The 72,089-nt window shown below is 46.0% G+C and overlaps 1 protein-coding gene across 1 annotated transcript; it reads right to left on the bottom strand.

The window, feature by feature from the left end:
- Nucleotides 1-13,012: 13,012 nt before the first annotated feature.
- PLAU (plasminogen activator, urokinase) lies at nt 13,013-39,449 on the bottom strand. Its single transcript, XM_077346145.1, has 11 exons — nt 39,327-39,449; nt 34,188-34,318; nt 33,430-33,487; nt 31,922-32,026; nt 31,356-31,530; nt 23,939-24,030; nt 23,009-23,204; nt 17,590-17,735; nt 17,142-17,282; nt 16,766-16,914; nt 13,013-14,464 (listed from the first exon to the last, which is right to left on the bottom strand). The coding sequence occupies exons 2-11, from the start codon at nt 34,245-34,247 to the stop codon at nt 14,276-14,278; spliced, it is 1,311 nt and encodes a 436-aa protein (XP_077202260.1). The 5' UTR covers nt 34,248-34,318; nt 39,327-39,449; the 3' UTR covers nt 13,013-14,275.
- Between the last annotated feature and the right edge of the window lie 32,640 nt (nt 39,450-72,089).

A 72,089-nucleotide genomic window follows, 5' to 3' on the forward strand; every position in this document is an offset into this window, starting at 1 on the left:
GGAGGGCCCATACAGGCCATCCAGTCCAACCCTGGGCTCAATGCAGGATCATAGAATCATAGAATCATAGAATCATAGAGTTGGAAGGGGCCATACAGGCCATCTAGTCCAACCCCCTGCTCAACGCAGGATTAGCCCTAAGCATCCTAAAGCATCCAAGAAAAGTGTGTATCCAACCTTTGCTTGAAGACTGCCAGTGAGGGGGAGCTCACCACCTCCTTAGGCAGCCTATTCCACTGCTGAACTACTCTGACTGTGAAAAACTTTTTCCTGATATGTAGCCTATATCGTTGTACTTGAAGTTTAAACCCATTACTGCGTGTCCTCTCCTCTGCAGCCAACAGAAACAGCATCCTGCCCTCCTCCAAGTGACAACCTTTCAAATACTTAAAGAGGGCTATCATGTCCCCTCTCAACCTCCTTTTCTCCAAGCTGAACATTCCCAAGTCCCTCAACCTATCTTCATAGGGCTTGGTCCCTTGGCCCCAGATCATCTTCGTCGCTCTCCTCTGTACCCTTTCAATTTTATCTACGTCCTTCTTGAAGTGAGGCCTCCAGAACTGCACACAGTACTCCAAGTGTGGTCTGACCAGTGCCGTATACAATGGGACTATGACATCTTGTGATTTTGATGTGATGCCTCTGTTGATACAGCCCAAAATGGCATTTGCCTTTTTTACCGCTACATCACACTAACTGCTCATGTTTAGTTTACAATCCACAAGTACCCCAAGGTCTCGTTCACACACAGTTTTACCTAGAAGCGTATCCCCCATCCAGTAGGCATGCTTTTCATTTTTCTGACCCAGATGCAGAACTTTACACTTATCTTTATTAAATTGCATCTTGTTCTCATTTGCCCATTTTTCCATTGTGTTCAGATCTCGTTGAACTCTGTCTCTATCTTCCGGAGTATTTGCCAGTCAAATACTCAAGCATCCAGGAAAAGTATTTGTCCAGCTGCTGTTTGTAGACCCCCAATGAGGAGGAGCTCGCCACCTCCTTAGGCAGCCCATCCCACTCCTGAACTACTCAGTCTGAACATTTCTAGTCTGTACTGTTCTACATGTAGTTTAAATCCTTTACTGTGGGTCCTATCCTATACTACTTCCAACAGGAACCACTCAGTGCCCTCCTCTAAGTGACCTTTCAATACTTAAAGACAGCAATCATATCCCCTCTCAAACTCCTCTTTTCCAGGCTAAACACTCCCCTCCTTTCCTCAGGCCTTGGTTTAGTTTTACCAAAAACTTAATGTACCTGTTTAATGCCATTCTTTTAAAAAGAGATTATTTCACAGAAGAGTCTGCTTATTAGGAATTTTACTGGGCATTGACACTATGGCCAAGTGAACCCATCCAATTAGTTCCAGTCCTGCCTGGGTGTGCCTGTGTCTGGGCCCTAACCCATCTCTTCTGCTTCCCCCATGCTTTGTTGTTGGCCCACCCAGCGGCCCTCAAGCCAGCCGTTGGGGCCCAGCCAAACTCTCCCGTGGCAAAGGATACAGCGTAGCTGCACCAGCAGGCATGACAAGAAGGAGCAGAACTCTCAGAATCATTTTCCGAAGGGAAGGGCTCTCCTTCCAAAGACCATCGCACCACTTAGAACAGTGGTTCTCAACCTCCCCAATGCCGCGACCCATAAAATTGTGCAGGTGTCCTTTCTTTCACAGAAATTAAACCTAAACTGACCAAAGGCGTGAAGATCCATTGTTCATGATTGTATATACATTGATTTTTTTCCTGGGGTTTCTCAGTTCAGCTCTGTCTCTGGTCCCTCCCTGCCTATGCCCCTCAAAGAGCTCTACACGCCCTAAAGAAGCCCACCTGGTCTTTTTTGTCCTGGCCCCCACCTGGTGGAATGAGCTCCCGGAGGAGATCAGGGTCCTGCAAAAAGGAGCTCTTCCACCAGGCATTTGGCTGAGACCAGGCATAACCCACAACATCTGAACGGCCCCTGCTCCCTCCCTCCCTCCCTCCCTCCCAGAACTCCATCTCTGTGTTCTGGCCTTGTTTTCATTATTGCACTGTTTGCATTGTTTGCACTGTTACAATCATCAGTTATTAGTATCAATGTTACGGTTATTTATATGTTATGGATTGTTTCCTGTATTGTTTATACATTTTATGTAAACTGCCCTGAGCCTCCGGGGTGGGCGGTATATAAATATAATAAATTAAAAAAAAAACCATTTTCAGTCTTTTTTGTGCCTTTTCATCGTGGGTTGTGATAGTCGTATTATACCTAGTCTCTTTGCCACTTGCCAAGAGGACCACTGCAGTCATATTGGGTGACCCAACTTTGGGCACCCCGACCTCCTGAGGTCTAGTAGAGACTTGAGAGAGGGCTGTCTTGGTCATGGGAACAAAGCCTTGGGATGCCCTCACCAGGGAGATTCATTTGCCCCTGTCTTCAGTCAGAGGGGAAAGGAGTTTTTGTCCAAGTTGGCATTCCCTCAATGAGCCCTCCATCCTGGCTACTGTTTTAATCATTGTTATGTTTTGTATAGATTTTAGTTCTGCTTTTTAATTGTTTAATGCTTCATGTTGTTTTAGGGGGTATAATTTAATGGCTTTAAAATATATTATACATATATGTTTTAAATAATTGGATCCAAACCTTTGATTGCTATCCAACCCAGACTATCCTGCTCTTTAATTAATTAATTAACTACTCAATCAAATTCAAATTGATTACTCCCTTAACCAACCTGAGCTGGCCTCACTGATGTCCATCCAATCTCACTGAAGAGATTGGGAAGGAAACTGAAAATAGAAAAATCAATCTTACCCAACAACAAAAGAGAGGGAGGAGGGGGGCAAAAGGGGGAAAATCTGCACAACAACAAAAGAGAGGAGGAGAGGGAAGGAAGGAAATTACCTTTGTCCAACTACCGCCAAAAACAATAAAAACAATTAAAACAAACCAGTCCCAAGCTCAACATGAATTTAGACCAAATTACATTTACACCACATGCACCACATATTCCTGGATTGGGCAACCCTGAGATGCCGCAACAGATTATCTGGGCTACCCCTCCAGATCCAAACAGACCTCACACAACGAATCATACCCTACATGCAACACATTTGGAACTGGGCAGTTGGAACTGGGCAGCCCTGAGATGCCATAAACAGTGATCAGGGCTAGCCTTCCACAAACACACAAAACCTCTACACACGAACTAGAAATCAAACAGCCAATAAGCATAGAACCAGGGTTTGAAAATAACCCTAGCCAAACCACAGCAAACTAAGAACTTAAGCCATAGGAAAAGAGAACAGCCAACAAACACACCATCAAATATGGAGCGGGAAAATGGAACTGAGGGAAAGGAAAAAGCAGGGGCCCTGAAAAGGTCAGGGATCCCAATAATAAGGGGCAGAGGCAGAGACAGCACATGGTGGAGATGCACCGAAGCAAGGGGCCCTAAAATTAACCATACTCAGGCCCCCTCCAAACTCCGCTCCATCCCTCGTGACATTAGGGTGGAGGCCTAAATGACCCATCTCTGACACTGGTGCTGTGCAATGCCAGGTCAATAAAAAACAAAACCTCTACCCTGCAAAATTACTTTGCAGAACAAAGAGCAGACCTGGAACAGGGAGGGCGAAACCTAGCCCCTGCTGGGTTCTCTGTCCTCCACCAGTCTTGGACAGTGGGGTAGGGAGGAGGGGTGGCAATCCTGACCCAAGAGGCTTTCTCCTTCCTGTGTCGTCAATACCAGGCATTGAATGCGCTGACCTCGGATGGGGATCAATTGAGAGCGTGGCCATCTGGTTTCTGTACCGCACGCCCAATTCACCTCCAGATGCCCTGCCAGCCCTGCTGGAGGCGGTGGCAGCCTGGATGCTAGGCTTATAAAACAAACTAAACATGTGTGTTTCAGAATTTGAGGGAATTTTAGTTTATTAGCAGACATATGCCTCATTGCACCAAAAATAAGCTTGCTATAAGACCATACATAAGCCTCTTGTAGCGCAGAGTGGTAAGGCAACAGTCATGCAGTCTGAAAGCTCTGCCCATGAGGCTGGAAGTTCGTTCCCAGCAGCCGGCTCAGGGTTGACTCAGCCTTCCATCCTTCCGAGGTCGGTAAAATGAGCACCCAGCTTGCTGGGGGGTAAACGGTAATGACTGGGGAAGGCACTGGCAAACCACCCCGTATTGAGTCTGCCATGAAAACGCTGGAGGGCGTCACCCCAAGGGTCAGACATGACCCAGTGCTTGCACAGGGGATACCTTTACCTTTACCTTTAAGACCATATACAAGAAGCAAGACTCTGATATGGACTAGGTTGTTATTATTCAGCACGATTCATGAACGAAAAGCCATCTTTAGGTAATATTGTTTTTAAACATCCTAAACATGTGTGTGTTTCAGAATTTGAAGGACCATTTAGTTACCAGAAATCATATAGAAACGTACCGAATTTATGTAAGAAATGAGCAACCATAATTAGGCTTCATTGCTAGGCTTATAATAAAAACGTAACATGTGTGTTTCAGAATTTGAGGGAATTTTAGTTTGTTAGCAGACATATGCCTCATTGCACCAAAAATAAATAAGCTTTCTATAAGACCATACACGAGACTCTGATATTGACTATGTTGTTATTATTAGCAGACATATACTCAGGTTATAATTATTCAACATGATTAAGTAATATTAGTACTGAGATGTAACATGAATTCCCCAATTCCTAATTAATATATTGCTTTTAGTATTAGGTTCTTAAGGAGAAATTACGATTCTATATCAGAAGTATGGAATTCATGTGAGGAACGAGCAAACATCATTAGGCAACATAGCTAGGCCAACATAGCTACACATTTCTGTGTTTCAGAATTAGAGAGAACTTAGAGAATTTGAGAGAATTTGAAAGAGTTAGGAGGCATATACATTATCGTACAAAAATATGTTACAATAAGTCCATCGAAAATAAGCTCTGCATATGTCTGCTTACTAACTAAATGCTACCTCAAATTCTGAAACACACAGATATTTAGGATGTACACAAGCCTAGCAATGTTGCCTAATGATGGTCATTCCTACGTACCATACGTTTCTTTATCAAAAGTAATCTCTCCTTCCACATGCCGCGTATGGAATATTCAATAGGCCTGCAGATCGGAGACGTAATGTTCATTCCCCAACTCCCAATTGATGTATTGCTTACAGTATCAGGTACATAAGGAGAAATCATATAGAAACAAACTGAATTTATGTAAGAAATGAGCAACCATAATTAGGCTTCATTGCTAGACTTATAAAACAAACTAAACATGTGTGTTTTAGACTTTGAGGGAATTTTAGTTCGTTAGCAGACATATGCCTCATTGCACCAAAAATAAATTATTATAAGACCATACACAAGAAGCAAGACTCTGATATTGACTATGTTAAATTATTATTCAGCATAATTCATGAGCGAAAAAACGTCTTTAAGTAATATAGTTTTAAACATCCTAAACATGTGTGTGTTTCAGATTTTGAGGGACCATTTAGTTAGCAGACATATACCTGCGAGACTCTGACTCAGGTTATAATTATTCAACATGATTAATATTAGTACGGAGATGTAACATGAATTCCCCAATTCCTAATTAATATACTGCTTTTAGTATTAGGTTTTTAAGGAGAAATTACGATTCTATATGCGAAGTATGGAATTCATGTGAGGAACGAGCAAACATCATTAGGCAGCATAGCTAGACCAACATAGCTACACAATTCTGTGTTTCAGAATTTGAGAGAACTTAGAGATGTGAGAGAACTTGAGAGAGTTAGGAGGCATATACATTGCCTAGCAGGAGGGCATAATGGAGGCAGCAATAAAGACACGACACCAAACTTTTGGAATGAATAAAAGGCCACAGTTTTTATTAATACAACTCCAGCAGGAGCGTTGGCCTGGCATGAGGAGGAATCCGTCAAACAACACGGACACCAGACCGTGAATTTTGACCATGGTCCCAGATGGCGCCCTGGAGTCCCTGCCATGGCATCAGCCTAAAGCAGAGGTACCCCTTGCCAGCTGGAACCCACCGTGGGAAGGTGGTTTAAGTGGAGCCCACTGGGCGTAAGCCTCTGTCTGAGTCCCCAAACCACACGGCAATGTGAACATGACAACACAGCTGGGCTGGCACACCTGCTCACATACGTGCCATTTCTTATGGAGACCCCAATGACGGGAGAGAACTGGTTCGCAGACCTGTCTCTCCAAAAGTAATCCTCCCATGCCAACCACCACAGAACAGCCTGGTTCCCGCCAACACTCCTACATCTGCAGCTCTAATTCCATGTAGCCAAATATCACATCCCCAATCGGACAAATGCATGCTGTCCCTCCGGTGCAGTGCTTCAATCTGATGAGAAATGCCAGGGTGGGGGATAACAACAGCACCCCATCCCTGAAGAAATTTGGCTACAGTTTTTTGAATTCTGCGCCTAGCTAGATCAACTTTGGATGGATCCAAAGCACCCGTCCATATGCGACACTCTCACAGTTCAGACCAAATGATCTGGGACCCAGGGATTCTAAAATGTAACAAAGTTAAATCATCATAAATCTTGCGAATTAGTTCTAAGTTCTTTGTCTCTGCCAAGTCATTTCCGCCCAGCTGTATGATGATGGCTGATGGAGGTCCAGATTTGAAGACTTCTTCCGCGATGACAGGCACTGATGCCCATTTTGTACCTTGATGTCCAGACCAGGTAATATTGATTTAACCACTGAATCCAAGTTCTTTTTCCCATCCGGATCTTGCAGCATATCGACCAGCCCAATAAATGATGCTGTGTCCTATGATTAGCACTGACTGGGACCTTGTAAAATATACTGAAGAAATAAGCAATTAGTAACCGGCCTCAGGGCGAATATATGTTTTGAAAGCAGATGACCTCCAACGGCCCAGGGCCATAATCTGCTCATTGGAATCACCACTATGGAAGGCTTGAGTGGCAGCTCCTATGCAAAAGGACTGAGAATGGTAGTGCTGAGCCTGGACACCAATTTTCATCAAGCAAGTCCTAAGGATTGCCGTGAACTGGTAACGAGAAAGGCAAGTCCCATCAAAATGTATTAATAAGGGGCCAGAAATATCAGGCGGCCTGATTGACTAACTGATAACTCCTGAACTCCTGAACTCTCGCGAGACGCCCTGTCCGTGATTTGTGATTATATTGTGGTGTATGCATTCTGCGGAGGTGATGAATACTGCAATGGAAAACTAACCAACGCACAGATGTATCGCCTATTATGCAAGGGCAATTCAGAGATATTGGAAATAGTCAAAAAGGCTGAAAAGGAGATTCAAGACACCAAGAAAGAGCTCTCAGACAGAATTGATGGTTGGAAAAAAGTAGTGAGCCAGTTTGGTGTAGTGGTTAGGAGTGCCGGGTTCAATTCTGCGCTCCCCCACATGCAACCAGCTGGGTGACCTTGGGCTCGCCATGGCACTGATAAAACTGTTCTGACCGGGCAGTGATATCAGCGCTCTCTCAGCCTCACCCACCCCACAGGGTGTCTGTTGTGGGGAGAGGACAGGGAAGGCGACTGTAAGCCGCTTTGAGCCTCCTTCAGGTAGGGAAAAGCGGCATATAAAAACCAACTCTTCTTCTTCTTCTTCTTCTAGTTGATGAAAACACATCAAACGAGAATCCAATGTCTGGAAGTTAATCAACAGGAGTGGGAGAGATTGGCAGAAGACAAATCCGAAGTCCTGGAAGTAGAATCCAAAGCTAGGAACGTAAAAATCAAAAGCGTTTCAAAAGAATTTGGAAAAACAGACTGGAGGAAGGAAATCACCGAAAGCTTGGAAGATTATTTAGAGGAGGAAGAGATCCGGATTGACAAAGTATACAGAGTTTGTTCAAAGGTGGCCGCACGCAAGAAACAACCAAGAGACATCTTTGTAAGCTTTGACAGCAAGGCTGTAAGAAACAATCTACTAAAAAAGCATCGGGAGACGCCGCTGAAATTGGTGGATCAAGAAGCTCAAATCTTTCAAGACAAAAATCACAAGATGTCATAGTCCCATTGTATACGGCACTGGTCAGAACACACATGGAGTACTATGTGCAGTTCTGGAGGCCTCACTTCAAGAAGGACGTAGATAAAATTGAAAGGGTACAGAGGAGAACGACGAAGATGATCTGGGGCCAAGGGACCAAGCCCTATGAAGAAAGGTTGAGGGACTTGGGAATGTTCAGCCTGGAGAAAAGGAAGTTGAGAGGGGACGTGATAGCCCTCTTTAAGTATGTGAAAGGTTGGAGAATGGCAGGATGCTATTTCTGTTGGCTGCAGAGGAAAGGACACGCAGTAATGGGTTTAAACTACAAATACGATATAGGCTAGATATCAGGAAAAATAATTTCACAGTAGTTCAGCAGTGGAATAGGCTGCCTAAGGAGGTGGTGAGCTCCCCCTCACTGGCAGTCTTCAAGCAAAGGTTGGATACACATTTTTCTTGGATGCTTTAGGATGCTTTGGGCTGATCCTGCGTTGAGCTGGGGGTTGGACTAGATGGCCTGTATGGCCTCTTCCAACTCTATGATTCTATGATTCTGTAACATTGCTTTGCTGTAGCCTGCTTGTTTGTCCAGCAAGTGTGTTTTGATGTGATGGGGGGGGGGGGCGGCTGAGTAACGGTTTTTCTATTGCTGATTCATCACTTAGGTCAACAGAATGTCCATGATTGGTGTTTAAGCAATGGCTGTATTTTTTATCCTTGTTAATTTCAAAGCATCATAGCCTGATTAAAATAAGCATATTAATTTGGGATCTTTGGTGCTAAAAAACTATCCTGTGCTCCTGATACACAGATCCTGAGTGCTGATAGCCGTATAGTCAGCGATGTAAGAGCCTCTGAGAGGCTTGATTTTATTTTTGGAGGGTGGGAATCGATGGGATGATCCTCTCCCCGCCCCCTTCCTGTTTCAAACAGAGGCTGTCTGGAATCCTTTTGCACAGCTCCCAGCCTGGCTCTCAGTTAACATCCACCCACCCAACACATAAAATGATGTGTAGAGACCACACTGTGTTAATGAATTCTTTAATGGTTGTATGCTGTGCTAGATCCAGGATATTTCAAATCATTTTTTTATTATCCAACCCGCTTTGAATGTATCTCTCCTTGCACTATTGTGTCAATAAGGGTATCATTATTACCAGCATGTAAAAAAGTACCTACGCTACACTCAGTATCCAACCACGGCTTGATTAAAATAACAAAATGAATTAATTTTGGATTTTTGATGCTAAAAACCATCCCTGCAGAGCGGACTGTTGTACATATTTACACATAGGGGTTACAAAGGGTTCTCTGTGTTGCTGGAATAAGTCTCAGAGAGTGTGCCAGGGTTGCTACGTGGGTTTTTGGAGCTCCAGGAGTGCGCATGCTACCAACATTTAAAAGTGCCAATGAGAGTGGGGGCTCTGGTTGGGAACTGCCTTTCAAATGGGAGAAAGGGGGAGGCATCCTGGTGCAGGACCCTCTGCCCCATGGAAACCACACCAGCATATCTACTGTAGAGTCAGGATAAATATAGAATCATAGAATCATAGAATCATAGAGGTGCGGCCATGGCCCGGTGGTTGGGGACTACTGCCGTATAGAATGGGACTATGATATCTTGTGATTTTGATGTGATGCCCCTGTTGATACAGCCCAAAATGGAATTCGCCTTTTTTACCGCTGCATCACACTGCCTGCTCATGTTTAGTTTACAATCCACAAGTACCCCAAGGTCTCGTTCACACACAGTGTTACCTAGACGTGTGTCCCCCATCCAGTAGGCATGCTTTTCATTTTTCTGACCCAGATGCAGAACCTTACACTTATCTTTATTAAATTGCATCTTGTTCTCATTTGCCCATTTTTTCATTGTGTTCAGATCTCTGTCTCTATCTTCTGGAGTATTTGCCAGTCCTCCCAATTTGGTGTCATCTGCAAACTTAATGAGTAGCCCTTCCACCCCCTCTAGATCATTAATAAATATGTTAAAAAGTACCGGACCGAGCTCCGAGTCCTGAGGTACCCCGCTATTCACCTTTCTTCAGTCTGATGAAACACCATTGACAACAACTCTTTGAGTACGGTTCTCTAACCAATTCCCTGAAAATCCAGATTGCAGTCCTTCAATCTATCCATCAGAAAATCATGGGGAACCTTATCAAAAGCTTTACTAAAATCCAAGTAAACAACATCAACTGAATTTCCACGATCCAGCAAACCTGTTACTTGGTTAAAAAAGGAAACCAGATGGGTCTGACAGGACCTGTTGGAGACAAATCCATGCTGACTTCCTTGGATCACCAAATTGTCCTCCAGATGTTTGCAGATCGCTCCATTTAATATCTGCTCCATTATCTTCCCCACAACAGAGGTCAGACTCACTGGTCTGTAGTTTCCCGGGTCATCCTTCCTCCCTTTTTTGAAGATCGGAATAATGTTTGCTCTCTTCCAGTCCTCTGGGACATCTCCAGTCCGTAAAGTGGTCCCGAAGATGATGGACAAGGGTTGTGCAAGTTCTCTGGAAAGTTCTTTGAGATCTCTCAGGTGCATTTCATCTCGCCCAGGGGATTTGAACTCATCCAGTGCAGCTAAATGCCTCTCGACAACCTCTCTGTCAACCAGCCACCCAGATGCTATCCCTTGGCTACTGCCATCTCTAGATGTGCCTAAACCGTTTGACCTATGGGGAAAAAACAGATGTAAAATAGGCACTGAGCCTTTCTGCTTTCTCTGAATCCTCCGTTAGATTTTGTTCTTCCGCACCCAACAGTGGACCTATTGCCTCCTTTACTTTACGTTTTCTCCTCACATAACTGAAAAATCTTTTCTTGTTACAGTGGGCTTCCCTGGCCAATCTTAGCTCACTCTCAGCTTTGGCCTTTCTGATGATTGACCTACAGTGCCTAGTAACCTGTAGGTACTCTTCTTTAGAGCTCTGTCCTTCCCTCCATTTCCTGAACATTTCCCTTTTCTTTCTTAGTTCCTCTTGCAGTTCTCTGTTCATCCAAATAGGCTTCTTAGAGCTCCTGCGGTGTTTTCATCTTTCTGGGACTTAGTGGCTTCTGAGTTGAAATGGTCTGTAGATGCTGCCTGTTCTTGCTTGTTCTGTTCACGTGTGTGTTGAAAGAATTCCTTTAGGCGTATAAGTCAGAAGCATGCCTCATGGTCTCCACAGAACTGAACCATCTCTGTGGATTGCTGGGGCAGAATGAGAGCCAGTTTGGTGTAGTGATTAGGAGTGCGGACTTCTAATCTGGCATGCCGGGTTCAATTCTGCGCTCCCCCACATGCAACCAGCTGGGTGACCTTGGGCTCGCCATGGCACTGATAAAACTGTTCTGACCGGGCAGTGATATCAGCGCTCTCTCAGCCTCACCCACCCCACAGGGTGTCTGTTGTGGGGAGAGGAAAGGGAAGGCGACTGTAAGCCGCTTTGAGCCTCCTTCGGGTAGGGAAAAGCAGCATAGAAGAACCAACTCTTCTTCTTCTTCTTCATCGTCCATGTGAGAGAATTGAATGCTCTGCAGGACTGAACCTGTGCTGTGACAAATTGACAATATTGTTGGAGGAGTTCTTAGTAATATCCACCTTTTGGTTGGAAAGTTTTTAAAGCTTTTGTTCTCTCAGTGAGTTTTAGATAGCTTGTCTTTTTTGTGTGTGGAATTCTTGCCAAGTGGCTAGATTCCTTGTAGAAATGTCCAGTTCCAAAAGTTTCTCTTTGAGCAACTTCTGTCTGTAAAATTAGTAAACTGTGTCACAATATCCAAATACAGCCATATGATAATTCTTTGCCAAAACAGCCAATCAGTCCTCTCAAATTCACAAAAACATAGGAGAAATAAAATTGTCTATATTGGTGACTAATGGCTTACACTTTACAAATTGTTGCTTGCCCAATCTGTCCCCACCCAAGTGTGAAACATTCCTACTAGTATAAGACAAGAGAGTTAAAATCAAAGTTACATTCTATATTACTAACAGTCACATTGTCCCAATTAAAATGTGAGGTAAAATGTGGACACACTAGTTAAACAAGGCTAGCATATATAGTGATAGTGTAAAAAATGTCTTAGGTGTTAATAAATCTGTTGGAAGACCAACTCTGCTAAAAATGCAAACTCCAATAATTTCTTGATCTGTCTTGCTGACAGCTTCATTTTTTAGAAAGTAGAGAGGGCTGAACTGCTCAACTCCTGTTTCTCCCCAGTCTTCTCTTGTGAGGGAAATGGTTTCAATGTGGCAAAAACATATCACAATCGGGGTTTGGACTAGATGACTCAGGATGTGCCTTCCAACTCTGTAATTATATGAGTCTATGAAATAAACTAAAAGGAAGATAAGTGAACTTTCCCTTAGAAAATGCATGGGAACCCCCTGCATAACAAATAAAACTTACTATAATGATAACCATAATGGCTAATCCACCCCAGGCACTGCCTAGGATTCTGTTTTTTCTCACTATTCTGTTATCTCAATGACCGTTTATGCACTGGAGGTTTCATGCCAGGCTGCAGGCTTGAGTTTTAGTCATGGCAGGTTGCCCCACCTCTTCCTGTATCCACATGGGGGAGAATTTGGCCTGGTGCACCTCATCCGCCTCCTATTTGTGCTCCTGCATGAGAGCTGAGGCAGTGAAGTTCCCAGTGTGTAAACGGTCAATGTGTCTGCTAACAAAGAGTTTTCTTTGAAAAGAAGGGAAATGTCTTTAAGTAACATACAGTAGGAGGAAGAACTGAGCGAGGATGCTTGCCATTGAGACTGGCTGTTTTTCTCTTTCCTGTTGCCAGGGATCCCAAGCCAAGACATGGCTCAGAGTCCTGCCCCGGACTGGCTGGCTGGAGGACCTAAGAGGACTTGTCTACTCTGGGTACTGTATGCACATGTATTTAAAAATGCATTTGCCGTAAGCCACTTTTTTGGGATAAAAATATACGAAATAAGTGAATCATTTAAACACAATGTGATGAAGAAGAAAAACGAAGAAAATGCTACCATATACAGGCTTTTAAAATCCCTGGTTTATTTGCAATAAGTTAAACAAAGTTCTTAAATAAAAACAGAGGTTCCTGCCTCCCACATACATATTACATATTCATTAAGCAAAATATACTTAACAAAACAGGACTAGGAAAAAGTAATTGCCAAACTATGTATTTAAAAAGTTCTTCATTATGTGGGGGCAGCCATTGGCCATACTTCATCTTTTTGCTGTTGTTCCAAAGTCAAACAGATGAGTGCAAAGAACATTGTAAAGTTGGTGAGGGATACAGGAGATTTTTTCAGAAATTACCATACACATAGAACATCCCTGAGAATGACAGTACTTTGACCACTAGAGAATATGGGCACGTCTGCACTATGGTTTTTGTATCAGGTTAAATTGGTGAAAGAATGCTTGGAATTAGGCACAGTGTTACATTTGCCATGTAATGCTTCTTGACCTCCATTGCCTGCCTGTCAGAATGGTCTCCTTAATATGAATACGAATATCAGACCAGTGGTACATTTAGTCCTGCATTCTACTTTACACAGTCCACCTGGCTAATAGTTGCAACAGGAATGGCAGAGCCGGTAATTTCAAGAATAGTCCTCATAACAACAGTCGTTGCTTCACTACTGGTTTCGCGGAAACCAACCTTTCCCCCTTTTTAATGCCCTCAAACTTGTTTCCCTCTGTGGAGATCATAATGGCTGGTGGCCATTCATTAGCTTTTTTTTAAAAAAGAAAAAACATTTGAGATACAAAATCTTTTTTAAAAAAGAGAAAGTTCAGTTCACTTGAGAAATGTAAACACCAAAATTTCAAAACAATTTAGCACTTAAATCTCAGACCATCCGATACAAAGGGACCAGCATGATTACCATTAGTAATAGCTGATTTTAAAACCTGAAGGAACTGTCAGCATATTATAAAACCAATTCCTGTAAATAATAATGATGTGTAAAGTACATTGGCTGGCAAACACGCAATATTTAAATGTTAAATATTATATAGTAGTTTCTTCCCATTGGAGAATTTTTGTATCGTCCACAGCGATGGAGATAGATTTCTGTTTCAGACAAAGTGGGATGAACATTGACAAATAACCCCATGAGAAGTCTGAAAAGGTACCCTCAAAAGAGGCAAGATAAACTCCAAGACCAGACTGGGAGTTTCAATGCACTGCATTGTAGTTTGGCTCAGTTTTCACTAGTTGGATGTTGTTACAAACACTCTGGATCTGGGCTTTAGGTCCCTGCTGCAAAGGAAATCCTATTTTCACTTAGAAGGATAGTAGCTTTTGAAGTACATTCCATTCATGTGAGATTCGATCCAAGGGAGGTATCTGGTTACCCTGGTGTAGACTCCAGGCTTCCTTTCCTTAGCACAGCCATCTCCCCAGCTGACAATGCCGTATAGCACCATGCTGCCATTGGACTCACATACCAGAGGACCACCAGAATCACCCTGGTAAAGCAAGACCAAAAAGGACAGTTACATGACAGACCTATGCAAGTGGCCTAACACCAATCAGAGGTTGGATATGGGAAGAAGAATTCCTTTCATTTCATAGACTCATAGAATCATGGATGGTACCCTACAGGCCATGTAGTCCAACCCTCTGCTCAATGCAGGCTCAGCCTAAAGTATCTGCCCAGCCACTGCTTGAAGACTGTGAGGGGGAGCTCCCCACCTCCTTAGGCAGCTCATTCCACTGCTGAACTAGATTCATAGAATCCTAGAGTGAGAAATGTCCAGAGAGGCCAACTAGTCCCACCCCCTGCACAATACAGGATCAGCCTCAAGCATCCAGAATAAGAATTTGTCCAGCTGCTGCTTGAAGACAGCCAGTGAGGGAGAGCTCCCCACCTCCTTAGCCAGCCCATTCCACTGCTGAACTACTCTGACTGTGAACAATTTCTTCATGATATCTAGCCTATATCGTTGTACTTGTAATTTAAACCCATTATTGCGCGTCCCCTCTCAACCTCCTTTTCTCCAGGCTGAACATTCCCAAGTCCCTCAACCTATCTTCATAGGGCTTGGTCCCTTGGCCCCAGATCATCCTCGTCACTCTCCTCTGTACCCTTTCAATTTTGTCCATGTCCTTTTGTAAGTGAAGCTTCCAGAACTGCACACAGGACTCCAGATGGGTTTTGAACAATGTGGTATACAGTGAGACTGACATCTTGTGATTTTGATGTGACACAGTTCAAGATTTACAATAGTTTACAATCCACAAGTACCCCAAGGTCTCGTTCACACACAGTGATACCTAGAAGCGTATCCCCCATCCAGTAGGCATGCTTTTCATTTTTCTGACCCAGAAAAATGAAAAGCATGCCTACTGGATGGGGGATACGCTTCTAGGTAACACTGTGTGTGAACGAGACCTTGGGGTACTTGTGGACTGTAAACTAAACATGAGCAGGCAGTGTGATGCAGCGGTAAAAAAGGCAAATGCCATTTTGGGCTGTATCAACAGAGGCATCACATCAAAATCACAAGATGTCATAGTCCCATTGTATACGGCACTGGTCAGACCACACCTGAAGTACTGTGTGCAGTTCTGGAGGCCTCACTTCAAGAAGGACGTAGATAAAATTGAAAGGGTACAGAGGAGAGCGACGAGGATGATCTGGGGCCAAGGGACCAAGCCCAATGAAGATAGGTTGAGGGACTTGGGAATGTTCAGCCTGGAGAAAAGGAGGTTGAGAGGGGACATGATAGCCCTCTTTAAGTATTTGAAAGGTTGTCACGTGGAGGAGGGCAGGATGCTGTTTGTGTTGGCTGCAGAGGAGAGGACACGCAGTAATGGGTTTAAACTTCAAGTACAACGATATAGGCTAGATATCAGGAAGAAATTTTTCACAGTCAGAGTAGTTCAGCAGTGGAATAGGCTGCCTAAGGAGGTGGTGAGCTCCCCCTCACTGGCAGTCTTCAAGCAAAGGTTGGATACACATTTTTCTTGGATGCTTTAGGATGCTTAGGGCTAATCCTGCGTTGAGCAGGGGGTTGGACTAGATGGCCTGTATGGCTTCTTCCAACTCTATGATTCTATGATTCTATGATTTCATTTGCCTTCTTTACTGCTGCATCACACTGTCTGCTCATATTTAGCACACAGTCCACAACTACCCAAAGATCTAGTTAACACATACTGCCATCCAGTATGCATATTTCTCAGTTTTGTGACCCAGATGTACTTCTCCTTATTGAACTGCTTCTTGTTTTCATTTAAATGGGGGAAAGCTGATAGCTAAAATAACCAGGAATTCTGAAGATGCACCAACACATTGCAACAGCAGGAAAGGAAGAAGTCATGGCACCTTCAAGGAATCTGCCTGCAGCAGACTCCTGAGTTACAGCAGAGTTGGAGTGCCACCAACAGTGCAGGACTGTGTTATATGACACAGGCTCTCTACCAATGAGACCTGAATGGCATGAGCAAGCCTGATTTTGTGTTGGTTCTTCGAAGCAAAATATGATTGACCCTGATTAGTCCTTGAATGGGAGACCACCAAGGAAGTCCAAAGTGCTATGCAGAGACAGGCCATGGCAAACCGCACCATCGCTTGCCTTGGAAGTCTTAATGGTCCCATTAAGTTGGATGCAACTCAATGGCTTTTTCTACCATATTTTATGAGAGGTTTTGGGTGGAGGAGCACTCAGCTCTGAAGCCCCCAGCTGTACCTTAGAAATATTTTGTTCACATATGTTACATTTCCCAGGAGACAGAATTTATAAATGCCTTCTAAGCCAACTTACTTGGCATGCATCAGTCTTCCAGCGTGCATCTCCTGCACAGAACATGTTGCTATTCAGATCGCGATCCGGATAATATTCATCCTGGCACAAGGACTGGGCTATCAGATTCACATTGGTTGATTTCAGAATTCTTGCATATAAAATATCACCTGCAGACAAACAGACATGTGACATTGGATTAGGACTTTCCCCAGGGAAGTCTACTGCTAGCAGGTTTCTCGATGGCAAAGCTGACAAATGAATTTCAAGGCTAGCCACCGTGGGGATCCTTCTGCTGATTAATTTAAAATGTCCACATCCTAGTCCTTGGGTCAATTCTGGACTTTAGCAATCCTGAGCACTGCCCATTACAGGAAAGGAAAGGGAGTTCACTTACTGCTGTTTGCTTTCCCATAGCCAGAAACTTCGCACCGGAAATTGTCATTCAATGCTAAGTTTTTAGGTGGCAAACAAACGGTTTTGACAGTGGTTGACTCTTCTGCGCACCGTCCTGAAGATGCTCTGATCCTCAGTAGGGCTAAATCGAGAACAGAATTGATTTCATCAACACAACCTTCAGTCATCAACAATTGAAAGCAGAAAAGCCAATTTCCAATTGCTTTTCTAGATCATTTCACATACTCTTGTTCTGTTCATATAAACACACTTGTTCTTCACTGTTTGTGATTTCTGTCCTTTTGCCCCCCTCCACTCAAGAATGTATGGAAAATAATGTATTGGGCCACTTGCCAAATAGGAAACCACTTTCTAGTGGTCACCTGTAGAATTCTTTCTACTTAAATGTGAAATATGCCAATGATTGGAGGGGAAATTTGGGGCTTTACCAATGTCATTGTTTAAATTTGGAGATTCTTCTGAAAATTCTTCATGAAGGATAACCCTTTCAACCTTAAATCTTTGTTCGTTCATTTCGTCCATGTTCAATGAGGTCTTTCCAAGAACAACGGTGAACTGGGACGGGTCAAGACTCCTGAAGAGAAAAAAAGGAATATAGCCCTGAATGTCAGCAAGATTCCTACAATGTTATTTTCATAAAACAGTTTCCCACAACCTTTCTGTCACTTTTACTTTGTTGTCTGATTTATGAGAATACTTTGTTTTGCTACAGCATAATAAAATATACATTATATCCATTATACCTGTCAATATGTTAATTAAATAAACAATATTTGGCATCTTTATACTGCTCCATGGTATAAATAAAAGGCTTAGGGGGGTGGGGGTGAGCCGAGTCCGGGATACCATTGGCTCCTTGGCACCGGACTGAGAAGTGGAGGGGCCAATCGGGAGGCGTGAAGCGCCTTCCGATTCGCCCCTCTGCCATTCGACACAGTCAAGGAACCGGCGCAGAGCTGCCCACCCAGTGTCACGCCCACTATGTCCTGCCTGCTGAGGCAGCTGCTTTGCCACCTCCTTCCAGAATTTCGCACTCAAGCCACCCCGCAACTCGCCACCCCAGCGAGCCGACGAATCCTAAGGTCCAAGCGCACTCTGCCCCCCGTTCCCAAGCCTGTCTCCCCCCCAAACAGCTTTAAAGCCCTTCCCTGGCCACAGAGTGCCAGCTGGGGAATGCGGAGTCTGGGAAGGACCTTTCCAAAGGCCCCCCCAAGGGCTTTCCTCACACCACCTCGCTGCCATTACCGCTTCCCCCCAAGGTCAACGCACCCAGCCACGGCAGACTCCTGCAGCCAGCTTCCCCCCCCCCCATCCAGCTTCCGTCCTGTCACCCCGTCCTCGCCCCAGCCACGCTGCCCAGATAGCGCACCTTCCAGATCATCACAGAAACTTGGTGGAATGATTCTCATGACTGGAATGTAATGGTGGATGGATATGAACTGTTCAGAAAAAACAGAATAGATCGAAGAGGTGGAGGAGTGGCACTGTATGTGAGGAAAGGGCTTACCTGTCAGGAAATTCTAGTGAAGGAGAGCATATCTACAGAGGAAAGCATCTGGGTGAAAATAAGCGAGGGGAAAACAGTGTGGTGGTTGGTGTCTGCTACCGACCGCCTGATCAACGAGAGGATGTGGATGCTGCACTTTGTGAGCAGATTGAGAAAATATCCAAGCGACAGGACCTTGTCATCATGGGTGACTTCAATTTCCCAGATGTGTGCTGGGAAACAAACTCTGCGAAGTGTCCTCAGTCATGCAACTTTCTGACCTGCCTGGCTGACAATTTCATTTATCAAATGGTAGATGAACCCACAAGAGGTTCAGCCATACTGGACTTAATACTGACCAACAGGCAAGAGTTGGTGGATGAGGTGAAGGAGGTGGGGACCCTAGGGGGAAGTGACCATGTCCTCATAGAATTCTTTTTGAGATGGGGAGCCAAGGAAGCTTGTAGCCAGACGCGGATTTTGGATTTTTGTAGGGGAAACTTTAATAAACTCAGAGACATGATGAGTGTCATACCATGGATGAGAATGCTGGAAGGGAAGGGAGCATGTGAAGGGTGGGCGCTACTCAAACAAGAGCTATTGCATGCTCAATCAATGACTATCCCAGAAAGACGAAAACACTGCAGGAGCTCTAAGAAGCTATTTGAATGAACAGAGAACTTCAAGGAACTAAGAAAGAAAAGGAAAATGTTCAGGAAATGGAGGGAAGGATAGAGCTCTAAAGAAGAGTACCTACAGGTTACTAGGCACTGTAAATCAATCATCAGAAAGGCCAAAGCTGAGAGTGAGCTAAGATTGGCCAGGGAAGCCCACTGTAACAAGAAAAGATTTTTCAGTTATGTGAGGAGCAAACATAAAGTAAAGGAGGCAATAGGCCCACTGTTGAGTGCGGATGGACAAACTCTAATGGAAGATGCAGAGAAAGCAGAAAGGCTTAGTGCCTATTTTACATGTATTTTTTCCCACAGGTCAAAGTGTTTAGGCACATCTAGAGATGGCCGTAGCCAAAGGATAGTGTCTAGGTGGCAGGTTAACATGGATAGAGAGGTTGTCGAGAGGCATTTAGCTGCACTGGATGAGTTCAGATCCCCAGGGCCCGATGAAATGCACCCAAGAGTGCTCAAAGAACTTTCCAGAGAACTTGCACAGCCCTTGTCCATCATCTTCGGGACCTCTTTAAGGACTGGAGATGTCCCGGAGGACTGGAAGAGAGCAAACGTTATTCCGATCTTCAAAAAAGGGAGGAAGGATGACCCAGGAAACTACAGACCAGTGAGTCTGACCTCTGTTGTGGGGAAGATAATGGAGCAGATATTAAAGGGAGCGATCTGCAAACATCTGGAGGACAATTTGGTGATCCAAGGAAGTCAGCATGGATTTGTCTCCAACAGGTCCTGCCAGACCGACCTGGTTTCCTTTTTTGACCAAGTAACAGGTTTGCTGGATCGGGCAAATTCGGTTGATGTCATTTACTTGGATTTTAGTAAAGCTTTTGACAAGGTTCCCCATGATGTTCTGATGGATAAGTTGAAGGACTTCAATCTGGATTTTCAGATAGTTAAGTGGATAGGGAATTGGTTAGAGAACCGCACTCAAAGAGTTGTTGTCAATGGTGTTTCATCAGACTGGAGAGAGGTGAGTAGCGGGGTACCTCAGGGCTCGGTGCTCGGCCCGGTACTTTTTAACATATTTATTAATGATCTAGATGAGGGGGTGGAGGGACTACTCATCAAGTTTGCAGATGACACCAAATTGGGAGGACTGGCAAATACTCCGGAAGATAGAGACAGAGTTCAACGAGATCTGAACACAATGGAAAAATGGGCAAATGAGAACAAGATGCAATTTAATAAAGATAAGTGTAAAGTTCTGCATCTGGGTCAGAGAAATGAAAAGTATGCCTACTGGATGGGGGATACGCTTCTAGGTAGCACTGTGTGTGAACGAGACCTTGGGGTACTTGTGGATTGTAAACTAAACATGAGCAGGCAGTGTGATGCAGCGGTAAAAAAGGCAAATTGCCACTTTGGGCTGTATCAACAGGGGCATCACATCAAAATCACAAGATGTCATAGTCCCATTGTATGCGGCACTGGTCAGACCACACCTGGAGTACTGTGTGCAGTTCTGGAGGCCTCACTTCAAGAAGGATGTAGATAAAATTGAAAGTGTACAGAGGAGAGGAACAAGGATGATCTGGGGCCAAGGGACCAAGCCCTATGAAGATAGGTTGAGGGACTTGGGAATGTTCAGCCTGGAGAAAAGGAGGTTGAGAGGGGACACGATAGCCCTCTTTAAGTATTTGAAAGGTTGTCACTTGGAGGAGGGCAGGATGCTGTTTCTGTTGGCTGCAGAGGAGAGGACACGCAGTAATGGGTTTAAACGGCTGCACCCCGACGAGCCTGCAGGCCAACGCACTTCCCCATGCCACCCCACAGCCACGCCGTCCCTCGGGCACTGGATGTTCTTGCCAAGGGGTGGGGGGCCCTTCCGAGCCCGTCCTTAAGGATGGGCTTGGAATTTAGTATATCTATATCTATATCTATATCTATATCGGCTTTGAAAGGGGAGAAGGGGTAAGGGGAAGGGATGGATAAGGGAGACCCCCCCCAGCCTACCTTATACTGGCATCCTGGGCTCCTAGTAGGCTTGTGGAGTTGGCTGTAGTGGCGGAGAGCTGTCCCTGGGTCCAGGAAGGCCTCTTGCCATAGCGAAAGGTCTTGCCAGACCCAGGGGCAGCGGAGAGGCCCTCCCTGCAGGGGTGCCTGTGGAGAGCTGCCCCTGGGTCCGAGAAAGCCAGTCATCATTGCAAGAGGCCTTGCCAGACCCTGGGACAGTGGAGAGGCTCCTTCCCGCCGGGCGCGCCAGCTGAGAGCTGCCCTAGGGACTGGGAAGGCCTCTCACCATGGTGGACCCAGGGGCAGCCTTGGCGAAGAGGAGAGGGTGCTGCAATCCGGGGCGTCCCAATCTGGAATCACCCAGCTTTGTTGGGCGTGTCTGGATTGGCCCGCTCGGTTGGCTCCTTCAGGTGAGCACTCCAGAGCTTTGCTGGGCATGTCCGGATTGGCCTGCTCACCCGGACGCCACCCGGACTCAACCCGGACACTACGTGGACAGGGTGGCCCTTTGCGAATATGCCTTCTAGAAGGAGGGTTCTCAACTTGTTGCCTGTGGACATCCATCAAGTGTTTTTGAAAGTGTTTTCAAATTAAATCAAGTATTTAATTTATTTGGATTTCTTTAATCTTAGCCCTGCCTTTACAGCTATGGATCAGAAATATTCCCAATTCAAGTCATGAAAAAGTTGTACTGATGTCAAAAGCAATTAATACCAATATGAAAAGTGATCTGTCCTAGTTCTTCTAGAGTCCCAGATTATGTTGGTCATCTTGGTCTGACTTGAGAAAGCTCATCAAAACCTTGTTGGCCTTGAAGGTGCTGCTGGACTTGAATCAAGAGGAAGCCCTCTTGCCTCCCTTTTCACACTGAGGCTTCTCCCTGCTGGTTCTACAACTTTTCTCCCCAGCCTGAACTCTGAAGCTGTTTAGCCTGGAGAGAAGACAACTATCTTCAAATACTTGAAGGGCTGTAATATGGAGGATGGAACAGAGTTATTTTCTGTTGCCCCAGAGGGTCAGATCAAAACCAATGGGATGAAATTAATTCAAAAGAATTTTTGGCTTAACATCTGGAAGAAGTTCCTGACAGAATGGTTCCTCAGTGGAACAGGCTTCCTTGGGAGGTGGTGGGTTCTTCTTCCTTGGAAATTTTAAAGCAGAAGCTAGATAGCCACGTGACAGAAATGTTGATTCTGTAAGTGGCTGCACATTGTAAGTGGCTGGGTAGCAGGGATTATGTCTGAGCTTGGGTTTTGTGGCCCTTTCTTGCATGCCGAGGGAAATGCCAATTGCCTCCTTGGGGTTCAGAGACAAATGTCCTCCAGGCCAGATTTGCCAGGGATTTTTTGGGGGAGGGAGGGGGCATCTTTTGGGCATGGAATTGGGGTCACTGTGGGTGGGCAGGTAGTTGTGAATTTCCTGTATTCTGCAGGGGGTTGGACTAAGGTGACCCTGGAGGTCCCTTCCAACTATGGTTCTAAGCTCACCAGAGTTTCAAAGATGGAGATCACTGTACGACTTGGTGACCTTTTTCTTGACAAGTCATATGCCATGGCTAAGTGATGCTAAGGGCAATGATGCACACAAAGGGAAAATGCACAGGTGTCACAAGCATCCCAATTATTATCACATACTCTGGTGCAATTCCAGAGCTCTGCTCTGGATGTTGACCAAATGACTGAAAAAATGAAAACATCTGAAATGAGGAAAAAGAATACTTACTTTCCCTTGAAACAGTGAGCTGCTGTAGCAACCCAGCAAGGATCTATGAGGCTTCCACCACATAAAAACATGTTTATTGCACCTTTCTTCATGAACTGGAAAATAGTTGCTATCCAGGGCTGGGACTCGATCTCTGCCTTCTTCCCACCCACAATCTTAAAGTACTTGCTAAAAGTCCTCTGGCCACATGTGCCTTCTGTAGAAGGAAGGAAATACATTCAAGTGAAGGGCTGTTTCCATGACTAGGCAAGAAAGACCTGCTTTGGCACTTCACAATTTAAAAAATGCAATGGGAAAAGCCCTGTGCTCCATACCCTCCTCAGATATGGCTGACCCTTATGAATTTCTAAGCTAACTCTTTGGGCTGTGAAACCTGAATCAACCACACTCAGGACATAACTTCCTGGACTTTACCAGAAGATCACATCTAGAAGTGCCCCCACTTTGTAAATCACCATGTACAATTATGCTTCTTCACTCTAGGTTGAGGCCCTTTTACGGTCTACTGGGAGAGGGCAAAACTGGCCAAAAATGTAAAATCAGACATACTGACATAACTACAACCAATATCTGGAAACCAAAGGGTTTTTTTCCAAACAGTCTGGGGCCTTGGAGATCTGCTTCTAGTCTGAATAAATCATACCGACTTTGATGGACCAGGAATCTGATTCAGTATAAAGCATCTTTGTATGTTGTCGTGCATTCATGTGATGGGACAGTCTGGCTCTGCCTAAGTCAGGCCATGTTATTGTTAGCACCACTTTGTGGCAGGAACATACACTGCAAAAAGTGCATGTCTATTCATTCCCCTTATGCGGTTAGATCACAGAATTATTGAGCTCTTAGAAGGGATTTTGGATGTCTTTAAACACACCCTACCTTGATCTTGAGATTCCTAATATCTGCCACGTAAAGCAAGACAGAACTTACGTTTGTGACAGTCCGATATGTCACAGAAGGTTGAAAAGGTTCGGTACCCCCTCCTAACGTAACACCATGGTTTAGATCGACCATCTGGATTTCTGTAAAATAGTAAAACCATGTTCACTGCCTCTTGGTGATACTAGAACCCACCAGCAGAGGGCTGTAAAGTTCCTTTCATGAACAGCAGAACATACGGAACAAAGATTTCACTCTTTGGGGGCCTGTAATTAAAGCTAAGAGAAAGATGAACCTCAATTTCTGGACCTTAACTTTATTAAATGTATGGAAAAAGTATAAATCAAGATTAACATCTGACACATCTTTGTTAAAATCTCCAATAGAAGCCTTTGATAAAGCCCAACAGAGAAGATTGGGCTACCTTAAGTATAAAGATCTCTTGAACCTAACTGGGAAACTAAAATATGTGGATGAACAGCAGAACATTGTTGAATATGCTTTTTGGACAGCTGGTTTAGTAACAGTCCTTGCTAAAGACTACCTTGCAGAAGCACAGGCCAAGGAGGACAGGACTGTTGAGCAGGGAGATTTCAGCAGGTGCTTCAGCTTACACTCTTTCTCGCACAATTTTTACAAAGTGTAGGTAACTTATCCCTAGGTTAATAAAATCATAGTCCAGGGGCACCTTTAAGACCAATAAAGATTTATTCAGGGCGTGAGCTTTCAAGTGCAAGCACTCTTCCTCAGACTATGAACTACCATCATGACAGTGGGAACATAAAGCAAAAAGTAATTCTGTTAAATTAGTAAACTGTGTCACACATCTCTCAACCTCTCCTCATAAGGCATGGATGCCTTATGTTCCATATTGCAGAAGCAAAAATAATAAACTGGGAGGGGTGGGTCCCAGTGAAGAATCCAATATAGAGAAATATAGATGCACGGGGGAACCAATATGGCAATAAAATATCCAAAATGGACTTATATGGAGTGTTCTATCTTAACACCGCCCGTGGCGCCACGGGCGCCACGGACTAAATAAAATGGTAAGGTGTTCTGAGGCGGGATGTGTCCGGGATGAGGAAGGGTCCGGATTGGTCCTTCCGATTCCCAGCCTGGAGCAACTGCGAGCTGCGCGCAGCGTGGCTCACAGTTGCTTCTTTGCCGCCGGCCTGATGCGTCGGAGGCGCTTCGCGCCTCCGACGCGTCAGGCCGGCTGCAAGGGAGCCTCCGGCAGCCGTGCACAGCGCGGCTGCCGGGGGCTCCCTGGCCGCTGGCCTGACGCGCCGAGAGGTGCCAAGCGCCTCTCGCTGTGTCGAGCCGCCGGCCTGGGGGCTCCCAGCCCTCATGGCCGCAACAGAAAACTCCGAAGAGCCACCGACATTAAAAAAAAGAAAAAAAAACGTGCGAAAAGCGCCATTACCTGGCTTGCCGCCCATAGGGCAGGTTGCCGCCTGCCCGCGAGACTAGGAGGGCCCAGATGCCGCCACCAACAACGGGCCCACGCAGCCGGGAGCAGCCTGCGCCGCCACAAGATGTCCCCGCCTCGCTGCAGCCGCCGCCCGCCCCGCCTGCACGAAGCCGGGACCTCCAGCCTGAGCACCGTGGGGGAGCGGCGCCGCCGACCAACCCGCCCACCTGACGCCCAAGCCTCCGGAAACAGCACACGAGGCGCCGCGCCGCCCACACAATGCTCTGCTTCCCCGCTGTCCCACGGAGCCGGGAGCGGCGCCATGGGGGAGCGGCGCCGCCGGCCACCCCGCCCACCTGACACCGGAGGCTGCCGAAGCCGCGCAAGAGGAGCTGTGCCGCTCGCACAACACTCCGCTCGCCCACTGTCCCACAGAGCCGCAAGCGGAAGCCTCAACATCGTGCTGGAGCGCTACCTCCGCCCACCCTGCCCACCCGACGGCCGAAGCTGCCCCAGCCGCGCCCAGGGAGCCACACTGAGCAGCTCCAGACTCCAGCAACCAGCTCTCTCCTGCCCTCCAGCCCGGCTGCCTCCACTTCCTGCCTTGCACAGGCACTCCGGTAAGCCACGGGCCGGGGGGCCGGCCAGGATTACTCGCTGCCGCCTCCCCAGATGGCCAACACCTGGCCTCGGGTACATGCTCTGGCCCCGCTGCCACCTCTACCTCCACAGCCTCCCTAGAGCCCGCTGTATTTGGATTACAGCAGGCTTATTTTCTAGTCTTCAATAATTCTTTATTCTTTATAATTTCACACAAGTCCCAACACGTTTCGCCTTATAGCTTTTTCAAGGGACAATATTCTTGGGAAATACAAAGGTAAAATGAGTAGTTGTTCAACAATAATAAATACGTAAATACAATTCGGGAGCATGAAGATTTTAAAGCTAAGTGGCTAGCTATTTTGAATAAATGTTCAAATGACCTCATGCTCTTAATTAGAGAAAAATCACTGATTTCAAGCATGATTTATCAATGGATGAATTTGAATCTAAGCTCTTATCTTTGGAGCAAAAAATTAAATCCTTTTCACAAGAGATTATGGAATTCAAACAAAACAAGTTCAATAGAGACCAAAGAGACTATGAAATCTCAAATGTTTATTTCTGGTTATCTGAATCAGGAGTTTCCTGAATGATTTTCAGAGACTAGTACTTTAAGACATAACAGCAGCAGAATATAATCTCCCTAAATTACATCAGAATATTAGCAACAAAGAAAGACAATTAATTCAATCCTTTAGAGACGACACCGATATTATTGTGAAACCTGCATATAAAGGGGGCGCTATTGTTATTCTCAATATAGAAGATTATAGAGCAGAAGCCCTGCAGCAACTTGGGCCTATTCTGCATGATGGATAAGCTGATGAAAACTCACTAAATACATCGTTGTTTTTCTGATCTCTGCATAGAAGAGTGAATTTACTCCGCAAAACTGATTTTGCTCTGCATGGTGAATTGTCTCTTTGGTGCTTTAAGCATCTTTTAAGCGTTGTTTCTGAAGAAGCTTTTAACCGATTCATTTCTCTCCTGCCTTGCCTGATATGGCCTATTAGTTATGCAGAGAAGCTCTTTAGTTATGCAGATTAGTGAGTGCATTAGAGCAGTGGTCCCCAACCTGCGGGCCACGGCCCGGTGCCGGGCTGCGAAGGCCATGGCGCCGGGCCATGGTTCCCTCTCCCCGCCCCCCCGCAGTAAAAAACTTCCCAGGCCACAAGCTTGCGGCTCGAGAAGCTTCTTACTGCGGGAGGGGGGGAGAGGGAATCAGGGCCGCGCCTGCGTATTGCGCATGCGCGGCCGGGCAGCGCATGTGCACGTGCGCCATGTGCGGCCGAAATCAAAAGTGCGCGATTTCGGTTGCGCATGCGCGATTTCGGTTGCGCATGGCGCATGTGTGATTTTGGCCGCGGCAGCGCATGCGCTATACGCGGGTGCAGCCGCGCATGCACAATGCGTGGCGGGGCAGTTGCCCTGCCGGTCCCCAGCCTAAAAAAGGTTGGGGACCACTGCATTAGATAACAAAGCGGAGATGGCAAAACTACAGGAGGCAGGGCTATGAATTGTTTCATGCAGAGAGCATTGCAACGTAGTTTTTCAATGGACTATATTCAATGCAGAACAACAATTGTAATATAATAAAGCAGTCTAAACTGGTTGTTTTTTAAACTGTTTTATTTGGCTCCATGCAGAATACCTCTTAGCTTATAAGAAACTTTCTTCTGATCCTACTTTGAAGGTTAGCAATATCATTTAGACTAGTGCCGGGCTGCGAGAGCTTCGGCAGCGGGCCGTGGCTCCCTCTCCCTGCCTCCCCCCGCAGCGAGAAGCTCGCCAGGCCGCGAACAAACCGGCTGCCGAAGCGGCCGATTACCTTACGGCCCGGCAAGCTTCTTGCTGCGGAAGGGGGGGGAGGGAAGCGTGGCCGCCGGAATGTCAACGGCGCAAATACGCATGTGCGGACCTGCCATATGCGCGGACCTGCCGCGCATGTGCAGACCTGTTGCGCATGCACGTACCTGCCAAACATGCGTGTTTGTGCCTGGCATGACCACAAACACACGCACGGCTATTTTGTACATGCACGCACGTGCAGAGCTGCCGTGCATGCGTGTTTGCGGCCCCACCGGGAGTGCAAACTTGCAAGCGTGAAACAGCCGCGCATGTGCATTTGCGGCCCCGCCAGGCACAAATGCGCACGTGTGGCAGGTCCGTGCATTTGCGTTTGCACGGGCCTTGAGTCACCCTCTCTCCCCACCCCTTGGCAGGGGTCCGCAACCAAAAAAAGCTTGTGGACCGCTTATTTAGACTATAGTAAATGAGGCTCGTGCATTGTCTCTTATTTCAGAACCTACAGCTGAATTTCTAACAGTTAAATCTCCTAGGACTCCTTTGCTCTATACACTCCCCAAGATTCATAAAGGAATTCTCCCTCCTCCAGGGAGACCTATAGTAAGTTCTTCTTAGAGCCTCTCTCCAAATTCTTGGATTATTATTTGTCTCCTTTTATCCCTAGGGTAAGGTACCTTGTCCCTAAGGTAACCACATTTATTAAAGATACCAAACACTATCTCTATAGTTGAGAATCTACAGGTGGATTCAGCATACCGGTTGGCAACACTGGATGTGAGATCCTTGTATACTTCCATTCTTTTAAATGAGGCAAGAAAAAGTTTACAAGACCTTCTAAATACCCGGAAACAATTAAATCCTCCCACACACTTGCTCATGGATCTTCCTGATGTTATTTTTGATTTTAATTTCTTTAGGTTTCAGGACCAGTTCCCCCCCACCCCCAAATTGATGGAGTTAGTATGGGTTGCGCAGTAGCACCCACTGTAGCCATTCTATATGTGGCTCCCTTTGAAAAGAGTCCCTTTCTGAATCCTGATAGTAATTCTTACCACTCCAATATAATCTTTATGGGGTGCTATATTGATGACATTTTTCCAGTGCTTAATGATGAGGCTTGTATTTCTGGATTTTTTGAGCCTACACCGTTCTATTAAATTTGAGGGAACATATAGTAATATTAGTGTTTCCTTTCTAGATACGTTAGTCTCTTTCAATAATATAGGTGGATTACAGCTATCCTTGTTTGGAAAGCCTACTGATTGTAACTCCTTACTCTCTTACCAATCTTATCATCGGCAACACATCCTCAACCTTCCATTTGGTCAATTTTTAAGATGCATAAGGAATAGTTCCTCAAAAACAGAATTTATGTTAGCTGCAAACACCCTAAAAAGAGCTCTTAAGGATCATGGCTATTCTAATAAGGTTATTCACAAATCTTTTCAAAGAGCCCTCTCTGCTCCCAGGGACTCCCTGTTCAGAGACAAATCACCTAAGAATGAAAATGGACTTCCCTGGGTTCTGGAATACTCGCCTATACTATTAAGAATATTATTTCTAAATACTGGAATGTTGTTAGTGATTATACTGGCATTAAAACACCACTCAGAGTTGCCTTCAAACGGACAAAGAATATTAAAGACTTATTAGTCAGAACAGACCATTAGACAGTTGTAAAACAGACCCACTTGCCAAAGGGACAGTTCAAATATGGTTCTTGCTCCTTCTGCAATAGTTTCATTGAAGGCTCTGAGTTCCTTCTCTCTACCTACATTATTACTCTTAAACATAATAGTATTTCCAACTGTGCCAGTACTCGTGTATTATATTTTATTTTATGTTCTTGTTCTTTAATTTACATTGGTAAAAGCACTCGAGCCATAGGAACACACCTAAGTGAGCATAAATCTCGAATAAAAAATGGTGTCCTTTCTGCCCCCATTGTCGAACACTGTATAACCAAAAATCATAAATGGGAAGAATTGCGCTGTTATGTTTTTTAAAAATTTGAAAAAGAAAGCTTTAAGAGACTAGATAATAAATTATTAGAACAAGAGGAAACTCATGCTATCTTTAAAACTGGAACATTGGAACCTAAGGGGTTGAATAACTTGTTGGACTTTCGTTGTTTTCTGTAACCACTGTAATTGTTTGACTCAAGGAGTGCAGTGTCCCAGCTGTTGACAATTAGAGAGGGTAGCATTCTCTTCACCCTGATTCAGGTGCATCTGGAGCGCCACAAGCTACATTTAGCTATGGTTAGTATGACCTTGTAAGTCTCTGTTTTGTCTTCTTTTTTACAAGTTTAAGTTATAACAACAATATTAGCTTGTTATAATTTTACAGTCATTGAGGAATATACTTGCTCCTGTTTTCATAATAATTTGAATGTTTTATTTCTGTTTTAGATACTCTGTCAAGAGATTCTTTTGTAAAACTGAAGTTAGTCCTAAGATATAAAGTATGTATTCATGACAATTACCTGTTAATTTGTTGATATATACATATTTATTACTGTTGAACAACCACTAATTTTACCTTTGTATTTTCAAAGAACCATTGTCCGTTGAAAAAGCTATAAGGCAAAATGTGTTGGGACTTGTGTGAAATTATAAAGAATATAAATAATTATTGAAGATAGAAGACTCTATAGAAGTCCATTTTGGATATTTTAGTTGCCATGTTGGCTTCCCACGGCATCTATATTTCTCTACATTCCAACCTGTCAGTATCCAGGGTTGCAACACCATTTCCTGCTGTATACAGAATAAATATCTTTACACGCCAGGAATTCTCCTATGTAAATGGAAAAATACCATAAAGATCTGGAGAATTCCATGATTCCCAGGAAGTGACGTTGTGACGTGGAGTCCTTGCCCCCTATTCTTGCATGGCAGTGGGAGTCCGGCCACTGCCACTGGACAAATGGCAGCCCTGTTTATCCCCATCTGTATCCTAAAAGCATTAAATGATTTCCATTGCGTGAATGGAATGAAGGAACCCTTCTGAGCATGATCAAGCAGATGGGTTTGGCCTTTATTTATTTATTTGTAATATTTTTAGGCCACCACTCTCAGCTGGCTGGCTTGGAGCAGCTAACAATACATAAAATAACAATAAAACAATGCCCTAAGGATCTCCTAACCGTCCCACACCAACCCCCCCCTCCCACCCAGATTCCTGATACGACTGCAGCGTGATGACGGAAATGAAGAAGAAGAAGAAGAGTTGGTTCTTATATGCCGCTTTTCCCTACCCGAAGGAGGCTCAAAGCGGCTTACAGTCGCCTTCCCATTCCTCTCCCCACAACAGACACCCTGTGGGGTAGGTGAGGCTGAGAGAGCCCTGATATTCCTGCTCGGTCAGAACAGTTTTATCAGTGCCATGGCGAGCCCAAGGTCACCCAGCTGGTTGCATGTGGGGGAGCGCAGAATCGAACCCGGCTTGCCAGATTAGAAGTCCGCACTCCTAACCACTACACCAAACTGGCTCTCACCTTGCTTGCTGAGAATGCTGGAGGAGGGGCAGAGCATTTCTTCAATCTGCCTGGCCTCCACTAAATGCTGGCAGAAGATCTGGCCTTACAGGCACTGTGGCTGCGCATCTCAGCCAAGGTTCTCAGAGAACACGACCGGTAGGTACCTGCAGTAATTGTGTTTGCCTAACCCGAGCAGCATGGCATTTTCCATGCCATCGTTATACGGCCACCTCTTCAGCAGAGGGGAGTTCCAGGCCAGGCACTGCTCGTTCAGCTCGCTCACCGACTTGGTTCCTCTGTAGTCCTCACCACTGTCCATGTAACACTGACTTTTGGCATCTGAGGACAAAAGTTGACAACTGAGAACGTGGCTGCCTCCCCAAGGATATTTTACTCTATGTCATCTCCCAACCACCTGCATTAACATTGTCAGGTGGTCATCCACCTTCTAGTTTCCCCCCAGCTTTCCAGACAAATTGTGGCCAAAGCAGGTTTGTGATCTGTGGGGACAGTAAGGTGCAAATTTCTGTTTCTGCTTTGCTCATATCCAATGTAATTTGCTCCCCTTCCCCTACCACCAGCTAGCTAGACATATTCTGGCCTTGAATCACAACTAATTTTTGAAATGGCATCACCAGCCAGCCCATATCAGTGCATAAAACCGAGACACTGAGCATAATGCTAGTTCTGTGCGGTCAGGTGAAATGTAAATGGCTGAGAAGCATCATACCTATTTCACAGTGATCTCCACTGTAACCTTGGGGACACAAGCAGCGCCTGACTTGCGAGAAGAGATGATAGGAGATGCACGTTCCTCCATGTAAACAGTCGCAGTCTAGAAACAAAAAGATGTCAATGCCCCTTTATATTGCATGAACATGTAGAGTTGCATGCTCTGCCTCCAAATGCATGGCCCCATTGGTAAGGTGACCAGATTGTCCCACTTTTGGAGGGACATCTGGGGGCACCTGGCAAACTGTACTTATTACAATACTGTTTTTGTGTTTTGTGCGTTCTATGAAACTTTTTGTTGCTCCATATAGATCAAATTTTTAATCGAGAACCCCCCCGGTCAATGGTATCCCGCTTTACCAATGTTAAAATCTAGTCACCTTACCTACTGGCTAAGGGGAAGTGACAGGGAGAGGTTGGGAGCAAGAGGAAGGCAGGGTGCTGAACCCTTCTCCCAGGTAATCCTGACCTCCCAACCCCCAATTTCTGATTAGATGGAGGCTAGTGGGTGGGCAAGCTGTGGCCTGGGCAGCAGCTGCAGTGGAAATAAGAGTTGGGGAAGGATTAGATTTCCTTTCCTTCCCATTTTTCTTTGCTCCAAAGTTGACATCTCTGTCCCCAGCCTGTTTTTCCTTAAAAGGAATCTTAGTTGTTGCACATATTTAACAAATAGCAAACCTGCTCATGCTAGCCTGACCACATTGGGCTTTGAAGCTAAGGAGGAATGATCCTGGTTAGTCCTTGGGAGACAGTCAAGGAAGTCCAAGTTCATGACACCGAGCCAGGCAAAGTCCAGCCACCACAGAATACCTGTGCCACAAGTTGCCACAAGTTTAAGGTGACTAGTTTTTAACACTGGTAAAGTGGGACACCATTGACCGGGGGGGGGGGGGTTCTCGATTAAAAATTTGGGCTATATGGAGCAACAAAAAGTTTCAAAAAGTTTCATAGAATGCATAGAATGCAAAAATAGTATTGTAGTGTGTGTGTGTGTATGTATATATATATATATATATATATATATATATATATATATATATATATATATATATATACATACACACACACACACACATATATATATATATATATATATATATATATATATATATATATACATACACACACACACACACATATATATATATATATATATATATATATATATATATATATATATATATATATATATATATATACATACACACACACACACACATATATATATATATATATATATATATATATATACATACACACACACACACATATATATATATATATATATATATATATATATATATATATATATATATATATATATATATATATATATATATATATATATATATATATATTTCAAGATAAGTACAATTTGCCAGGCGCCCCCAGATGTCCCTCCAAAAGTGGGACCATCTGGCCACCTTACACAAGTTGCCTGTGACTTGACAGCACTTTCCAGCACCATAGCTTTTGTTCAAGCTACAACAAAAGATGTTTCTGTACCTTGTTGGCCATATTTAGTTTTGCTTGCTTGCTTATACGGTTTCTCCCAATGCCGAGCCTAAGAGAGAACAATAACAGGTTCCAGGAATTAGGGTGGAATTATCAGTGTTTGTGCCACAGGTTAAAAAAAAAAAATCCTGGCTCCATTTGCCATACAACTGGTCAATCATTGTTTCCGTTCAACCCACTGGGGAAATGACTCAAGGGACCCTGAGGACCAGTCAGCCAGTAAAAGGATGGAGGAGCTGCTGCAAGATGTGATTGTCCAGCCCACAGTCAACTGGGCCACAACCTGACTGGAAATTTATTCATTTATTTATTTTATTTTTAGGCTACCTCTCCTTGCACAGCAGGATTCTTTGAGGTCTGACAGCAGTCTTCAGGCTGTGGATGTCAAAATGGCAGGCACTGTAGTCCTTCTGTGCTCTAAACCAGAGTTTTCCCTTCCTTGGGATCAAGGCATGTCCTCTGATGGCCTGCAAACTGCAATGTTGTGTATTTCCTGCATTCTGCGGGGGTTGGACTAGATGACCCTGGGTGTACTTTCCAAATCTATGATTCTGTGATCCATGAGCAGGCTCATATATTCTCAAACCACAACCATGTTGCAGAAGACAACAAGCAGATATTTTTAGAGAAATAAAGAAGGAAGGTACAAAAATCAGCTTGGGCCCCTGACAAAAGAGGAAGCCTGGTCATGGTCAAAAATGGAAAGAAGTACAAGCATGAAAGGAACTATGTGCGGTTGCATAACTTACGGAGACAAAGTCTGCAAGGACTGCAATCAGCGCTATGGATGAGACGAAGAGCAACTTCATGGTGTTGGGAAAGAGGTTCCTATCTTCAGAGGTCTGGCTGCTCACTCCTTCACTTCCTCTTTAGAGGATTTCTGAAAGCAAAACAACCTGTATGTCATTTTTGGCGTTTTGCTATTTTTCCAGTCTCTTCAATCTCCTTAAAATTTGGGGGAGAGATGCTAAGATGCTTTTCTCCTCTGCATCCTGAACTTCAATTGGAATCAGATGTAGGACTTGTATCCAGGGCAGACCTACCAACAGGGGTTGCCTGGAGCCTGTCTCTGTCCTCCCTCCCCCTCGCCTGATCTGCGGAGTGTTCCTATCCCCCCAAGTGAGAATAGCCATCATGGGACAGGGCTCTTCATAGAGTTGAAAGTGGTCTACCAAAGGCATTACCAGTCTGGAAAAAATACATAGATTATAAAGGGAGGGTTGTTTTTCTACCCATTAGGCCCCTAGGAGTCTTGCTGTTTATAAGATTCTCTCCTGAATTTGGGCATTTTGTAAATAAGAACTGTGCACTTTTTGCCTCTGTTCCCACAGCCCCATCCTCGAACTGAATTCTAAATCCCTTTCCTTTGCCAGAGTTTTCCTCTGCAGAAGTGGCCAGGAATGGAGCAGTAGGGTCCTAGTAGCCTAGGGTCCAATGCTGAACTTCACTAATGCTCTTAGGCACAGGACTGGACAGACTCCCTTTGATTCTGTGGACTGTCCTTCCACCAGGCTTTGGAGTGTGGGCTTGCAACAAAAGCTGGACAAGCGGAAAGCAAAGTCCTCACATAGAGTGACTGAAGAGACCATAAGAGGCATCTTAAGGGTTTTATAGTCCCTTTCCCCACTGGCAAACCCTTTCCCATGCTGTTGGCAGTTAATGATTTGGCACTTGTGCTTCAAAGCAGCCATAGAAAATGAATGGAAGTAATCCTTTGAAGTGTGTGTGTGTGTTCTTCTGTCTCTGTGTGAAGCAATAAAGCCCTGTGTTTCAGGAAGGCCTTAGGACACTAACAGGCACATCCGGGGCCTGTTGCCAAATTGGGCAACCAACAGTCTTGATTCAGGCTGTCTTCAGTAGGAGGTATCATAGATGGCTCATGAGACAAGTATCAGTTTCAGCACACCTGTGAGTTGATTTTTTGGCATTGCCAGGTAAAGCATAAAATGAGAGCACAGAGGAATATAAACAAACAAGCCTGTTATCTCCGCAGCACTTTGACATTCCTTTTTAAAAAATCATTTCCATTCTGTATTTACAAATGAACAAAAAATTAGACCTGAAAAATCCAGGAGACATCCCTACATCTACGATAACAAAAAGCTAAATTTCAAGAAAGAATTTTCCATACATATTATCATGCATCTATTTTGTTCACATTGAAATAGTCAATTTGTTACTTTAACCTGAAAAGTCTTTGTGTTTATGCAGAGCATATAAAAAAACCCTCCTTCAGAGACTACGCCCTGTCCCAGAAATCAGGTTTAAACAAGGGAGCATTTTCTAGCCCGCTGCCCCATATATGATACATTATTTATTTATTTATTAAATTTTTAGCCCACCATTCTCCAGAGACAGTACCATGACAAAAAGTTTTTGGAATATATTAGAGAGGTACACAGGCCTAGCAGCAAAAGAAAAGGTAAAGAAACTTTTAAATGATGAGAATGCCAAAACATCCTAAAGGTAAAGGTATCCCCTGTGCAAGCACCGGGTCATGTCTGACGCCCTCTAGCGTTTTCGTGGCAGACTCAGTACGGGGTGGTTTGCCAGTGCCTTCCCCAAAACACCCTATGGACTGTCAAATTTTGTACTGCCACCATATATATTGAACAATTTTTTTATAGGAAAATGAAATATTTTGCATTTTTATAAGTTGTTGTTGTTAGGTGCGAAGTCGTGTCCAACCCATTGCGACCCATCGCGACCCCATGGACAATGATCCAACAGGCTCTTTAGTTCCTCTTCACTTTCTGCCATTAGAATGGTATCATCTGCATATCTGAGGTTGTTGATATTTCTCCCTGCAATCTTGGTCCCAATTTGTGACTCATCTAACCCCGCTTTCCTCATGATGTGCTCCGCATACAAGTTAAATAGGGAAGGCGACAGTATACAGTCTTGCCAAACTCCTTTCTCAGTTTTGAACCAATCAGTGATTCCATGTTTTTATAATACTCACATTTATAATTTTACAGTCATCATTATTTAAATTGTGATTTTATGATTTAACATGTGCTTTTGATCAACATTTTACTTGTTTTGCTATCCTAGCATTTATTGTTCTGATCTAAAAGACTGGAAATAAAGTGTTGTTTATGCAGTGTCTAATCTTCAAGGGCTTGAGGGCTTCCTCCACTACTCAGCAAAGGCTGCAGTAAGTAAGCCCACATCAGGCCATCTCTTAATTGACCCAGAATTTCTTTTGTTATTCCTGTCATCCAGGCATTGACCTGCTGGGCTAGCACCACTGTGCTCTTTTCCTGAGCTCTGCTGGGCAGTCAGATGCCTCCTAGAATAATAAAATAACAGAGTTGGAAGGTACCTCCTGGTACCTGGTCCAACCCCCCAAACAATGCAGGACATGCACAACCCTATTTCTCACCCACTGTCACCTGCCACCCCCTTGAACCTTCACAGAATTGGTCTCTCCGTCAGATGGCTATCCAGCCTCTGTTTAAAAATCTCCAAAGATGGAGAACCCACCACCTCCCGAGGAAGCCGGTTCCACTGAGGAACTGCTCCAACTGTCAGGAACTTTTTCCGGATGTTTAGACGGAATTTCTTTTGAATTGATTTCATCCCATTCGTTCTGGTCTGTCCCTCAGGGGCAAGAGAGAACAACTCTGCTCCATCTTCTTCATGGCAGCTTTTTAAATATGAAGTTATGGTTATCTCAGCCGTCTCCTCCAGGCTAAACAGACCAGGCTCCCCCAACCTTTCCTCATCAGTCCTGGGACAGCCTTGACTGCTTCACCCCTCTAGGCAGGTCACCCATGAATCATGCTAACATTGGGACAAAGCTGGCACTGGGCCAAGATGCCAAAGAGCTACAGCGGAACTAGGAGCGCTGGACCCTTGGAGACTCAAGGATTTGCATAAGCCATCATGTCTGCATGATCCTACACGGGGCGTACCTGTCAGCTGCCTCTTTTGAGGACATTACTTATCAGTTTCCACCTTTCGGCCTTTCTGGTCCCAAGGATGCTTTCCTGCGGTCAATTGCTCGTGCCTGAACAGACATGACTTCTTGAGCAGAGCAGATCCTCCTCTGGATTCTGTCTCCCTCCATGCCATGCTGTTCAGGGCTGGACTCTTGATGGAAACCTTCCTTTAGAGGCCACTTTCCTGCCCCCATGAGTAGTGCTTTTTCAAATCTTTTTTCTTTGAGCTCAGATGCTCTGGCTATGCTGAAGACCAACAGATCATTGGTTGCCATTTACCCCTTTTTAAAAAACTGCACCGTTACACATGAGCAGATGCCCATTGATTTCAAAATGTACAAGAATTCTCAGTGACTGTCTCTGAGGCTGAGTGAACAGCCCCGTCCAGAAGGTGGCAAACAGCAGCAGGGACCCACCCTGCGGTCTCTGCTGCCAATAAAGAGATGGGGGGAGGGAGTAGCTCCATTAGTCAGTTGCAGCAATCTCCCCCCCCCCCCATACTTCCCTGGAACCTGAGAGTCTAACTAATTTACTGTACAAGAAGCTTGGCATGATGCCCACTTTTGGTGGACTGTATGGAATGGATTCTCATTCAGCAAAACTGATACTTTGTGGATGAGTTGATGGGGATGTACACTGGTGTAATGCAGGAAGCATTGCTTGACACCCTCAAGATGCAACTCTTTTCCAGTGCTGGTTCCCAGGCAGACCTTTTCATTCCCAACAAGGTCTCCCTAAATCAGGTCAGGCATTGGTCTGCCTCATGTGTAGCTGACGTGTGAGAAGTCGGGGCACACTGACAGCCATCAGTGGACGCTGCTGCACCATGGGTTTAGAACTATCTGGGCAATTCTGCTTTTTGCTGCTTTCACTGAAGGAGGAGGCAGCCTGGCATCTGTGCAGATGGAGTCTATGTAGAGCTCAGCAGTGCTGCCCTGGCATGTGCCCCAGCCTGGTCTGGATCCTGTCTGCAATGCAGATGGATGCAGGAGGAGAGAGAGAGAGAGCAGCACACAAGAGCAAAGCAGCCCTCCCACCCCCGGACTACAGGACAAGTTCTTGGCACCAATTAAGACCCAACCAAAAAGAACAGTGACAGTCTAGAGAAAGTCAAAAGACAGATTATGACTGCAAGGCTGGGGTTTGTTAACTGAGGCGTGGCTTTTAAGGCTCTTCTGCCCATCTGTCGCAGAGAAGCAGCAAAATGCTGAAGGAGAGACAAACTAACTCTTTGGGTCTTCGCACACAGCTAACAGTTCAGAAGGCATCTCCTGTCTTAAGTGAATGCAGATCGAACACTGTGTCAAAAACGGCACAAAATGGCATTTTGCTTGGATGGAAACGGAGAAGCAAGAACACCAAGGAACCATGCCGAAACCCAAGTCCACCCACCCCACCTGGCAACTGCACAGCTTCTTAAAAGAAACCTCAAATTATTATATTTTTGGACATTAAAATCACAGTGGAACCAAATTTAAACCAAGCCAAACCCCGCAGACTGCACAGCTATTTATAGAAACCTTAAAAGAAACTGCGAGTTATTACCCTTTTCAATATTAAAATGGTATCAAGGTGTATTGTATAACAATAGTCGCATACAGCAGCAAACAAAAGAGGGATAAAAAGGAAACCAGTGCATCAAGACTGAATTCATGCTTTGCACACAAGTGCATTTCTTTAACTGCTGTTATCTTAGGGCACGTTTAAACGAGTTCCTGGCCTGAGCACTTATTGGTTTAAAACAGATTATCTTTTGCAGATAAGATCTCTTTGAAAGAATGAAGTTCTTTGAAAGAAAGAATGAAGCTCTTGAAAGGGAATCCTGGGGCTGGCTTCAAAAAATTGAGCCTTAGAACTTCACAATAATTCAGCCGAGGAGCGCAGCATTCTTAATAGGTGAGTACTTTTGTTGCTCTTAGGAACGCTTAGTGGCACAGCACTTACCATACAACCAGCAGGGCCAAAGCAGGATCCTGTGCGCTCTGAGCCTGGGCACTCCCCTACAGCTGGGCTTGTCCTTGTTGATGCTGCAGCCGCCACACTCCCTTTCTGCCTGTGCTGCAGAGGAAATGCTTTTCTATATAAACCCTCAAGCTGAGCTCTGATTGGACAGCTCAGGCCAGTGGTGCATTCCAGCTTGATGACAGTAACCATGCTGCTCAGCTGCGCACTGCCTGAAGCCATGCACTGGGAGGCAAACCCAGGAAAAGGGATCTTTAACTCTTTGCAGACAAAAGTCCCTTCTGAAAGAGTTCTGAGTGTGTGCGTGCGCGTGTGTGTGTCTGCCTTCTACCATGTTGTGCAGTGCATGGCATCAGTTTCACTGGACAGGGGTAACACCTGGGCTTTTGTATACAATTATATGCAGACTTATATGTCTAATTGGATTTTGATTTGTGTTTTAATCTCAGAAGTGTAGAGTGTCCTCTGATGGGAAAGGAAGTTAATATTTGGGAACACTTTATCTTATTTTTATGTACATTTAAATGTATATGACATCTCGACAAGCTGGCCTGGAGCATTTTACAATGTTGTATAATACATAACACAACCTTATATGTAACATAAAGAAAACAATGAACTGCCAATCAGGTAGGCTCTCTCACCCCTCGCTGTCCCCCTCCAACTTTTTCCAGCAGGAAGAAGCACAGCACTTACCATAAGACAGAATCTGTCCAGGTGTTCAGTAATGATTGTATGTAAACCAAAGTTTATACAGGTTTCCATGACTCAGGCCTACTGCAGACATTATGCACAAGTTGTTGAAGCAAGCTTGGAGTTTTGGTGGTTCACAAAAGTTACCTCAAAAATAAGATAAACATCACAGCCCCTGAATTCTTTTGTAACTGAGGTGGTATAGCTCTCCCTTCTTCTTATCTATCCCTCTCAAACTTACCTGCTACTACAGTAGTATGCAGAAGCAAGACGTGGTGGAGGTCTGTTTGCATTGGCAGAGTGTAGTGCTCTTTGGGGGATATAGTCAAAAACAAAACCTTGAACTTCGGCATTCTTCTCATGGCTCCTACATTCAGAATGCTTTTGTTATCCCTGGGAGTAATTTGACTTGAAAGGAATGGTTTTACTTGACTGATGAAGAGAAGCCCTTTCAACACAGGGCCATTCCGCACTCGTTCAAAATTGCACAATGGTTGCAAATTGAAATCACTACTGTTTTGCTGTTATGCACAATGTCGTTGACAATCTGTAACACTCCTGAAACCGATCCGCAAAAAGTGCTTCATTGTAGCGCTTTCAGGAAAATCCCAAAAAGTGGATTCACCCTCTGGAAAGTGCTACACTCTTGCAACCAATCTGCAACACTAGCGGGAAAGTTCTGTGCGTTACCATTGTTGCGGTTTCTGCAAAGTCCCTCCCCCTAGCTCTCTCCTCTGATCTTCCGGCGAAGCGATCGCCATTTTTTTTTCTCGGAGCGAGCGGAGATCAACGCACCGGCGAGCCTTCGTTTACCCAGCGAGGCTTCCCTGGCTGCAGTCCCTCCCCAGAGCTGTTTTAAGTCACCAAGCCCCAAGCAACACACAGCCCCATTTGCTGGTTTATTTTCCCTTTATTTTTCACTCTATTTTTGGCCGAAAATCGCGCCCGTGCGTGGGGGGGGGGGTTATTTTTTTATCACTCAGGGGGAGCGTGGCAACGCTGAAACGGAAGCTCAAACACCACCTGCTAGCTAGATGGGTCTCTCCGTTGCAACGAATCAACGCAGATTCATTGCAACGTGTGTGTGTTTTTAAAAAACCTTCCTTAAAGGGAAAGGGGCTTTTTGGGAGCATGATAACGGCTGCCCATTGGCTGCTTGACGGCCAGGGGCGGGACAAAGCTCGGCAATATTGCTTCCTGGCTAGCGATTTTTGCCGAGACTGGAAACCTGTGGGAAACGATAGAAACGCAATTGGATTCCACTACAAAGGCAGGTATGCATAACGACGAATTCCACTATTTAAAATGGAATTTTTTCGTTCCGCAACCAATTTGCTACATAGATCCTGGTGCGGAATGGCCCACAATGAGGCAAGGGAGCCAGACGCTTTCAGGGTTTCTAATTTCCTTCCTCAGTAGTGTATATGAACAGCCATGCATTGATCTCTGGCTCAGAGCCCTTGAAGAATGTGCCTGGACATCTGGAACCATTTCTGACTTCAGTAATAGATCAGAACTATAGCACCTTGACCTAGGTTAGTCTCAGTGAGGGCCCTCTTAGATGAGAGCAGGGAAAGGTTCCTGTTGGCAGCAGAGTAATGGATTTAAACTGTGTAAAACAATATCAGCTAGCTAGGAAAAAACGTTTTCACAGTCTGAATAGTTCAGCAGTGGGATCGACTGTCTACGGGGGACCTCACTGACAGTCTAGACAGATCCTTATCCTGGATGCTTTAGGCTGATTCTGTACCTGGCTGGGTGTTGGACTAGATGGCCTGTATGGCCTCTTCCAACTCTATGATCCTAAAGCATACTCCTCCAATGGTATACATGATGCAATTTAAATTAATTCCACAGCATTTACTATTTGTGTAGTTATCCAGTGATGGAAAGAAAATGATATAAAAGCAATGAGGCACTATTAATTAGAAAATGTATTTTCCACTAGGGTTGGGGTCCTTTGGCGCGCGAAGCGGTTGGTCTCTCCCGGTGCAGCCAGCGCTGCGCCACGGCGGGGGGCGGGGGGAGATGTGGCATGGGTGTCAGCGCACCGGTGGGAGAGAGTGGCCACTGAGACAGAAAAATTTTGAATTTGCAGACAAGCCAGGAAGACTTTTGGCATATAGACTGAAGAAGGAATCAGCTAAAAAGACCATCGCATTGGTGAGAATTGGGAACCAAGAGTATCACACAGAGGAAAAAATACAGCAATCTTTTCTTGACTATTTTAAAGGATTATATGAGACCCCCAAAACAACAGATGTGGGAATAAAAGAGTATCTTTAGGAAGCTTCAATAGAAAAATTCACACATTAGGAACTGTTAAATAAGAGAATCACAATTCAAGAAATAAAAGAAGCCATATCATCTTTGAAATTGGGCAAAGCACCAGGATCAGATGGATTAACAGCAGAATTCTATAAGCAACTGAAACATGAAGTGACCCTCCCTTTACAATGTATAATGAATGAAATCATTGAAGGGGAAGCCAGAATGTATCCAGAATCCTGGCGACAAGCATATATTTCATTAATCCCCCAAAAAAGGAGTGGACATAAAATTGCCACAATTTTATTGAACGTAGATTATAAAATATTTACAAAATTATTAGCTAAATGACACATGAAGTGTGCAGTTTATTTCATTCATGAAGACCAAACAGGATTCATACAAGGAAGACAAATGAAAGACAACATTCGTTTTGCCTTGAATGCCCTAGAACTGTCAAGATCAAATTAAAAAGAGGCAGCTCTTCTATTCTTAGAGCCTGAAAAGGCCATTGATAATGTTAGATGGAATTTCCTGTTTATCTGCACTTGAACAAATAGAATATGGTACCAATTTTATTAAATGGATGCAAAAATATACTTTAAACAAGAAGCAAGAATCTTGATCAACAGAATGGTAATGGAAGAAAAAAACATCACGGTTGGAAAAGGAACAAGGCAAGGCTGCCCGCTAGCCCCAATTTTATTTAATATGGTATTGGAAATATTGGCTAATAAAATAAGGGCAGATGAAAAAATATCAGGAATCAAAGTTGATGAACAGATATATAAGATCAGAAGCTACGCAGATAATGTATTATTAACATTAAATAACCCTGAAGACTCTGTACCAAGAGTGATGGATCAGCTGGAAGAGTTTGGTCAAGTTTCTGGCTATAAAATGAATAGAGCCAAAACAAAGATCTTCCTACGTATAGATGATGAGCAAAAATGGCTGAAATGCATGAAATCACGGGCTGTGATGTTAACCCAGAAAAAATCAGATACCCGGTCATCCATCTTGACAAAGATCTTAAGAAACTATTTCAAAATAACTACATTAAGACATGGGGACATATAAAGGAGGAGCTGATGAGATGGTCAAAACAAAATTTGTCCTGGTCAGCAAGAATAACAGCAATAAAAATGACTGTTACCTAAAATCAATTTTTTATTCAAATCCTTAGCCATGGACATCAAGGATAAAACACTTCAAAACTGGCAGAAAGAAATAAACCAATTTATCTGGAATTATAAGAGGCCCATAGTTGCTTTCAGGGTACTAAAAGGTAAAGGTAAAGGTATCCCCTGTGCAAGCACCGAGTCATGTCTGACCCTTGGGGTGATGCCCTCTAGCGTTTTCATGGCAGACTCAATACGGGGTGGTTTGCCAGTGCCTTCCCCAGTCATTACCGTTTACCCCCCAGCAAGCTGGATATTCATTTTACCGACCTCGGAAGGATGGAAGGCTGAGTCAACCTTGAGCTGGCTGCTGGAATTGAACTCCCAGTCTCATGGACAGAGCTTCAGACTGCATGTCTGCTGCCTTACCACTCTGCACCACAAGAGGCTCTTTCAGGGTACTACAGGATGATAAATCAAGAGGAGGTTTAGGAGTACCCAATTTAAAACTGTATCAACATGCGGCAGCTCAGAATGGATCATCGACCCTCTAAAAAGAGACCTGGTGCTGGAGAATCTTAATCTTAAGCAAGGTCTGTATGATCTGTTATGGCCAGCTGAACATTTGAAACCCAAGAAAGAAACACATTTTATAAGAGCAGCTCTAATGAAAATTTGGAAGAGGTACAAAGAGAGAATAAGCCCTCAAACCTCTATTCTGAAATCACCAGTAGAGGCATATACTGAACAGAATAAACAACAAAGACTGGGACCATTAAGATATCTGGACCTATTATCACCTCAAGGGTTAATAAAAGATTATTCTCAGATGCAACTAGAACATAAAGAACTTGACTTGACTGGCTCACACAGACAGCTAATTTCAAGATTTAAATTAGAAGTGAGAAGATCAAGAAGCCAACCTGTAACTGCATGGAATTTGAAATGCTAGTAAAAATGAATAAACCTCACTTGTTATGCCAAATCTATAAACATCTGTCAAAATTAGAAACCGGGGGAGAACAGATAAAACACTGCATGATTAAGTGGATGCAAAATTTTAGGCAAAAAATTATTTTAGAGGAATGGGAGGAACTTCGGAGAAAAAACATCAAACTGACAAAATGTCAATCCTTGAGAAAAGGGTGGTTCAAAATGCTTTTCAGGTGGCCTGTATGGCCCCTTCCAACTCTATGATTCTATGGTATATTACCCCCAAAGTTCTAGGTAAGAGGTCACCTAATGGGGATAATGGGGATAAGAGAGCCTCTTGTGGCGCAGAGTGGTAAGGCAGCCGTCTGAAAGCTTTGCCCATGAGGCTGGGAGTTCAATCCCAGCAGCCGGCTCAAGGTTGACTCAGCCTTCCAACCTTCCGAGGTCGGTAAAATGAGTACCCAGCTTGCTGGGGGGTAAATGGTAATGACTGGGGAAGGCACCGGCAAACCACCCCGTATTGAGTCTGCCATGAAAACGCTAGAGGGCGTCACCCCAAGGGTCAGTCATGACTCGGTGCTTGCACAGGGGATACCTTTACCTTTACCTTTAATGGGGATAACAGGTGCTGGAGATATAAAAAGGCAACAGGTTCTTTCAATCATATGTGGTGGACGTGTGAAAAGATCCCAAAGTTTTAGTGTAAAATATATGGGCTCATGCAGGAAATTATGGTGTATGTTTCCTATGTATGCTAAACATAGATATTTGTTTGTTTGTTTGTTTGTTTATTTTTATATACTGCCTTCCCCCAAAGGCTCAGGCAGGTTTACAGGGAACAGGGATCAGATACAGATAACATGAGATAACACAAGAGACAACAGCAATCACACTATTACAGATGAGACTGTATTTGAAAATTGACCTATTTCCCTCTCCTCTCCTGCACTGTATACTGCACAACAACCCCTTCATTCCCCACCCTTTAAATGAAATAAATAAAATTATATATTTTTAAAAATCCTCCATCTTTGTGTGGTAGTAAAGAAGAGGCATTATCCCCCATATCTTGGAATGCACATGGAAGCTTCTACCCAGAATAAAACTTGGTTGGTCTTAAAGGTGCCCCTTTGTTCTCCTGCTTGAGACTAACACAACTGCCCACCTGAATCTATCGGAAAAGAATGACATCGGAAAAGAGCCCATGAAAACCTATTAAATTTTGCCTAAAAGAGAAAAATGAAACAAAAATTTGAAACGCATTTAAAGTTATATCAAAAATAGTTTTTAGTATTGGTAATATTATGGTGGGAGGGGCTCATGGAAGTCCTGATGCAGCTCTGAGTAAATCTCCCTCACCAGTCTTACTGACCCCAGAAACAGAGACAAAACTGACAGATTCCAGTGCTCTCTCCCTTTGGCCTCAATTGCGGCTAGCAACCAACAATCTAAAGACTTGCTCCAATGAGAAAACTTCTCAAGAGGAAAGAAGATGGATGGGCACCCTATTGAACAAGATAAAGAACCAGAATTTCCTGGGCTGGGCTGTTCCTCTCACATTCCACATGCCAGCAGGATTATCTCACCTTGGACTGTCCTCTCCTCTGATTTCAGGTGTTTTCAGCAGGAGGATGTGAGTTGGACAAAGAAATCCAGCAGTTAAAAGAAATGGTCTTGATGAGTCAGTGGGAGGCATTCTCCCCATCCCATCCACTTCCATTGCTTAAGGTAAAGGTAAAGGTATCCCCTGTGCAAGCACCGAGTCATGTCTGACCCTTGGGGTGACGCCCTCCAGCGTTTTCATGGCAGACTCAATACGGGGTGGTTTGCCAGTGCCTTCCCCAGTCATTACCGTTTACCCCCCAGCAAGCTGGGTACTCATTTTACCGACTTCGGAAGGATGGAAGGCTGAGTCAAGGGGAAATGAGAGTCAGGCTCATCGAAAGAACTCTAAAGACTGCTTCCGCCAGCAGAAGCCTTCTAAGGCTGGCAGAAGCCTTCACATTTTGCTTAGTAGATTTCACACTCAGCCAAGATTTCACACTCAGCCAAGCTCTACGGGGGCCTGCCCTTGGGCTTGATCCGAAAATTACAGCTGGTTCAAAATGCAGCTGCTAGGGTCCTCACAGGAACACCTTGGAGGGCCCATATCCAGCCAGTGCTGAGGCAGCTGCATTGTGCCAGTTGCTGCCTGGATTTGGTTCAAGCTTTTGGTATTAACATTTAAGGCCCTTTGCCATCTAGGACCCGCATATCTGAGGGACCACCTTTCACCCTATGCCCCCCGCAGGGCCTTACTCTCTGTGGGTTCTAATTTGCTGGTCATTCCTGGTCCCAGGGAAGCGCTCCTGGCCTCAACTAGGGCCAGGGCCTTTTCAGTCCTGGCCATTCCACCACCTGCTGGAATGAGCTCCCAGAGGAGCTGCAGGCCCTGTGAGAGCATTTGGCATTCCAAAGGGCCTGCAAAATAGAGCTCTTCCAGCAGGTCCATGGTTGAGGCTGGCACAACAAGGAAGATCTGTATGGCCCCCCTTTCAGGATTAAATGAGGTGTATGGTGGCTTTGGGTTTCATCTACCTCCCTCTTTCCACCTCCCTTCATGACTGGGTTCAGTGAGGACGACTACTTGCCCCTTGGATCCCTGTCCATCCTGGTTGCTCAAATCGGACGACCAGTGGATAGGAGGCCCCTTGAGGGAGATTGTCAACCTCTCCTAACATCTGGAGAGTTTCCGAAGGGGCTCAAGGAAGCAGTGGTACGCCCTTTACTGAAAAAGCCATCATTGGACCCGTGGAACCCCGCCTGTTACCGCCCATTTTCGCACTTGGCGTTCCTGGGTAAGGTGATAGAGCGGGCCTCGGTGGACCAACTCCTAGGTTTCTTGGATGAAACTTCGGCCCTCGACCCATACCAGTCTGGCTTCCGCCCTGGCCATGGGGTGAAGGCCGTGCTGGTCGCCCTCATGGATGATATCCGGCGCCAGCGGATTGGGGCGGCTCCGCCATTCTCGTGCTTCTAGACCTGTCAGCCGCATTTGATGTGGTCGACCATGAGTTATTGGTACACCACCTCGGCGGAGCTGGAATAAGGGAGACTGCGCTTCAATGGCTGGTCTCCTTTCTCCAGACGCAGAGGGTTGCGATAGGGGAGAGTATGTCGAGCCCTTGTGAGCTCCCTTGTGGGGTTCTGCAGGGGGCGATACTCTCCCCCACACTTTTTAACATCTATATGCGCCCTCTAGCCAAGCTGGTCTGGGGCTATGGGCTGGGATGCCACCAATATGCGGATGACACCTAGCTCTACTTCCTAATAGACGGACGGCCGGACTCCACCCCGGATACATTTGCCAGCTGTTTGGAAGTGGTAGCTGGATGGCTCAGGCAGAGTCGCCTGAAACTCAACCCCTCCAAGACGGGGTTCTGCCCAGTCCTGTGGCTGGGCAGAAGAGGGCAGGACCAGGAAGCGCGCCGCCCATGCCTGAATGGGGTGCAATTAACACCTGCACCAGTTGCCAGGAATTTGGGGGTGACATTTGATGCCTCCCTCTCTATGGAGGCTCAGGTCACCAATGTAGCTCGGATGGCATTTTTCCATCTTCGCCAAGCCCGGCTACTAGCGCCCTACCTGTCCTCGGAACACCTGGCCACAGTGATCCATGCAATGGTCACTTCCAGATTAGACTTCTGTAACTCGCTCTACACGAGCTTTCCCTTGTCTTTGACTCGGAAGTTACAGCTGGTCCAAAATGCGGCTGCCAGGGTCCTCACTAGAACACCTTTGAGGGCCCACATTCAGCCGGTGCTTCGTCATCTGCACTGGTTACCAGTCTGTTTCCGAATCAGATTCAAGGTATTGGTATTGACCTTTAAGGCTATACGCGGCCTGGGTCCCGTCTACCTGCGGGACCGCTTGGTTGTTTATGCCCCCTGCAGGGCACTCCGCTCTGCGGGTATTAATTTACTGGTTGTCCCGGGCCCACGGGATGTTCGCCTGGCCTCGACCCAGGCCAGGGCCTTTTCAGTCCTGGCCCCAACCTGGTGGAATGAGCTCCCAGAAGAGCTAAGGTCCCTGCGGGATCTACCAGCTTTCTGCAGGGCCTGTAGGATGGAGCTCTTCCGCCAGGCATATGGTTGAGGCCAGGGCAGCTCTCCCACTAATCCATCAGAGGATCCCCTCCAATATTGAGATCTCTAACATCGAGATCATTGTTAGATCTATTGTATTGGTGCCACCCTCTTCTGAATATTATTCTCCCCACAAGGCTGAACTTGGGGGGAAGTCATAGAATCATAGAATCATAGAATCATAGAATTGGAAGGGGCCATACAGGCCATCTAGTCCAACTCCCTGCTCAACGCAGGATCAGCCCTAACCATCCTAAAGCATCCAGGAAAAGTGTGAATCCAACCTTTGCTTGAAGACTGCCAGTGAGGGGGAGTTCACCACCTCCTTAGGCAGCCTATTCCACTGCTGAACTACTCTAACTGTGAAATTTTTCCCCCTGATATCTAGCCTACCGGGGAGGGCGGTATATAAGTATGATAAATAAATAAATAAATAAATATATCGTTGTACTTGAAGTTTAAACCCATTACTGCGTGTCCTCTCCTCTGCAGCCAACGGAAACAGCATCCTGCCCTCCAAGTGACAATCTTTCAAATACTTAAAGAGGGCTATCATGTCCCCTCTCAACCTCCTTTTCTCCAGGCTGAACATTCCCAAGTCCCTCAACCTATCTTCATAGGGCTTGGTCCCATGGCCCCAGATTATCTTCGTCGCTCTCCTCTGTACCCTTTCAATTTTATCTACGTCCTTCTTGAAGTGAGGGCTCCAGAACTGCACACAGTACTCCAGGTGTGGTCTGACCAGTGCCATATACAATGGGACTATGACATCTTGTGATTTTGATGTGATGCCCCTGTTGATACAGCCCAAAATGGCATTCGCCTTTTTTACCGCTGCATCACACTGCCTGCTCATGTTTAGTTTACAATCCACAAGTACCCCAAGGTCTCGTTCAAACACAGTGTTACCTAGAAGCGTATCCCCCATCCAGTAGACATGCTTTTCATTTTTCTGACCCAGATGCAGAACTTTACACTTATCTTTATTAAATTGCATCTTGTTCTCATTTGCCCATTTTTCCATTGTGTTCAGATCTCGTTGAACTCTGTCTCTATCTTCCAGAGTATTTGCCAGTCCTCCCAATTTGGTGTCATCTGCAAACTTGATGAGTAGTCCCTCCACCCCCTCATCTAGATCATTAATAAATATGTTAAAAAGTACCGGGCCAAGCACCGAGCCCTGAGGTACCCCGCTACTCACCTCTCTCCAGTCTGATGAAACACCATTGACAACAACTCTTTGAGTGCGGTTCTCTAACCAATTCCCTGTCCACTTAACTATCTGAAAATCCAGATTGCAGTCCTTCAACGTATCCATCAGAACATCATGGGGAACCTTGTAAAAAGCTTTACTAAAATCCAAGTAAATGACATCAACGGAATTTCCACAATCCAGCAAACCTGTCACTTGGTCAAAAAATGAAACCAGGTCGGTCTGGCAGGACCTGTTGGAGACAAATCCATGCTGACTTCCTTGGATCACCAAATTGTCCTCCAGATGTTTGCAGATCGCCCCCTTTAATATCTGCTCCATTATCTTTCCCACAACAGAGGTCAGCCTCAGTGGTCTGTAGTTTCCCGGATCATCCTTCCTCCCTTTTTTGAAGATCGGAATAACGTTTGCTCTCTTCCAGACCTCCAGGACATCTCCAGTCCTTAAAGAGGTCCCAAAGATGATGGACAAGGGCTGTGCAAGTTCTCTGGAAAGTTCTTTGAGCACTCTTGGGTGCATTTCATCCGGCCCAGGGGATTTGAACTCATCCAGTGCAGCTAAATGCCTGTCAACCTCTCTATCCATGTTAACCTGCCACCCAGACACTATCCTTTGGCTACTGCCATCTCTAAAGGTAAAGGTAAAGGTATCCCCTGTGCAAGCACCGAGTCACGTCTGACCCTTGGGGTGACGCCCTCTAGCGTTTTCATGGCAGACTCAATACGGGGTGGTTTGCCAGTGCCTTCCCCAGTCATTACCGTTTACCCCCCAGCAAGCTGGGTACTCATTTTACCGACCTCGGAAGGATGGAAGGCTGAGTCAACCTTGAGCCGGCTGCTGGGATTGAACTCCCAACCTCATGGGCAAAGCTTTCAGGCGGCTGCCTTACCACTCTGCGCCACAAGAGGCTCTTACTGCCATCTCTAGATGTGCCTAAACACTTTGACCTGTGGGAAAAAATAGATGTAAAATAGGCACTAAGCCTTTCTGCTTTCTCTGCATCTTCCGTTAGAGATTGTCCATCCGCACCCAACAGTGGGCCTATTGCCTCCTTTACTTTATGTTCCAGCTCTTCCTTCTTATTGCCCATGCTTCGGGCATTAGTATAAAGACATCTGAATTCTTTTACTTTTGGTTCCCTATGAGCTGGCCTTGCCGGTTAGGCTGCCCCCGATCGTTCTCCTTCCTTACACTCCCTATGTTGATCGTCTCCTTATCCTTGTGGCTTCAGTTTAAAGCTCTCCTGATGAATCTCCCCAGGTTCCTACCAAACACATTCTTCCCCAGTTTCGATAAGTGCAGTCCATCAGGTGTTAGTAGGCCTTCCTCAAGAAAGCCTATCCCATGGTCCCAGAAACCAAATCTCTCCTGCCGGCACCAACTACACAGGGTAACTAAGTCGGGTAACTAAGATCAGAAATGTGACCACCGTCGCTTATATGTTATATGTAACTTGTTGATGTTAATTGTGGTTTTTATAGGGATTTTATTGTGTTTTAACTGTTTATGTTGTAACCTATTTGGAGAAGGGCGGTCTAAAAATTAAATAATAATAATAATAATAATAATAATAATAATAATAATAATAATAATAATAATAATAATAATAATAATAATAATAATAATATGTTCTGTACTGGGAAAAGGGATACTGTACTGTTTTTCTTCTCTTCTTTTTTGTATTGTGATTATTGGATTGTTTTATTTTTGTCTGGGGTTTTAATGGGGTTTTATCAGGTTTTTATTCAGACTGATGTAACCTGCCATGAGCCATCTGGGAGTTGTGGGTAATAAATTGAAATATAATAATAAGCATAATAACGGCACAAGGGCAAAATGAAGACAAATCCATAAAAATATGAAAAACTAGAATTAAAGCCCATTGTAGCAGATATGATAAGCACTAGAAGGAGGAGAGGGGGGAACAGCAAAGAGAGATGTAAAAAGGTAGAGAGTGATTAAGATAAAGAATAAGGGGAAGGGTTGGGAAGAGGAAGGGGAGGAGTTGTCCAGTCTGTAAGGGCATGGGGTTGTCATGTGTGTTGTGTGGGAGATTATGGTGGCATGGTGGCAAATGAGGCCGTGGGTGTGGAGAGATGGGTGTCAAGAACCTGAGGTGTGGAATGTTCATTGATTGATGGAGAGGACTGACCTTTGGGAATTGTGGCATAGTGGTTACAGATGAGCTTCCAGAGCCATGTCTTCAGATATGTGAAGGGCAAATCAGACTGGGGACTCTTCTTAGGGGGGGATTTCATGGCAACCAATTCCTCCCAGTTCTGTAGCTCTTCTGTCTCCATTTTTTTTTACTGTTGATATAACAGTACTGTTGATTTTGGGCTGTACAGGGGCATCACATCAAAATCACAAGATGTCATAGTCCCATTGTATACGGCACTGGTCAGACCACACCTGGAGTACTGTGTGCAGTTCTGGAGGCCTCACTTCAAGAAGGACGTCGATAAAATTGAAAGGGTACAGAGGAGAGCGATGAAGATGATCTGGGGCCAAGGGACCAAGCCCTATGAAGATAGGTTGAGGGACTTGGGAATGTTCAGTCTGGAGAAAAGGAGGTTGAGAGGGGACATGATAGCCCTCTTTAAGTATTTGAAAGGTTGTCACGTGGAGGAGGGCAGGATGCTGTTTGTGTTGGCTGCAGAGGAGAGGACACGCAGTAATGGGTTTAAACTTCAAGTACAACGATATAGGCTAGATATCAGGAAAAAGTTTTTCACAGTCAGAGTAGTTCAGCAGTGGAATAGGCTGCCTAAGGAGGTGGTGAGCTCCCCCTCACTGGAAGTCTTCAAGCAAAGGTTGGATACACACTTTTCTTGGATGCTTTAGGATGCTTAGGGCTAATCCTGCGTTGAGCAGGGGGTGGACTAGATGGCCTGTATGGCCCCTTCCAACTCTATGATTCTATGATTCTATGATTCTATGAATGTTATGTGCCTACATGCTTCTTTCACAGTTGCCCCTTAGAAGAAGAAGAGCTGGATTTTTGTACCCTGCTGTTTACTACCAAAAGGAATCACAAAGCAGTTTACAAACACCTATTCCATTCATCTCCCTACAACAGACAACCTGTGAGTTATGAGGGGCTCTGGCATGAGAAGTCTGGGGTCCATTCTGCACAACTTAAATATAGCAGAAGTCTTACCTTTGATAAACGCTACAAATCCAAGGTTCCGCATGACGTCGCACACAATCTGCAACACTCCTGCAACACTCCCGCAAAAAGCGCTTCATTGTAGCACTTTTCGGAGAATCGGGAAAAGTGGATTCCCCCTGAAAAAACCGCTACACTTCTGCGCACAAGCTGCAACAAACCAGCGAAAGACATGTGCGTTCTCAATGTAGAGGTAGAAAGAAAGTCCCTCCCCCACTCTTGCCCCAAACTTCTGGAGAAGCGATCAACATTTTTTTCCCCTTAGACCTGCGAAAGCAATGAACGAGCGAGGCTTCTCTGGCTAAAGTCCCTCCACAGAAGTGATTTAAAGTAAAACAAAGCTCCCAAGTTCCCAAGCACAACACAGCCCCCTATTCAGTGCTGCCTGTAATTTTGGCCACAAATCATGCCCATGGGGGAGGGGGTTCTACTCGCCAGCTCCTACACCTGCAAAAAGGTCTTTCTGATGCAATGATTGAACACAGATTCGTTGCAACGGGTGTCTTTGGTTTTTTAAAAAAACAGTTCTTAAAGGGAAAGGGGCTTTTCGGGAGCATGAACACAACAGCCCATTCGCTGTTCTGTTTGATTGATGGCCGGGGGAGGGAAAAAGCACAGAAAAAAATTGCATCCTTTGTTGCGATTCCAGCGAGACTGGAAACCTGTGGGGAATGAATAAAATGCTACTGGGACTTCTATATTCCACGCAAAAAAAGGTATGCGGAATGACAAAATTCCACTGTTTTATATAGTGTTTCTGCATTCTGTGAACAATTGGTAACACTGGTCCTTGTGCGGAATGGCCCTGGGAATGTTCCACAGTCACCCATCAGGCCTCAGTTGTCTCTAAGCAGTTTAAAATCGCCTCTTCTGTCTCTAAGCAGTTTAAAAGCGCCTTTTCTTCCTCTCCCCATAACAGACACCCTATGAGAGAAGTGGGGCTGAGAGGTCTGTGAGAAGTGGAATGGCCCACAGTCACCCAGCAGGCCCCAATTGTCTCTGAGAAGTCTAAAATCGCCTTTTCTGCCTCAAAGCAGTTTAAAAGTGCCTTTTCTTCCTCTCCCCATAACAGACACCCTATGAGAGAAGTGGGGCTGAGAGGTTTGTAAGGAATGGAATGGCCAACAGTCACCCAGCAGGCCTCAGTTGTCTCTAAGCAGTTTAAAATCGCCTTCCCTTCCTCTCCCCATAATTGGCGACTTGGCTCCCGAGTGGCACTCGGAGGGGCCCAATCAGGAGCCGCTTTGTGGCTCCTGATTGGGCCTCTCCGAGTTTTTATCCAGGACAGGTCCCGCCCTAACTCCTCTCCATTAGGCCTTACCCTTTTTTTAAATCTGCTCCACAGGAGCGGTTAAAGATAAAGCAGTAGCTCCATAGCAAGTATGGGGTTTCCATTACCATAGCTAGAATCTCTTGTCACAACTGCTGTCACAACTCTTCCTCTGAGTTCATGAAACAGTTCCAGATGTTCTTCATCCAAGAGCCCTGACTTTAGCTTAATTGAGAAGAACGAGGAAGACCCACTCCTCCACTTGTGCCCTTCACAAATGGTGGCACCAATGGCTGCAGGGGATGAGAGGCTTGTGGCTGGTCTGCCACACTGCAAACCTTTCTTGGGCTGCTTATTTCTGTTATAAATACAGTAGCCACAAAGCCTGTTCCTCAGAATGGGCTTTGAAAGGGACCTCCCCCTCACTGGGCTGTCCGCTGTCCTGTGGCTGAGTGGCATCGAAGCATTTCAGGACGGGAGGGGGGAAGAGATCGCTTCCCCAGGGCCCGGCAAACATAGCAGGTGCCTCAGCAGAGGCGCCGGGTGACCTTGAGGGGCCGCTGGGTGTGCATCCAGGCCGCGGAGAAGCGTCCCCTCCCCCCTCCCCCCTCCCCTCGGCAGTCGGAACAGTTCTCGGCGGCTGGGAAGCACACCCGGTGCCTCTGCGAGGTGCGGGGGGTGCTTCTCAGACGCGGAGAATCGCTCCCTCCCCCCCGGCGGCCGGAACGCTTCTCTGCTGGCTGGCTGCACTCTGATTGGCCCTATGCCAACTCGGACAGCCGGACCGTTCGCTCCCCAGACTGTTTCACAAATATATATAGGAACCAATGGATAAGGATGTGAATAATAAACAATGAAGACAGGCACTGCCAGTGTGATAGTCATCAGATAATGAGCCATACATTCAAACCTATCTGCCACGGTTAACAAACAGCCTCCCCTTTTGAGAGTCAAGCCTCCCCTCATCAGTTAGAAGTAGGAGTGGGGACCTCTGAGTTCTTCTGTCCCAGTCAGAAAGGGGGAGGAGTGTTGCTACAAAGGGATTCAGGATGCAAAGGCTCAAGGCCCAGTATAGCCAGTTTTATTAGAGCAGAGAGAAAAAAGGGCAGTCCTCAAACAGAGAAGTTCTAACGAGAGATTACAGTGACCAATTGTTGACCTTGAGTTTCCTTACAAATTCAGAACTGACCCCTCCAGGGCCTAATGAGGATATAGGATTCTTATTGCACTGCAGTGATTGATTGGCAGCCCCTTCTTCCAATAGGCCTTGTACCTCTGCATCCTGGGCTCCTTCACTGTAACGCCCCTCTCTCCTTCTGACTGGGGTAGAAGCATGCAGATGTCTTTATTAGCGCAGGTCAGAGAAAGGGAGATTGGACTCTTGACAGCTCATATTGTGAAAATCTGGTTAGTCTCGAAGGGACTCCTGGATTCAAATTCAGCTGTTCTACTGCACACCCTTTGGTATCTTTTCCAGAACCAAGTATGCCCTGTGGTTGACCTTAAGATGATAATACCTGTGGCTGAAATATCTGCTCTTTTGCAGGAAGATATAGGAACCTGCAAGCCTGGGAAACAAAGAAGCATTGTTGGATTTGTGCTGTAATGTGGGACACTCATTTCCACATGACCTGGAAATTAAGACCCCCTATAAACGAGCCATGGATAGCCCATACTAGCTTGATCGTGTCGGATTCCTGAAGGTAAGGAAGGTCTGCCTTTGGAGGAGGAGTTGATTTTCATACCCTGCTTTTGACTGTCAGAAGGAGTCTAAAACCAGATTCCAACCATCTTCCCTTCCTCTCCCCACAACAGGCAGCCTATGAAGGAGATGGGGCTGAGAGAGGCCTGACAGGACTGCTCTGTGAGAACAGCTGTAACAGGACTGTAACTAGCCCAAGGTCACCCAGCTGGCTGCCTGTGAAAGAGGTCCAAGGAATCAAACCCAGCTCTCCACATTAGAAGCTGCTGCTCTTAACCACTACACCACACTGGCTCCAAGAGACCTCCAAGAAAACCAGGTGTTCGGCCATCCTTGGACTGTGGCGTCCTGGACTTACTGAGCTGTATTGTCAAGCCAGTGGATGACCCCCACACCGCTGGAGCCAAGGAATAGGACAGCTGCCACACTGGCAAGATGGTGGGTGCAGCAGGCAAACCCTGTACTGTCGGAGCCGAGGCAATGGATGCCTCCCAGGTGGTGGCCACATTGAGAGACTCCACCACTAGGTGGCTGAAAGCAGAGATGGCCGATGGTCGACACATAGTAGATGCCATCATCCTAAAGCAGCTCCAGCAGATACTGCCGACCTTGGCATGGTACTAGGTGCTGTGTAGGCAATCTCAGATAGGCAATCCCAGTCAAGGCACAGGACCAGTCAGTAGTGATGCAGCAAGATGGCTGGGAGTCCATCATCTGGATGCATCAGGTCCTGTGGGAAGAACCCGCCCCAGATTGGAGGCCCAGGAGGCCCTGCACATCCCCTGAGGGGTATCCCATGGACAGAGAAAGGACCCTGCTTCACTTGTGGACAATGGGGCTACTTCTGAAGGGAATGCCCCACAATGGAATGTGGAGTCAGGACTATAGCCTACAAGCATCAGCCACCCCCCCCCCCCAGAAGGTTCCACCAGTTTGGTGTAGTGGTTAGGAGTGTGGACTTCTAATCTGGCATGCCAGGTTCGATTCTGCGCTCCTCCACATGCAGCCAGCTGGGTGACCTTGGGCTTGACACAGCACTGATAAAACTGTTCTGACCGAGCAGTGATATCAGGGCTCTCTCAGCCTCTCCCACCCCACAGGGTGTCTGTTGTGGGGAGAGGAATGGGAAGGCGACCGTAAGCCGCTTTGAGCCTCCTTCGGGTAGAGAAAAGCGGCATATTTTTAATGTCCTGGGGACCAAGAACTTCTTCGGAAAGCTCAGAACTAAACCAGCTGGCTTATCCTCTGTGCACAGGACAGTACAATTCCCTCTGACACACAGGCTGGACAAGAAGGCCCAGCACATCATCAGACAGCCAGCAAGCACATTCTCATTAATGATTATGACAACAAGAAAAACAATAAAATTTGGTTCTAGTTTCTGGAATGTATCAGCCTGTCATTCCAGGTGTATTTTTCTGATGTACACTTCTTTATTTTTTATCTATTTAGTTTTGTATTTGTAGCCTGCTCTTCCCTAGAGGCACAGGGTGGGATTCAACAGAATTACAAGCATACAACCCAAGTTTATAAAATTTCAAAAAAGTTACCATTGAAATACTGTCTTCAACATACAATAGTATGCTTCTTGATCCTTTCTTCTCCATTTTTTAATTTTCTTTCACCAGCAGGGCCAGACCATAGGCACTTTAAGCTCAGGCGGTCTTGGTGTAGATCTTTTCTGCATGGGAAATTAAGCCTGGGCCTGTCCCAATTCAGGCCCTCGGTTGCCCCATGGCAAGGGAATGCAGATATCTCTGGGCCATTCCGCACTCGTCCAAAATAGCACAATGGTTACAAATTGAAATCGCTACAGTTTTGCCATTATGCACAACGTCGTTGACAATCTGCAACACTCCTGAAACCGATCCGCGAAAAGCGCTTCGTTGTAGCGCTTTCAGGGAAATCCCAAAAAGTGGATTCACCCTCCGGAAAGCGATACACTCTTGCAACCAATCAGCAGCACTAGCGAAAAAATTCTGTGCGTTACCATTGTTGCGGTTTCTGCAAAGTCCCACCCCCTATCTCTCTCCTCTGATCTTCCGGCGAAGCGATCACCATATTTTTTTCTCCGAGCGAGCTGAGATCAACGCACCAGCAAGCCTTCGTTTACCCAGCGAGGCTTCCCTGGCTGCAGAGCTGTTTTAAGTCACCAAGCACGAAACACACAGCCCCGTTTGCTGGTTTATTTTCCCTTTATTTTTTACTGTATTTTCGGCCGAAAATCGTGCCCGTGCCGGCGGGGGGGGGTGTTATTTTTTTCTCTACTCGGGGGGAGCGTGGCAACGATGAAACGGCAGCTCAAACACCACCTGCTACCTAGATGGGTCTCTCCGTTACAACGAATCAACGCAGATTCGTTGCAACGTGTGTGTGTGTTTTTTTTAAACTTCCTTAAAGGGAAAGGGGCTTTTGGGGATCATGATAACGGCCGCCCATTGGCTGCTTGACAGCCAGGGGTGGGACGAGCTCGGCAATATCACTTCCTGGCTAGCGATTTTTGCCGAGACCGGAAACCTGTGGGAAACGATAGAAACGCAACTGGATTCCACTACAAAGCCAGGTATGCATAACAACGAACTCCACTATTTAAAATGGCATTTTTTCGTCCCGCAACCAATTTGCCACATAGATCCTGGTGCGGAATGGCCCTCTGTATTCCCTTTTTTTGACCTGGGTGCAAACAGGGCCTAGGCTGGACCAGGCCTGGCTTCTTCCTTGACTATGGCATCCCAGAAGGGACAGAAATTGCCCCAGTCTGTTCCATGGCATTGCACAATGCTGTGGAGCCAACTGGGGCATTATTTTATTTTCAAGAAGTTTGGATTGTGTTGTAAACTTTAAAAGAAAATCCTGCACTGCCCCGCACCTTTACACCCTAGCTGCCTCGTTCGGAGGCAGAAATCCAGGACAGATTGTTTGTGCCACCAAAAACGGTCCCGTGGGGATGCAGGTAGCAGTAGGGCAAACTGCCCTATCACAAATACCCAGTGGCAGTCTGGTGTGCTGGTGCTGGTGCAGAATACCTAGTAGTGGTTAAGAGTGGCATCATTTAATCTAGTGAGCTGGGTTTGATCACCTGCTCCTCCAAATGCAGCCAGCTGCATTGGACTAGGACCTTGGACTAGTCACAGTCCTATTAAAAGCTAAATTCAAGTGGGCAGCCATATTGGTCTGAAGCAGCAGAACAAATTAAGGGCTTTTCCACACATTGATAAAAATAGCGTTACACCAGCTGAGCGGGGTAATGCTAAATAAAATCGCGCCTCCAGGCCCCTCCTCACCTTTCCTGCCGTCTTGCTCTTCTCTGTTGCCATTTTGTGCTTCTCCCCCTCCACAAGTGCTGCTGGAAATGGCAGAAGAGAGCAATGCGATTTATACGTGACTCTCTTCTGCCTGCTAATCAAGCCAAGCAGCCAATCCCCTTTCTCTGTGCTTTGAAGGGCCCACTGCGATGCCCAGAATTTTTTTTTTTTTAAATCAGCAGTTCTCCATTGAAACACTTATGGCATCTGGGATGGCGTAGATGTAATCATAGATGCATAGTGCTTCTTAATTGCCATTGCTTATGGAATTATGAGTCTTGCTTCTTTTAAAAATAAATATCATTCCTGATTGGGGGGAAGCTTACAGAGGCATGTTTTGTGCTACAACTTTGGGGGAATTTTTTTTTTTGTCTTTTCCCACACAATTGAATGCTTATTCATTGCTCCAGGCAGTACACTTAAAAAAAAAACGCATCCCGGGAGGAGGGGAAGGCAGGAGCGAGGGTGGGACATTTAATAAAGATAAGTGTAAAGTTCTGCATTTAGGTCAGAAAAATGAAAAGCATACCTACTGGATGGGGGATACGCTTCTAGGTAACACTGTGTGTGAACGAGACCATGGGGTACTTGTGGATTGTAAACTAAACATGAGTAGGCAGTGTGATGCAGCGGTAAAAAGGCGAATGCCATTTTGGGCTGTATCAACAGGGGCATCACATCAAAATCACAAGATGTCATAGTCCCATTGTATACGGCACTGGTCAGACCACACCTGGAGTACTTGTGGATTGTAAACTAAACATGAGCAGGCAGTGTGATGCAGCGGTAAAAAAGGCGAATGCCATTTTGGGCTGTATCAACAGGGGCATCATATCAAAATCACAAGATGTCATAGTCCCATTGTATACGGCACTGGTCAGACCACACCTGGAGTACTTGTGGATTGTAAACTAAACATGAGCAGGCAGTGTGATGCAGCGGTAAAAAAGGCGAATGCCATTTTGGGCTGTATCAACAGGGGCATCACATCAAAATCACAAGATGTCATAGTCCCATTGTATACGGCACTGGTCAGACCACACCTGGAGTACTGTGTGCAGTTCTGGAGGCCTCACTTCAAGAAGCACGTAGATAAAATTGAAAGGGTACAGAGGAGAGCGACGAGGATGATCTGGGGCCAAGGGACCAAGCCCTATGAAGATAGGTTGAGGGACTTGGGAATGTTTAGCCTGGAGAAAAGGAGGTTGAGATGGGACATGATAGGCCTCTTTAGGTATTTGAAAGGTTGTCACTTGGAGGAGGGCAGGATGCTGTTTCTGAGGGGTTGGACTAGATGGCCTGAATGGCCACTTCCAACTCTATGATTCTATGATTCTATGATTGATTCATGAGTGCAATTCAGTTCTTGCTGGCAATGTTTCCTTTGTCCACTGACCACGTGGTCACTGCCAATCAAATTGCTGGTGTGTATGTGCGTACGCATTTAGCCACATAATTATGTTAAAAAATAAAGGGATGTGCCGTGAAAGTGTTCAGTCGCCTCATCATGTAAAAATAAAAATAAAACGATGTGCCTTGAACAGACATGATTGAGTTCGCAGGGCACCTAGGGAACTGCTTTATTTTAATGAGTTGACCATTCGAGAATGGCAAAGCACCTACATTTCAGGGGGGATTCCTGAAAATGCAATGAAAATGTTGCTCAGACGAGCCTGTGTAAAAAAAAAGAAACTATTATTTTTGAAAAAGAGAATGTGGGAGAAACACAGTTGGCTCCGCAGTGCTGTCCAATGCCAAGGAACAGACGGAGGCAATTTTGGTCCCTACCGGGGAGAAGCCGGGCTTGGATGGCCCAGAACTCTAGAGCAGGGGTAGTCAAACTGCGGCCCTCCAGATGTCCATGGACTACAATTCCCAGGAGCCCCCTGCCAGCATTCGCTGGCAGGGGGCTCCTGGGAATTGTACTCCATGGACATCTGGAAGGCCGCAGTTTGACTACCCCTGCTAGAGACTTGTACATCAGGAAGGCCCCTAATTCCTGGAGACATGTGCAGCCTGCAGCTGCACCCCATGAAATGTGTTTGCAAACTAATTTGAACCATTTCCCTTTTCCAAAAAATGAGCAGCCATCTTGTAGCAAAATTGTAAAGCAAAGTCACACTCCAGAACACATCAGACTAGATTTTTAAAAAGACATATGTATTACATTATTTTGTGGGCAGAAATTACAGGTCTTCCGTTTTTAGTTTACATGTATGTATACATGTGCTTCAGCTTATAATTAAATGTGTACTGTACTTTTTGACAGTAGAGCATTTCTGATGTAATCTCACAATGGTCCTACTTGGCCTTATAATAGAGTTGCTATGACTCAGATGCATTCAGTGGCATTTAATGTCCTGGTAAACCGTTATAGCAAGGGGTGGAAATAGAGGGGAACAGTGTAAGTTTACAAACACCAACGCTGTTTTTCCATAGGCACATCTCCATGTTAGGAAAACTATAAACAACAAGGCGACAGTTCTCATGTCCAGTAACCTTCAGGAGAAGAAGGATAGTTGGTTTTATATCCTGCTTTTCACTGCCTGAAGGAGTCTCAGAGCAGTTTATAATTATCGTCCCTTCTTCTCAATACAACAGAGAGAGAGCTCTGAGACGGCTCTGTGAGAACAGCTTCCTATGAATCAAATTCTGAGTCCAGAGGCACCTTGAAGACCAACCAAATTTTATTCAAGGTATGAGCTTTTGTGTGCATGCACACTTCCTCAGATACAATGTCAAATGCCCATGAAAGCTCACACCTTGAATTAAACTTGGTGGGTCTTCAAGGTGCCACTGGACACTAAAGGGATTTCTTCACCCTTTAACAATAGTGAGACACTTACCTTTCAATGTCGTTATATTCCAGCCCCTTCACATAACATCACCAACATGCAGCATCTGTGCAGTAAACAGCCAGCTACATCCTCCAGTTTAAAACATTAGTTGGTGAATCCCAACAAGTGGATTCACCAACAAATGTAGCACTACCTACCAGAGAGCAACCAGCAGGCCACCAGTAAATAAAATGTATGGAGGCAAACAAGTGCTATCTCCGCCTCCAATGTTATAGAATAGAATCATAGAATCATAGAGTTGGAAGGGGCCATACAGGCCATCTAGTCCAACCCCCTGCTCAACACAGGATCAGCCCTAAGCATCCTAAAGCATCCAAGAAAAGTGTGTATCCAACCTTTGCTTGAAGACTGCCAGTGAGGGGGAGATCAACACCTCCTTAGGCAGCCTATTCCACTGCTGAACTACTCTGTGAAATTTTTTTTCCTCATATCTAGCCTATATCGCTGTACTTGTGGTTTAAACCCATTACTGCGTGTCCTTTCCTCTGCAGCCAATGGGAACAGCATCCTGCCCTCCTCCAAATGACAACCTTTCAAATACTTAAAGAGGGCTATTATGTCCCCTCTCAACCTCCTTTTCTCCACCAACTCTTGCCTGTTGGTCAGTATTAAGTCCAGTATGGCTGAACCTCTTGTGGGTTCATCTACCATTTGATAAATGAAATTGTCAGCCAGGCAGGTCAGAAAATTGCATGACTGAGGACGCTTCGCACACATCTGGGAAATTGAAGTCACCCATGATGACAAGGTCCTGCCGCTTGGATATTTTCTCAAGCTGCTCACAAAGTGCAGCATCCACATCCTCTCATTGGTCAGGTGGTTGGTAGCAGACACCAACCCCCACACTGTTTGTTTTCTCCTCGCTTATTTTCACCCAGATGCTTTCCAAACCTACTCTCCCTCTTTCTATACCAATCAAACAATAAAACTGTAAACATTACCAGCCACACTCAAGAATAACTTTTAACACACCCCTAAACTATCTACCGACCCTCTTCCTCCTCCATTCCGACCCTCATTTCTCCTACTGGCCCCTTCTCCCTCATTTCCCTCATCAAATGAGAACAAGATGCTATTTAATAAAGATAAGTGTAAAGTTCTGCATCTAGGTCAGAAAAATGAAAAGCATGCCTACTGGATGGGGGATACGCTTCTAGGTAACACTGTGTGTGAACGAGACCTTGGGGTACTTGTGGATTGTAAACTAAACATGAGCAGGCAGTGTGATGCAGCGGTAAAAAAGGCGAATGCCATTTTGGGCTGTATCAACAGGGGCATCACATCAAAATCACAAGATGTCATAGTCCCCTTGTATACGGCACTGGTCAGACCACACCAGGAGTACTGTGTGCAGTTCTGGAGGCCTCACTTCAAGAAGGACGTCGATAAAATTGAAGGGGTACAGAGGAGAGCGACGAAGATGATTTGGGGCCAAGGGACCAAGCCCTATGAAGATAGGTTGAGGGACTTGGGAATGTTCAGCCTGGAGAAAAGGAGGTTGAGAGGGGACATGATAGCCCTCTTTAAGTGTTTGAAAGGTTGTCACTTGGAGGAGGGCAGGATGCTGTTTCCATTGGATGCTGAGGAGAGGACACGCAGTAATGGGTTTCAACTTCAAGTACAACGATATAGGCTAGATATCAGGAAAAAATTTTTCACAGTCAGAGTAGTTCAGCAGTGGAATAGGCTGCCTAAGGAGGTGGTGAGCTCCCCCTCACTGGCAGTCTTCAAGCAAAGGTTGGATACACACTTTTCTTGGATGCTTTAGGGTGCTTAGGGCTGATCCTGCGTTGAGCAGGGGGTTGGACTAGATGGCCTGTATGGCCCCTTCCAACTCTATGATTCTATGATTCTATGAATATTGTTAACTTAAATATACAAAATAAAATTATTTATTGTTAAAAAGAAGTCTCCCGTGTCTTCTTGATTCCCCCTTTACAAACAGAACTCCCCCCCCACCCACAAACAACCACAAACCTCGAAACATTACTTGCTGGGAACCCCGAAGTAGTGAGTGTGTAAATCATGTAAATCATGCCCAGCAGAAAAAAAGTAAATCATGCCCAGCAGAAAAAAAGAGTACAACAAGCACTGCCATAACAGGAATAACCTTTTATTGTTAACAAAACATTGGGTGGTGGTACAGGGAGAGATCTAAGAAGGTGAATAAGGCTTTATTATCCTTTTCCTTCTCACAAGCCGCCTCTTCTGCATTGCCGTGCTAGTTGAAGGTTTGTGTGGGGTGTGTGCACTGGTGGTCTTGTGGGGGTCTGTGGTAAGGTTAGATGGGGTGGGTTCACATGTTCCCTAGACTCCCTTGCTTCCATGAGGACCCCTACTCTCTCCACAAGGTCTCGAATTCTGTTCATGGAGTCCACAGTCCCACAAAAGATGGCATTGTTCTCCTCCACAGAGGCATGGAAAACTTCCTTTGCTGTTTCCATTTCCCTGTTGGATATTACCTCCAGCCTGTCCATGCACTCTCTCTCAAAGCACAACATGGATCCAGCAATGGACCAGCACTGCCTTCTATCCTCTTCTCCGTGCTCTCTGAGCCTGTGGCCTAGGTTGGTAAGCAGGGAGACTCTCTGCTGCTCACGTATTAGGCGCTCCTCTGCAGACAATGCACTCCCTCTTTCTATACCAATCAAACAACATAACTGTAAATATTACCTGCCACACTCAAGAACAACTTTTAACACACCCCTAAACTATCTACCGCCCCTCTTCCTCCTCCATTCCCACCCTCATTTCTCCTACTGGCCCCTTCTCCCTCATTTCCCTCATCTGTCAGCCTTGTCTCCTTATGATCGCCTCCGTCCTTTCTTCCTCCAGCTCTTCATCACATCCAGCCTGTTCTCCATGGAGCGCACTGGAAAGAAAGGGTGCAGGTTTGTACACTGTCCACAATAGATGCCAGACAGTAACGTGGGCATGCATTTAACAAAGGTTTCCCAACACATGTAGGTTACACTTGCATGCTGATGGGCATCTCTCCTCCAAGGATGTGATGGCGGCGAATAGCTCTTGCTGTTGGGCAATTTGGGTTTCTGCTGAAATAAAGTTTGAAAGGAGGGAAGTTAGGAGAAGATGATGCATAAGGATGTATGGATGGCCATGCCATGCTCCCCATGTTCCTGTGAATACAAAGTAAGCCAGCAAAAGCCTCTCGCAGCGCTAGACGTGGAGGGTCTCTCCTCAGGTGTGCCCTCCGCTTCCGCTCCCTCTGGGGTCTCATGGCTCTCAACCTGTGTGTGTGTGTGTGTGGGGGGGGGGCAGATGGGAGGGTCGGCTGTCCACCAATTCTTCCTGGCGCCAGAGTTGCTGAAGATGTGTGGTGTTGCTGAAGGAGTCTAATTTGCGCACTGCCATGGATGCTGGGGTCTTTGTCCCTGGAAACCCCACAGTGACCATATGGAGGGGCTCAAAGCAGTTCACAGCATAAAGCAAACATAAATGAAAACATCATCATTGCACCTGAATAAAGCCACCCTAAAACTATAACGAGATTCAAATTTACTTTCACCCACCTACGCCTCCCTCTTTCTCCACCATCATTCATTGGTGGGTTCCCTTAAGTGGGGGGAAAGAGCACAGTGTGGAAATTTGAAGGGGGAGGAAGAGGGAGGGAAAGGAAAGGAAAAAGGGGAGGCCCAAATGGATTTTAGGACACTATGGGCTCACCCATAGGCCTGGTGGAAGAGTGTCATTTGGCAGGCCCAGCAGAACTTCAACAGTTCTGTCAGGGCCCAGATCTCAACTGGCAGCTCATTCCACCAGGTGGGGCCAGGGCTGAAAAGGCTGGTTAAGACCAGGAGGACCTCTTTAGGGCCAGGGATCAGTAGCATGTTGGTATTTGCTGAGCATAATGCCCTCTGGGGAACATAATGGGAAAGATGGTCCCTCAGCTGATGGCATAGACCTGATGGCATAGACCTTGAACCTGACCTGGAACTCAATCAGTAACCAATCCAGCTGCTGGAGGGCAAATTGAATATGGGCCCTCCATGGGGAGGGGGTCCCCTGTGAGGACCTGAGCAGCCGCATTCTGTATCAGCTGCAATTTCCGGATCAGGGTCAAGAGTGAGTTGCAGTAATCCAGTCAGGACTCTGGAGGTGACAATTGTGGCTAAAATGTTGGGCAAGCTACAGTAGGCCTCCTACCAGGCGTCCATGGAAAGGTACAGATCTATGCGATTTAAAAACAATACATTTTTCTAATATCTATTCCCCTTCTTGGCTATTTCTTTTACAAGTTATGGAGTACAGTTTTTTATATGCCACTTTTCACTGCCAGGAGTCTCAAAACGACTTCCAATCACCTTCCCTTCCTGTCTGCACAACAGACACCCTGTGAGGCAAGTGGGGCTGAGAGAGCCCTGGCAGGACTACTCTGTGATAACAGCTCTAACAGGACTGTGACTAGCCCAAGGTCACACAGTTGGCTGGACTCACCAGATTAGAAGCTGCCACTCTTAACCAGGACACCACTGGGATTTCAGTACTCTTGAAGGAAATATTCCTTTGCACCTTTCTGTTGCTCTCACTGTCAATTGCCTTAATTTGTCATCAAGGTAAAATCAGGTTGGCAACGTAGCTCTAGAATCCTATGGCTGACAGCAGCTGTGGGACATCATCCAGAACAGAGAAAGAAGCAACATCAACAAAGGGACGGGGAAAGTGGTTACTAAGCATGGCAGGACCCCTGCCTCACAGGCTGGCACACTGTACTCCATGACCAGTAGTACACCACAACAGTCTAGGCTTGGGAGCAAGCCAGACACAGGAACACCCTGAAACACCCTGACCAGACACACTGCTAGGGCAGAATCCATCCAGGAAACCAGGACATGCCTTGGCTTGCTCTTTGCTACAGGTTGGAATTTCAGGTGCCTCTGACTCTGATTCCTCCCACCCCATAGTTTGGCTTGGCCAGGGACTCTTGGCCAATTTGTTTGTCTTGCAACATTATTACTACTTGGCCCCTCTGCCATGGGAAATCTCTTCCCCAAACCCTACAGCTAGACCCATTGAGACATGATGGCTCCCTTTTCTTAGACCCATTAATGCCTTTGTTTCCCATCAACTGCCATCTTCGGACCTGGCCAGGGCAGTTCCAACTAGCCTCCCACAGCATGTAGGCCAGCTCCCCCCCCCCCAAAAAAAAGCCCTATATAAACAATGGCTTTAGCAAGCCCCAGTGCGTATTTCAGATACGTGACTCATCTGAATTACCCTGCAGGGTCCCTGAACAGCCTTCTTTCTCTCGCCTATTTACATTACAGGAAAGGTAATTGTACTGGACCCTTTTTTCCCACCCTATTCTTCTCTATATGACTGCTTATTAGTGTGTTAGATATATTTATGCTTTTATTATTATCTTTCTAATAAAGACTATTCTTATTATTGTTACAATTTAACAATGCTGTCTGCTGAGTTCTTAAGGGCGTAATCGACCTTGTAAACAGGCAAAATCAGTCCTTAGACGATGTTACCCCGCCCCCCCCCCCCCCCGCTGCTCAGCTAATTCCCCAAGGCTTAATACACATATTTTAGGGCATGTGCAAGCACGATTCGGGTAACAGTGGGGCTCTAGAGCAGGGGTAGTCAAACTGCGGCCCTCCAGATGTCCATGGACTACAATTCCCAGGAGCCCCCTGCCAGCGAATGCTGGCAGGGGGCTCCTGGGAATTGTAGTCCATGGACATCTGGAGGGCCGCAGTTTGACTACCCCTGCTCTAGAGTATGGTTGCCAGGTGGAAGGGGGGGGGGCAGGGTTGCCACATCCAGATTGGGAAACTCTTGGAGATTTGGACATGGAGCCATAGTGGCCACTCACCAGAGCAGCTATTTCCTGCGATCTCTACAGTCTGGAGATACACTGAATTCTGGGGATCCCCTGTCCATCCTCTCAAGTAGCCATAAAAGCCAACCAGGCCACCCAAATGGGATATTTCTAAAGAAAAGTTGATCCTATAATACACACAAATGGCTTTCCGGGGGGAAGGAATCTATCCTACAAAAGAAATTAACCACAGAGCTGAACTATTCACTGCAGAAGGCTCACCCAAAAGGGAGCTTTCCTGGCAGAAGTTTATTGTTGTTGTTGTTGTTAGATTTATTTCCCGCCATTCCCTGTATATTCGTGGCGGGTAACAGCAGTCTTCACCCCATTAAAATACCCAATAAAAGACTTTAAAAATCCCAACATGGCGGAAAACACTCTTGTTCCCACCTCCCACTGTCAGAGCAGCAGGGAAGAATGCGGGAGAAAGATTTAACCCTCTAGTCCCAGGGGGGGGGGAGATGGCTCTCATTCGCTGACCCCAGTCTCAGAGCTCCGTCTTGCAGGCCCTGCGGAAAGCTGGCAAATCTTGCAGGGCCCGCAGCTCACCCGGGAGCTCATTCCACCAGGTAGGGGCCAGGACCAAAAAGGCCCTGGCCCTGGTCGAGGCCAGGCGCGCTTCTCTAGGGCCGGGAACGATCAAAAGCTTCTCACCCGCAGAATGTTAGGCCCTGCACGGGGATAGGGACCCTAGCAGCTCCATTTTGCACTAGCTGAAGTTTCCGGATCCAGGACAATGGTAGGCCCGCGTAGAGCGAGTTACAGAAATCTATTCTGGAGGTGACTGTTGCATGGATCACTGTGGCCAAGTGATCAGGGGACAGGTAGGGCGCTAGTAGCCAGGCCTGGCAAAGATGGGAAAATGCCTGGCCCACTACTCTCTTGACCTGAGCCTACATAGTCAGGGAGGCATCGATGGTCACACCCAGATCCCTGGCCTGGGGCGCAATGGTGAGTTGCGCTCCTGCCAGGGTAGGTAGGCGTGCTGCCTGGTCCTGCCCTCTGCCTCCCAGCCACAGGACCTCTGTCTTGGAGGGGTTGAGTTTCAGGTGACTCTGCTCAAACCATTCAGTCACTGCTTCCAAATATCTGGCAAATGGTTCCCAGGGGGAGTCCAGGTGGCCGTCCATGAGGAGATAAAGCTGGGTGTCATCAGCATACTGATGGCAACCCAGCCTGAAGCTCTGTACCAGTTGGGCCATAGGGCGCATGAAGATGTTGAACAACATGGGGGAGAGGACCACTCCCTGGGGGACCCCACAAGGGAGTCTGTAGGGTCGCAAGAACTCCTCCCCCACCACAACCCTCTGGGTCTGGTTCTGGAGGAAGGAGTGTATCCAGCGCAAGGCTGTGCTCTGTATCCCCGTTCCAGCGAGGATCCAGTGAGGTGGATCAACAGCTCGTGATCCACAATGTCAAAGGCCACCGACAGGTCCAAAAGAACCAGCACGGCTGACCCATCTCTATCCAACTGGGGACGGAGGTCATCCAAAAGGACGACCAACAATGTCTCCACCCCATGACCAAGACGAAAGCTTGACTGATATGGATCTAGTGCCGAAGTTTCCTGCAAGAACACCAGGAGCTGGTCAGCCGCAGCCCTCTCCATCACCTTGCCCAGGAACGCCAAATGCGACACTGGGCAGTAGTTAGCAAGGTCCTGCGGGTCCAGTGTTGATTTTTTAAGGAGAGGGCAGACCACTGCCTCCTTCAGCTGCTCAGGAAACTCCCCCGAACTCTGGGAGGAGTTGATGATGTTTCTGAGCTGGCCTCCTATCTTCTGGCCACCTCCCTTGAGGAGCCAAGAAGGACAGGGGTTGAGGGGGCAAGTCATCGGCCTAACCGATCCAAGCAACTTGTCCACTTCAGAAAGAGAAAGCCACCTGAAGCCATCAAACCTCACTACCAAAGGCGGCCAACAGGGCTCCAGTTCACTTACTGTATTAATTGTGGCAGGAAGGTCACGGCGGAGCGACAAGACTTTATCCGCAAAATAACTCGCTAATTCCTCACAGCCAAGTTCCAATTGACTAAAATTTTGGCACCCCTCAAGGGCGGTGAGAAACCTAAATAACTGGGCCGGGCGAGATCTCGTGGATGCTATTTCTATGGCAAAAAATTCTCATTTTGCCACTTTCACTGCCATCTTATACGCCCTGCGATAAGATGTTCTTGTAGCTTCGTCACGGGTCTTCCGCCACACTTCCCTTTTCTTCTCCTGGAGGCCCCCCCCCGTGTACCAGGGAGTCCATTTGAATCGAGGGCAGAGAGGACATTTAGGGGTGATCTCTTCTATAGTGGCCGTCAGGCGGGACAGCCAGTCCTCCACCAAGGCCACCAATGAGTTGCCAGGAAGCATCGGGTCCTGCAGAGCATTCTGGAACTCAGAAAAATGGAGGAAAAATAAATAATTTCAAGATTTGTTTCTAAGCAGATCCTGGCCCATAAAGGGTTAATAGGCAGAGTCTGTATTGATAGTCTAAGAAGGGGGAGACATGAAAAGAAAAAGGAGGGAAAGGCTGGTCAGAGATGGTCAGTATGAAAGGGAGACTGAGGCGAGGGAGTCTAGTAGGAGACACTCAAGTATGAAGAGCGAGACAAAAATCTGAATTCAGAGGAGATATGGCTCTAGAGAACAAATAAGGGGCAGGCTGAAAAGGAGTTCAGGGGTAGAAGTTCAAGCTCTGGTGTCCGGGGTGGGGGGAGGAAGAGTCTTCTAGGGAAAGAAGCCAGTGTCCTGGGGGAGCTGATATGCTTAATTCAAGAGGGGAGCTATGAAAGTGAGGGCCATTCCGCACTACTTAAATGTAGCAGAAGTCTTACCTTTGGTAAACACTACTAATTCAACGTTTCACATGCTGTCGCACACAATGTGCCTTTCGAGCATGGTTTTTTCTAGATTTCCAGAATAAAGACCCTTAATTAAAATTGTCTGGAATTGGTTGGAACAACAGTTTACTTGCACATCGACTTTTAAGTCAACATTTACTAATGTGGCTAAAAAGGTTAATGTCCAGATCACGGGAGGTGATGGTACCGCTTTACTCTGCTCTGGTTCGGCCTCACTTGGAATTGAAGAGGGATGTAGACAAAGTTGAAGAGGGATGTAGACAAACTGTTGAAGAGGGATGTAGACAAACTGGAATGTCCAGAGGAGGGCAACAAAGATGGTGAGGGTTTTGGAGACCAAGATGTATGAAGAAAGGCTGGGGGAGCTTGGTCTGTTTAGCCTGGATAGGAGACGACTGAGAGGGGATCTGATAACCATCTTCAAGTATTTAAAAGGGTGCCATATGGAGGATGGAGCAGAGTTATTCTATCTTGCCCCAGAGGGATGGACCAGATCCAATGGGATGAAATTAATTCAAAAGAAATTCCGTCTAAATATCAGGAAGAAGTTCCTGACAGTTATAGTGGTTTCTCAGTGGAACAGGTTTCCTCGGGAGGTGGTATTTAAGTGGAAATTTGGAAATTTTTAAAGAGAGGCTGGATAGTCAACTGACGGAGAGGCTGAAGCTGTGAAGGTTCAAGGGGTGGCAGGTTACAGTGGATGAGTGAGTGTCCTGCATGTGCAGGGGGTTGGACTAGATGACCCACGAGATACCTTCCAACTCTATTATTGTATAACTAGAAAATAAGCCCGCTGTAATCGGAATACAGCGGGCCCTAGGAGGCCTGTCGAGGTTTGGGTCACTGCAGAGCGAGAGAACATACCGGAGGATGGGTGGCGGGCATCCTGTGAGGCGGCGGCGAGTCGTGGGCCCCCCCGCCCCGCGGCCTACTGTATTTAGTGGCCGCGAGACAGGTACTGTAGGCGGGTGGTCTGTAGTCAGGAACTGCTGGAGGCGCGGCTAGGCGTTCTCGCCGCGGGAAGACTCTTCGCGAGAGCCAGTAGAGGAGGCTCCCTGCAGGGCGGGCGGACTCGGCTGCTTGATCTACCTGTTTGCGTTTCCCTAGCACAGGAGGTAATGCCCCGGAAGTGAAGCAGCCATGATCCCGAGGGACCCTGGGAGCAGCAAGAGGCAGGGTCAGAGCTCCTGAAACCCGACGCCGGCGGGCCGTGGAGGGGTCAGAAGCTGCCTCGGGTTGTCCAGGGGGAGCCCCACCACATGGAGAGCTTTGAGGCAGGACACCAAGTGCGCGGTGGGTGGCTTCCTCGTTGTGCTCGGGTGCGCAGGGTTGGTGGCGGCAGCGGCGCAGCACAGAGGCTGTGCTGATGCGGGAGCGTCATGCGGCAGTGGGTG

Source organism: Paroedura picta, chromosome 7 (genome assembly GCF_049243985.1).
Source record: "Paroedura picta isolate Pp20150507F chromosome 7, Ppicta_v3.0, whole genome shotgun sequence".
Taxonomy (NCBI): domain Eukaryota; kingdom Metazoa; phylum Chordata; class Lepidosauria; order Squamata; family Gekkonidae; genus Paroedura; species Paroedura picta.

Bases quoted from the DNA above. Each gene is read 5' to 3' on its own strand.
- PLAU (XM_077346145.1), bottom strand. From the start codon at position 34,247: ATGAAGTTGCTCTTCGTCTCATCCATAGCGCTGATTGCAGTCCTTGCA. The intron at 33,488-34,187 runs GTAAGTTATGCA...GTTCTCTCTTAG, and splicing joins TCCTTGCAGACTTTGTCTCC to GCTCGGCATTGGGAGAAACC. The intron at 17,283-17,589 runs GTAAAGCCCCAA...TTCTCGATTTAG, and splicing joins AAATTTAAACAATGACATTG to CCCTACTGAGGATCAGAGCA.